The 72,089-nt window shown below is 39.8% G+C and overlaps 1 protein-coding gene across 2 annotated transcripts; it reads right to left on the reverse strand.

Moving 5' to 3' along the window:
• Positions 1 to 24,343: 24,343 nt before the first annotated feature.
• On the reverse strand, positions 24,344 to 52,637 carry BMP2 (bone morphogenetic protein 2). 2 transcript variants are annotated; one of them, XM_089896581.1, is made up of 4 exons: positions 51,343 to 52,637; positions 49,860 to 50,209; positions 41,466 to 42,256; positions 24,344 to 36,529 (listed from the first exon to the last, which is right to left on the reverse strand). In XM_089896581.1, the coding sequence occupies exons 2-4, from the start codon at positions 50,200 to 50,202 to the stop codon at positions 36,500 to 36,502; spliced, it is 1,164 nt and encodes a 387-aa protein (XP_089752707.1). In that variant the 5' UTR covers positions 50,203 to 50,209; positions 51,343 to 52,637; the 3' UTR covers positions 24,344 to 36,499. The 2 variants fall into 2 exon arrangements, with proteins under 2 accessions (XP_089752707.1, XP_022412217.2); XM_022556509.3 differs by lacking the exon at positions 24,344 to 36,529 and having other exon boundaries at positions 36,539 to 42,256; positions 51,343 to 52,636.
• Positions 52,638 to 72,089: the final 19,452 nt, after the last annotated feature.

Raw genomic sequence — 72,089 nt, forward strand, 5'->3', positions numbered from 1 at the left:
TTCCTCACCTCTCTCAGCCTTCATAGAATTGAAGAGATTTAGGGCCTTGCTCTGGATTAGGCTTTGGTTTAAGGGAATGTTGTGGTTGATTTGATCTTCTATCCAGACCTCTAAAACTTTTTCCATGTCAGCAATAAGGCTGTTTTGCTTTCTTATCATTTGTGTGTTCACTGGAGTAGCACTGTTACTTTTCTTCAAGAACTTTTCTTTTGCATTCACAGCTTGGCTAACTGTTTGGGGCAAGAGGCCTAGTTTTTGGCCTGTCTTGGCTTTCAACATGCCTTCTTCACTAAGCTTAATCATTGTTAGGTTTTGATTTAAAGTGAGAAATGTACTACCCTTCCTTTCACTTGAATGCTAGAGGCCATTGTAGAGTTATTAATTGGCCTAATCTCAATACTATTGTGTCTCAGGGAATAGGGACATCCGAGGAGAGGGATAGATTTGGGGAACAGTTGGCTGGTGGAGCAGTCAAACATATTCAATTAAGTTCGCTGTCTTATACAGGTGCAGTTCATGTTGCCCCAAAACAATGACAATAGTAATATCAAAGACCACTGATCACAGATCACCATAATAAATGTAATAATAATGAAAAGCTTGAAATATTGCAAGAATTACCAAAATGTAACACAGAGACACAGAATGAGCAAAAGCTGTTGGAAAAATGGTGCTGATAGACTTGCTTGACGCAGAGTTGCCACAAACCTTGAGTCTGTAAAAACGCAATCTCTGCAAAGGGCAATGAAGTGAGTGCAGTAAAATGAGATATACCTGTATGAAGAAGAGAGAATCATTGGGGGCAAATGTGGAGGCTGGCTACCATATCATACTAGCCCACGCGTCTACCCTCGACTACCTAGTCGCCTGGAATAGCTTCCAAATCCATCTCCCTGCTTCTCTTCCTGCCATCTCCATTTATTAAGCACTCAGAAGCTAGAACTATCTTTTTGAAAACATAAATCAGATCTTGTTATTCATGTACTTCAAACCCTCCAGTGGCTTTCCATTTTATTTAGAGTGAGATTTAAACTCTTAACTTGGCCCTGCCTACATGTCAACCTCAATGACCATCACACCCAGCCACCATGGATATGTTCCTGTTCCTCCAACACACCAGGTTGGAAGGATTCAGATCACAGCTTAAATGTCATTTCTAGAAAAGCCAGCCAACACTACCTTATCTGAAGTACTCATTCAGATACTCTCCTGCCCAACTGTCATCCCTGCCCCAGCCCCACACACGAACACAAATGTACTTCTTACCTGCTAAAAGAATCCTGATTTTGTGTTTAAGAGCAAACAAAGAGATCTTGGTTTCAGGGAACACGGACTCCTCTCATCTACATGGATGACACATGGCTGCTCTGTAGCAGGCATGGTAACCATTTCTTTCAAGGATGAAGCAAAAGGGTCTAGAAATGTCACATTGTCCTAAACTGAGTAATGAGAGGTGAGGGGATGTCTACTGGGGGCTTCCTTTCCCTTGGTGAAGACAGCATCGTTTTCTCCACTGCTTTTCTGAATGTGATTACCATGACGATGTAAGTCCAGAGCTATGAGATGAGCAATCATCTTGTGACTATGACATAAGCAGCAAAATAAGGAAAACCCAACACCACCCCAGAATCACAAAATAGGAAGATACAAATTGCCCAGGACTCTGATCTTTGAACCACTACACCATTCCTGGTCTACAAATCTTTAGACTCCCTGGCATGTAAAATAATTATGTATCCTTATCACTAAGACCCTGCTGGCTGGGTCTTTCTGTTACACACAGAGGAAAGCATTCCTAATTGATAAATTTACTCGCAAAGAACCTTCCTGCTAAGTGAGACGGCTCACACATTAAAAATTTTAGACTCTATAACATAGCGTACACTGATGACAAAGTGCGGTATTTTGATGACAAGATACCTGATGACAAAGAATCAACAGAAAGACTGAGGCCTATAATTTTCTTGCTAAACTTTCTTGAAGATCTTAAGCAGTAACAAATGAAGGCTGAATTATAAAAATAACTTGTTTTATAAGCATTTCCATGGAAAAGCTTTCTTTAATAAATTTAAGAATTATGAAAATGAATTTTTAATGAGTCTGACTACTACTGAAAAATAGTAGTAAGTGTTTTACCTCAATGATCTGAGATTGTAAATGATCCGACCTAATGAAAGAGCCAGTATTATTAACCCCATTTCACAGATGAGGAAACTGAGGCTCTGGGAGGTGAGTTTGCCCAAGGCCATCCAGCTTGTAAGACAGAGCTGGAATTTGAACCCAGGTTCATTGACCTTGTATCCACAAGCTTAACTCCAGTACCAGCCTCCAACCTCCAGCAGCAATGCTCAGCCCGTCATCAGCTCCCTTCCTTCACTTCTCTTTTGATCTACAGAGTCAGAATGTGTAGACTCTGGAAGGTGTCTCATCTGATCGAACCGTACTTCCATGCCTGAGGTGCATATTTCCCCCCGCCCCCGCCGTTGCCTTTTGTCGTCTATATCTTTTTTGTGTGTGTGTGTGGTACGCGGGCCTCTCACTGTAGTGGCCTCTCCCATTGCGGAGCACAGGCTCCGGATGCACAGGCTCAACGGCCATGGCTCACAGGCCTAGCCACTCCGTGGCATGTGGGATCTTCCCGGACCGGGGCACGAAGCCGTGTCCCCTGCATTGGCAGGCGGACTCTCAACCACTGTGCCACCAGGGAAGCCCCCTGTTGTCTATATCTTAAAAAGCACACATTGAAGAAAGTTTAGATACAGTTGCTGTTACTAACCCAGAGGAATATTTTAAACCTTCTAAAGCTTATTAAATACCCATCATGACAAGGAGAAAGGCTTATGCCCTGAAGTTGAGATTTAGTGCCATAGCTGTTTAGTTTGTGGTAGCTTTTCCTATTCCCTGCCATTTGTCTTGGTCAATATTCAATTTTAGCATAACCCTTGACTACTTAGCTGACCTCCCTACTTGCACACTTCCATCACATACTCCTGACTCTTCTCCACATAACAGCCAGAGTGATCCTTCTCAAATGTAAGCCAGAGTGCCTCATCCCCCTGCCCAAATCATTTCCTGGCTTCATATGTCAGCCAGATTAAGTCTTTACAGTGTCTGACCAGGTCCTCTGAAATGCTTCCGCTTTTGCATTCTAACCTCATTGCCTAAGACTCTTCCCTTTGCTGGCTTCTCTTGGGTAAATTTGCCTCTTCACTGTTCCTTAAATAAGCCAAGCACTCTTGTACCTTAGGGCTTTTGCATATGCTGTTCCCTTTGCTTGGAAAGCTGTTCCTCCAGCTACCTGCATGTCTTGCTCCCACAATCCATATCTCTGCTCAAATGTCTTAATATCAATGAGAACTTCATTGCATGCCATATATAAAACAGGAACAGCTTCCCTCCAACACACACACACTTCCTCTCCCTTGTGTGGCATTTTTATGCTTATTACAACCTGATACAGTCTACTTGCTTACTGACTTTCTTCTTTCCACTGTCATATAAGCTCCTCAAGAGCAGGGACTTTGTCTTGCTCAGTGTGTTTCCAGAATTCAAGCATGCTTATCATGTGAGAGTTGCTCCGTGAATCCTTGTTAAATGAATAAATGATGAGTGAATGAATGAATGGACAAATGCATCTTGGGCAGTGAAGTCTCACTACTGCTCTGTGACTTAGTTTCCTCATCTACAAAACAAAGGAGTGAAGATTCAAGGATTTCCATGCTTTATCCTTGCTCTCTTGTACCATATAAACCAGAACACAGGCCTGTCTCCATCTTGAGAACCAAGGGGATGAGCATTGGCCGAGAGCCAAGAACTCTGGGCCTTCCATCTCTTGGTTTCCTGGGTGGCCCTGGGCAAGTCACTTAACTCTCTTCTTTAAGTTCTCCATTTATAAAACAAGGCTAACACTTAACTTCCCGCACTGTAGAGTTGGGAGCATTAATTAATGCTTATAAAGTACTCTGGTATTTCTCAATTAAAGGATTCAATTAGAGTAAATTGTTACTATTAGGCAAATGGAAACGAAATAATGAGACTGTTCCAGGCACTATAATTCATGCATGAATTCCAGCTTTAAAAAATAAGAAGAACCACTGCCTACATTCTAAAACAATCCACGAAATGTTTTACTCAAAAGACAGTTTTTCCAAAATTTAATAGTCTAAAAAGAAATTCAGTTCCAAAGAAGTAACATGCTGACTCTTCCTAATCTAGAATGTTCTTGGTTGTCAAATCTAGTTCTGTATATATGATTAAGATTACAGTTCAAAAATGTATCATTAAAGAAAAAAAAATGAACATATTTTAGCCCATTGCCCACCTTATGTATCTTATCTTTATAGACAAAAGGAAAATAAATATTTTAAAGCACAAAATCTTACAAAGAAAATGTATTATACCTGTTCGTATTTGTGACAACGTCCAAGATCATTCAAGAAAAAGAGAATACAAGGAGCTATATTTTTAAACACCAACACTATGAAATAGAGCTGGAGCTCTCCTAACTGGGTAACTTCAGGCAAGCTGAGGCTTTTTATTTAAAGAACTTTATTAAATTCAACTTCAAATCATTTTTAATTCACCCTGCCCAAAGAGAAAGCTTGCCCATGTCTCAGCTGCATTTTAAGCAAACATTTTGTTTTTCAGTATTATTGCCTTGGTATTCTCCAAGCAAGAGACTATCATGGCATTGCATGTCCTTCCTTCACCCCTTCCTTCTGAGCTAACTTCCTTCTTTCCCTCTCTCCTCTCTCCTTTTCTTCATGGTCATGAAGGTCTGCCTGCCCACTGCAGGAAACCGGGCAAACTTGTTTAAGAAAACAGTTGGCCTCCTGGGATATTGGGGTGATTGGTGCTGCCCAGCAGGGACTGAGATTTAGGAGCCAGAAACACTCCAGGTATGCTCATGAACATGGCAGATGTGGTGTTTGGAGGAGAAGGCCCCTCAAGATTTTATGGGCTCAAAAGGCAAGGAATCATGATGGAGTGTGAAGCTAAGCTAAATCCCTTACATTTTCTTCAGACCTCATCTCTGAATCTCCAGTTTACCCATTCTTTTGAGATGCTAAGAAGAACACATGTGAAGAATTTGCTAAGTAGTAAAAATATCTATAAACCTTCAAAATTATTATCTACTTTCTGGGAAATGGCTTTCTTTGGTATGCAAATTAATATTATGGTCTCTCTTCCCAGAAAAATGCACATAGATGAAGAATTTTATATATGATTTTGGAGTTTTGGGATGTCTCTAAGATTCATGAATCCCAGACACTGCAGCCAAAGGGAACCAGGTTAAGAAAACTATCTGAGGAGATCTGCAGCTGGGCTCCAGGGGTACCATGAATTCCCCACATTAAAAGAAAAATTTTCATAGAATATTTAGTTATCTAGTAAGCTTTTTTCCAATAATTCATGAGTCGGGCAGCATCCAATCTAGAGATAATAAGGCGCTCCAAATAGCTGTACAGGTAAGAGATTTTTATAGAAAGTGAGCAGGATAAAGGAAATTATACTAGGCATTTGCTAGCTGGTCAAAGCAGGGTTACTTTTCTCATACGGAGTAAAGGGAAGTGTTGGAACCAGGTCAGGAGACTTGTGCTAAGCAGGCAAGTGCTGGCTGGTTGATCTGGGCCTTTCTTTTCTGGGGAGTAGGGCATAGAAATGTAGGGAAGTTTTGGTTTGCTGACCCAAGCTTTAGCATGAGCAACTCCATCTCCATGCTAATCTGGTTACTTTAACATCCAAAATTGTGAACATTTTCCTGAGGAATTTTTCTTAACTTCCATAATGCTATCAATGGGGCCGGTGACCCACTTGAAGTTAAGAACATCTGAGTTAAGGCTACTTGAAACACTAATTTTGCTCCCCTGGTCAGAGTCTGAATTTCTCAAGGAGAAGGACATGTCTTCATCATCTTTTTATTATGTTTGGTACATAGAGTGTTTAATATATATTTATGAAATGAATAAGTCAATTAACCAATCAAAAGCCAAGCTGATTCAGTAGAATAGGTGTTGGCATAAAATAGAAGAAAAAGAAACATCAAGCAGAGAATGGAAATATAAGCAGATAATCTTATTCATTTTATTTCCTGGATAGTTCCAAATATTTCCCAGAGTAGGCACTTAAGTCATGTGAGGTATATTTTAAGCTTTATCAGCTTCATAATAAACATTTCCATGTGAAGAAGTATTATAAGATTCTCAGATGTTAATGTGCATACACTGCACCCAAGTATCTTTTTTAAATGTTGGTTCTGTTTAGGGTGAGGGCTTGAAATTTACATTTCAAACAAGCTCCCAGGTGATGCTGATGTGAGCAGCTTGCAGATCACACTTGGAGGAGCAAACACATAGTAAATCGAAGAAGTAGCTGTTAAGGGTTCTGTTCTTCCCCACCCATTCAATATCTTTGGGACCAGGATATAATGGCCATTTATGGATGGATTTAAGGTAGAGAAAAGGCCCATAACTGGGTAACTGAATAGACTCGTATGCAGAAATACCAAGAATCTCCTCTACAATCCAGCTGAAACCAAGATTGGATTGAATGTAAAGTGAGACACTGATTTTCCACTCTCCACCTATTTATATTGATATAGAATAAGCAAAGATATTTCACTTGTATTTGTATTTAGGTTTTCATTGACCAGAAACACAAAAATCAGTCATTTTAACATTTTATCAAACTGTTCATTCTGATCAGATTGTCAGAGAATGTAAAAATTCTTACCCCAAAGGAGAATTTCAGGGCAGAATTTTTTCTACATAATTTAACAATGATTTGCCCTTTTTTCTCTCAATCCTTTTAGTCCTGGGCCATTTAGCCCCATCTTCTCACCCTAGAAAATTACTAGGTGAGGTCCTATTACCCTCAACTTTCTCTTTATGGTTTCTCAGCGCTCCTGAAATCCACTTACCGAGGAAAGGTGTTCATTTTCATCTTATGTACTTGTAACTCCCTACATAACTGTTCAAAGTTCTTGAAAGGGAAGATTTTAAGAGCTTTCATACTCTTACTTCAAGTTCACGTGTTAATGGGTGTCAATAAAACCAGAGTTTCAGGGGTTTTCTTCTATTTGCAGGATCGTTTATTGAAAATAAATTCCAAAGGTTCTCCTTCCTCCTCTCCTATGTTGAATTACTTTTCTACTGTACTTTAAACTGACAAAAGTTTATTTCAAGCAGAAGACTAATTTTAATTTCCCTGTTGACAATGTTAACCCAGTGGCATTCTTATGTCTTGACATGTTTTCTTCCAAAGGAGGTTTGGAATAGGTCAAGTCTTCGTGTTAGAGAAGGGAGATAGAGTGACAGAGCAGTAGACAAGAAAGAGACTAGAAAAGAGTCAGAAATTCTGAGATCTTGTCTCAGCCCTACCTCGGAGTAGTCACACACATATGGGTAGGAAGCTGCTACCCTTGTAAGTCTCTGTAAATGGTGGCAGCAGTTTGGAGTTAACATGAACTCGATAAGACCTTGGTTCTAGCTCCTACGTTGGCCCATGTTACTCTGAGAGGATTTGTTTCTCTGTAACTTCAGCTTCTTCTGCTGTGCAAAGAGGGAATTGTATTAGTTGTTGTCTACTGGTGATTACAGCTCTAAATGTTGCTTCTATTAGAATCTACCTGGGGGCAATTAGAGAATCTAGATCAGCAAGGCCAAGTTAGTTCTCAATGGGTGCCCACCCATAACAAAGGCATGGGGAGCTTTAGTTTTGCCAACTTCTTTTATCAATTATTTGATGACAGTGTGGCAAGTAAAATTTGCACTATGTGTTCCAATGTTTTTCCAACAGTTACAGAAAATTAAAAACAAACAAAAAAAACACTCTTGCATCTAGCTTAAACTGAGTTTTCATAAAGGTAGAGGTCAAAGATTGTTCAGAATTTATGCTGATGCTTTATCTCTGGCAGACCACGCCAGAGGTCTGTTGTTTTTCTCTGCAGCCAAGTATAAATGCCTGGTAGCAGCACATCAAGAATGAAAAGTTACCACCTTGATGTAATTGTCTGACTTGGGTCCATTTTGTCTCAAAAAAAAAAGTATCTTTATTTATAATAAGATAAACTATAAGGTAGATTATAAGATAAACAGTAATAAAATGATGCTCATAGTTTTTCATGGTTTGGTTCAGTGCAAAAAAAAAAATTACTCAATTTTTCAGTCCATCAGAGGGACTCTGATCTACACTCCCTTTAATAAAGATTAGTTTGATATCCACACAAACTAAATAAGCATTTTATTTCCACAAAACCCTCTCAAATTTCAAATGATCAAATTTGCTTGTAAATTATAACCCAAGTTCATAGGTTGAAGGTGATTTAACAGATATTAAAAAAAATATAATAGTACTGGGCATAAATTTAAACTAAATGTAATTAAAACATATTATTTTGACAAGAAAACCTCTTATCAAAATAAAATAAGTCTGAACATTGTGACTTTTTGTTCCAATGTCATGAACATATATATTTTTTCTTTTTGATTTTCTAATAGCCAAAACCACATATTGCTACACTGTAACTGTAATGAAGGAAGCTTTTCAACTAGTCTCTTTCTACAGTATTTAATTTTATTTTCCTGTTACAGTATATTGGGCACAAGGGGGCACTGAAGGAGTGAACAATCCCATCTACCATACTGCAACCGAGACACCTAAGTGTTTGTTCACCTTTCACTCTGCCACATTGTAGTAGTTACTTTCTTTATTCTTTTTCTTTCTTTTTTAAAATAGCTGTAAGGAGTTTGTCCAGCTTCTCTGGTCATATGAGGGAAAACGTAGACATGGACATTTTCCAGCCCATGGATAACACCATCGTGAATGGCCTTTTCTGAGAATATACATCTCGTGTCATCATGAAATAGCATCATGTTTCACTAAAATGCCAAACATTGTGTCAAGAGTCTACCAGTTACATCCTTCCTTCTTACTACTTCTTACTATTCTTGGAGGCAGCTACAAACTGCATTTCCCAGCTTCCCTAAAAGATCATTGTGGATAATGAGATGGAAGAGGAAGTTGCTGTTGTTGCCGTGTGTAGGACATCTGGGAGAGTTACCCAAAGGCGGCTGAACTGGTAGGAGTCTTTTTCCTCTTCCTTCTTCTTCCTGCCTAGAGAGTCAATTCCATTGCTGGTGATGCAGCAGCCATGGTTCAATTCTAAAAAATGACAAAACAGAAAGAAAGAATACGTTTATGACCTTGGTAGGGCTTTTCCACTTCACCCCTGCACTGCTTCCTTCCAAATTGCATGTTATATGAAAGATAAAAAAAAACAAAAACACAAAACTCTTATCTAGTTTAATTCCCTATGATTTGAGTCCCTATGATTTGAGTCCCTACAGATTTTAAAATAAAAGTATATGAAAACTACAATTTCCAAATGATGCATCCTAAAAATATCATGGTTGGCAATGGAGATTCTTTAAGTATATATAGCAAAGGAATTGAACCAAAGGAAATATTTCACTGAGCTTCCATATAGTCCCATGAGAGGTAATACATTATTATGAAAAAGCATGAAAAAAAAGCATTTTTTAATTTAGCTGGACAAATATAAAATATCAACTCATAGTCCCTACAGAAAAGTTATACATTGATTACAATAAATTTGAATTCTCCTCTAAATTACTGCTGCTTCATCTATAAAAGCAACTGCCCTTGTCACTGGGGTCAGTGCAAAGCTTTGTTCATCTCCATTGTTCAGTAGAATAGGCAGGCAGTTGCACTTTAAAAAAAATTTACCCTCTCAGCACCCTGGTCAGCGGTCTCACCCTGAGCTGTCACCACTCCCAACACCCTTAGCTCTCACCCCACCCTCACCAACGACCTTGCCTCCAATCCTTCTGGTAAAAGAAGACTAGAGAAGCCAAATATTCAAAAGCAGCTCCTTCTAGAGAAACATCCTGAGTTTCTGAGTCTATTTTGTCCATGAAAGATAGAACTGTTTATTTTTATGACGTTGGTTAATTGAAATTTTAAACTTCCCTACCATTTGTACTATTCTATGTTATCTCAGTAGGTGGAAAATTTAATCTAGAATTTTAAAAAATGAGTGTAAATATTTTAAAATGTGAATCTTTGAATTATCAAAGTTGATGCTGTGCTTTTGGACAGTCCCGTCAAAGGACATTGTTATTGCAAAGTATTAGACATTGTTTTACCGAATAAAGGAGGAGGATGAAGCTCTAATTATTAGATGAGGTCCAAGACAATGCCCAATTCTATAGGAAAATGACAGGGCTTAGGATTATAGGCCATAATATTTTTGATACAGAGTTTGCATCATTGAAAAAAATCCATCTTTAATCCAAAAATGCCTTGATATATTGAAAGGAAATGACATGGCTTATGGGAAATAAATCATATCCTACTGTGACTTCTTTAAATGGATAGTGGATTTATATATTATCAAACTTAGCTGAATCTAGGGAAAAAATCTTTTAAATTGCAGAATAGACACAAAGAATTGTTGTTTTCTTAAAATATTTTGGTTAGCTTTTTAAAAAATTTTTTTATTCATTTATTTATTTATTTTTTGGCTGCATTGGGTCTTCGTTGCTGTGTGTGGGCTTTCTCTAGTTGCGGCGAGCAGGGGCTACTCATCGTTGTGGTACATGGGCTTCTCATTGTGGTGGTTTCTCTTTTTTCAGAGCACGGGCTCTAGGCATGTGGGCTCAGTAGTTGTGGCTCTCAGGCTCTAGAGCGTAGGCTCAGTAGTTTTGGCACACGGGCTTAGCTGCTCCACGGCATGTGGGATCTTCCCAGACCAGGGATCAAACCGGTGTCCCCTGCATTGGCAGGCAGATTCTTAACTACTGCACCATCAGGGAAGTCCTAAAGAATTGGTTTTTAATCAAAAGAGCAATTAAATACTGAACAGGCTATGTTAAATAAAGTTATAAAATTTCAGGTTGGGGGAGCTCTTTTAAAGTCAAAGCACCAGCCATCAGTCATAAAAAATGGCCAAGCAGGAAGTGATTTCCTCACTAGAGATGCTTTTACCTGTGTTTGTTTAGTATTCTAGATCTGCAACTCAGATCTCAAACCTTGATATGAACAGTTTCAGCGCTGTGGGGTTTTTATAAGATCAAACCAGGAAATATACATGTATACATTATAAAGAGCAACATAAGTATTTTCACCATAAAAGTATTTTGTACATCTGTTCCAACTAGCTTAAGCCTATTTATTGAAGGAACTTATTAACATGAAGTTTCCCACCACCCTCTGACACTTTATTTTTGTGAAGAAACTGGAACAAAGGTATTTTCAGCTATTAGCACAAAAATGCAGAGGGGAAATTCCATGTCATGACCACTCCTTCTTTGGTTCCCAATACTGATTGCATTACACTCTGACTTCTCAATGTATAGTCTGCAGACCAATGTATAGTCATGCAGCAGCATGACTTGAGAACTTGGAAATACAGAATCTCAGGACCCACCTCAAACCTACTAAATCTACAGGATCCCCCAGGGGATTCATAGACTCAGTGAAGTTTGAGAAGTTCTCCTTCAGGCTGCACCAGCACCTAATTGAATCACCACATTCTCCTAGAAGTTGGGTGATAATGCAGTGAGAACCTATCACCTCTCCAAGTATGGATGTTACAAAAACGCAAGTTAATGCCAGAAATATAAGTTTATACCTCATGCAAATTTAACTCAGGTGCTGACTTTAAAACCTCACTCTCTGTAAGATGAGACTACCATTTATTTCTCTGAATCCTCATGAGCAAGCAATCAATTAACATAAATTAACATTGAAGATGCTTAATATTAAAATAGAAAGAAGTAAACCAGCAGACAAGAAGAGCACATTAGCCTCATCCTCCATTCCACTTTCACCACTAGGAATGTGTTAAAACACAGATGGTTTGGCTGCAAGGTTGTCTGTGTGAAGATTTTTCTTTAACCTCTTCTTTTGGTCTTAGTTGCCCTTTAAGTTTAACTGTAGTAAAGATTATTGTATTTTAAACACACACATACACATATTCTTGAGGAATGATGTAAGAGATTTTCAATGGCCATTTTTACCATTCTCTATTTTTACTTTAAATACAAACTTGAGAAACTAATTCTATGTAAGCTGTTATCTACTTACATTTTTGGAAAATTATACAAATACCTGTAGGTTTACCAGTGCTTTCTTACTACATGTCTTGTCCTAGGTTGATTGTGTCACTGACAATAGTTTGGAAACACGGAAGCAATAATTAAGCTCCATGAGAGATGACACTAATACCTTATAAACTAAACAGACGACTCAACTATGGAAGGAAAATGAGTATAAATGTTTAAATAGGTCTTAACTGGGTTGGAGAGGAGGTGGGGATGTTGAGGAAGAAAGAATAAAAGAGAATGGGTGTGAGAAAGGAAATATCAATGGAATGTTGAGATTGCAAATGAAACCCACAGAAGTCAGGAAATTCAGGAGTTAAGGTTCCCACTGCTCCCTTAATTCTGCCCCTGGTGTTGGGCAAATGCATTGTGTATGTATCTTTCATTACCAGATCCCATAACACTTAGCAACAGAGCCCATTTAGGGTGGTGATGAAGAAGCATATTGCTCCTTATGAAATGAACTTTAAATACATCGAAAGGTTAACAACTAGTATAACAAGGTACTTTTTTCTATAAAAGCTTAATGTTAATTATAAAATCAGATAACATTGTTATGGCATGAAATATGAAATACACAAGGCAGCACTCCCCTGGGGCACAATTGATGTGCACTGTGTTCACAATGGAATTTTCCCACCTTCAGAGGATAAAAGTGTAAGTAATTCTTTCTCCCTGGAAAACTAATATGAAAATTAGCTAATGTAGCAACATTTCAGAATCTCTGCTTTACATAGGAAGGATACACGTCTGAGGCTACAAACTATAGTTAAGATAGCCATGTATTAATAAACTAATGCGAGGCAGGAGATGGGGAATAACAAATAATTCCTACCTCCCACCAAAAAAAATAAAAACATTTTTGGCCAATTTTGGAAAGCTGTGTAAGGCATTATTTTCCTTTAGATTTATCTTCCTAATGATGTTTATTTTTGTTAAATGAATGCCTCTCCAAATGTACTCAAGGTTAAGAAGTATCCCAGGAGTGTGTCCACTTGGAGATTAAAAACAAAGCAGTATAGGATAAAAGGTGCACAAATCATTGATAAAATGCACCTGAAGTTGCAGTAAACAGTGAGTGAACAGTGAAGAGTGAACTGTGTAGACACAGCAGTTTAGTGGTTATTAAGGAATTACAGAAGCTTTTGAAGAGTAAATTAACCCTTCCAGGAGTGGCTGTATCATTTTTGGGGCCCAGTGCAAAATAAAAATATGAGGCCCATGTTAAAAATATTATTAAGAACTTCAAACAGATAAACAACAAAGACCTATGGCACAGGGAAGTATATTCAATATCTTGTAATAACCTATAATGGAAAAGAATCTGGAAAACTATATATATATGTGTATAACTGAATCACTTTGCTGTAATCTGAAACTAATACATTGTAAGTCAACTACACTTCAATAAAAAATAAATAGGGCTTCCCTGGTGGCGCAGTGGTTGGGTGTCCGCCTGCCAATGCAGGGGACACGGGTTCGTGGCCCGGTCCGGAAGGATCCCACGTGCTGCGGAGCGGCTGGGCCCGTGAGCCGTGGCCGCTGAGCCTGCGCGTCTGGAGCCTGTGCTCCGCGGTGGGAGAGGCCACGGCAGTGAGAGGCCCGCGTACCGCAAGAAAATAAATAAATAAAATATTTAAAAATTAAAGAAAAAAATATTAAGAACTTCAAGATGGTGTCAGTAGAGCATTAAACCAAGTGCAAGCCCTTCTGAGCACAGGGTCCTGCATGACTGCATAAGTTGCACACCCAGACCCCTTCTTTGGTTAAATGAACACCTCTCCTCTGCCTTTCTTATAGCACCTATCACTTTCTATTATTCTTAGTCCTTTGAGTCTGATCCTTAATTCTCCCTCTGGTCTGGACACTCCTTGTGGGCAGGGACTCTGAAAAGAGCACGGACTCTGGAATCAGATAAATCTGCCTTTACATTTCCAGCCTCCACCACTTTTTAGTTGTATGAACTTAACCACATTACTTAACTTCCCTGAAACTCAGTTTTCTCATCTGCAAAATGAAAGAGGAAAGGATTGCTGTGAGGATAAATTAATTTCGCAGTGTTTGGCCCATAGTGAGTACTTAAGAATAGTGGTTGTTCATATTATTGCATTATAAGGTTGCTGTGAGGATTACTGTGAGATAATAGAAGGAACTTCACAATGTTTAATGCTATGGGGCTGGTTGAAAATCGTATGGGAAGTTCATACAGTGGTGTGTCCAGAGCACTCTATCAATGGTACACCAATTAGCAACATCAGCAGTACCTGAGAGCTAGTTAGAAATGCAAATTCATGGACCCCAGCCCAGACCTCCTAAATCAGGAACTCTGGGGGTGGTGCATTGGGTGTGCCAAGCCTCCAGGTGATTCCAATATGCTCTCAAATTTGAGAACCACTGCTCTACTACATGAGTTGGGTCTGTGAGCTGACGAAGAAAGTCTTCTGTGCTATATTTTTATTAAATTACAAAGCAAGGTGCAGAAGGGTTCCCAAACTGATTTCAAGCCCAGAGATTTTCCAAAATTGAAGCCCATTTCTCCACCCTGGAGACATTAATGATGGTATTGCTCTGGCCAGGGATGGAGGAACTAGTCTCACTCCTCAAACTTGTACCCATTTCGCCTCTGGGGAGAGGAGCCCTTAAAGATTTTCCTTTTTCCATTTTGACTTTCTATACTGTTAGAATTTTTTTAACCATTCATATACATACATATGTGCATATATACATATATATATATACATATATATAAATCTTGTCATGTGGTTTTTAAAAACTATTCCTCTTTATTTTTTTAACAATTATTTTAAAGTAAATAAGCACATGCTTTCTAAATATGAAAAAAAGCATGGTTCTGATTAACTAGAATGAGGCCAGAATAAAAGGTGTTTGAAAATCAGGCCAAGTAGTAAGGGCCATTCCTCTAGAAGCAGAGAAATAGCCATAATCTGTGGACCTCTAACCAATGGAGCTGAGCAAACCCTCCTTGCCTGGGGAAATCCTGACAGCAGGGCCTCTAATTTCATGAAATAAGCCAAGTTGACCTCAAAAACCGTTGGCAAGGAAATTACACAGGAGTCAAGGTACTTCACACAATCTCTCTTTGGGTTTTCATTCTTTTAGGGTTGGTTTCCATGGAAATCTGCACCTGCCAGTTCCCTGGGGTCTCTAAGCCTGAGGACTGTAAGGAAACAGGGAGGAGAAAAGTGGAGACAGTGCAGATTTTATAGGCTTCTTTTACTTAGCATTTTCACTTACAGTGTTCTCAGAAACCTAATTGTGAGGCTTAGAGAAATTCCATTTGTAATATCCCCTTTATTTACCACTTTCGTGCTTTCTGGAACCTTGAAAACATAAGATAGCAAGGCTTCAGTGCATAGTTATTTTGTGTACAGATATGAAATTGGGTCAAAAGCCAGGAACAGTATTGTTTTCAGAATGTTTTGGTAATGATAAGAATCCTTTATATTTACAAAGAGAAATCCTTACCCAAAGACCCCAGAGCCCTTTAAATCTTTGAAATCTGCCTTGAGCCAGAGAAGTAAGAGCACATATTTCTACAACTTTGAATCCAGAGTGTTAAAGTCACTAAGACAGGTGGTCACCAGCTGGGAAGCAGTGAGCACAGCCAGGTGACCTCTGAAAACCCCTTCTGAAGTAAGAACGTGTGACAATTGTAGTTACAGACCAGAAGTGTCTCTGCCGACCCATATGTGAAGCTCAGTCCTGATCAGCTACATGGCTCTATGCCTTCCCTCTCCTCCCGTAAAAATTTAGGTTGAGAAAGGATTACATGAATTTCTGCTCCAACTGAGAGGGCACCAGTCAACTTTGACTGAGTGCTGTTTGTGGATTACTGAGGGGGTCATAAGAAGGTGATAGCAAATAAATAGAAGAAAGTACCTAAAGAAGCTTACAACTGTTTAGGAATACACAGTATATGATGCACCTAATATATTCAAAGGGCACTTGTGTTACTTTTACACAGCAAAATTAGCCTTGTTTCTGGGACACTATTTCAAAATTGACCAAGAGGCTCAAGGCCAGGTTGGTGTTAAAAAATTGGAGGTATAATATCTATTTTTTGTATCTGGTTTGCTTGCTTGATGGTTGATTGGTTTTATGTAGAATATCTTAAATAAAACAGTTTTATTGAAGTATAACTTACATACCATAAACACATGTTTTTAAGTAATTAAATGAATTTTAGTAAATTTATAGAGTTGTGTTACCATCACCACAATCCAGTGTCAGCATAATTCCATCACCCCAAAAAGATCCCTCAGGTCCATTTGCAGTCAGTGTGTACCCCAGACAACCAATGAACTGCTTTCTGTCACTATCGATTTTCCTTTACTGGGCATTTCATATAAAGGGACTCATACTATAAATATTGTCTTTTGGCTCTGGCTTCTTTCATTTAGCACAATATTTTTTAAGTTGATCCGTGCCATAGTATGTATCAGTAGTTTTATTGCTGAAAAGTATTCCATTGTACGAATATACTGCATTTTGTTATCCATTCAATAGTTGATGGGCCCTTGGGTGGTTTCCACTTGGGGCTATTATGCATAAAGCTACTATAAACATTCACATAAAAGTCTTTGGGAGAACACAAGTTTTAATTTCTTTTGAGTAAATACTTAGGAGTAGAATTACTGGGTTGTATGATAAACTTATGTTTAACTTTTTAAGAAACTGTCAAAATGTTTTCCAAAGTGGCTGTACCAATTTACATTTTCATCAGCAATGTATGAGGGTTCCAGTTTTTCTACATCCTTAACAATATTTGCTACAGTCTGATTTTTTTTTTATTATAGACTTTCCAGGACTGTCTTATTGTAGCTTTGATTTGAATTTGCTAAATGAGTAATGATGGTGAACATCTTTTCATGTATTATCAGCTATTTGTATATCTTCTTGGCAAAATACCTAATCCAATAATTTGTTCAATTTTAAATTTGCTTGTTGTTCCTAGTATTGAATTGTAAGAATGCTTTCAATGTTATGGATACAAATCCTTTATCAGATATATGTTTTGCAAATATTTTTATCCAGTTGTGATTTGTCTTTTCATTTTCTTAACTGTGTCTTTGAAGTGCAAAATCTTTTCATTGAGATTTATGAAACTTTTTCTTTATGGATCTTGATTTTGGTGACATATCTAAGAACTCTTTGCCTATCCTAAGATCAAAAAGATTTCTTGAATGTTTTCTTCTGGAATTTTTATAGCTTTTTACATTTAGATGGTGTGGTACATTAATCTATTTCCAGGTATTAAACTAACTTTGCTTTCTTAGAAAAAATGCCAGTTGGTCATGGTGTATAATCCTTTATATATGTTGCTGGGTTTGGTTTTCTAATATTTTAGAACTTTTCATCTGTAATCTCAAGGGATATTGGTCTATAGATTTCTTGTAATGCCTTGTCTGGCTTTATTATCAGGGTAATAATGGCCTCATAGAATGAGGTGAAAAGCGTTCCCTCCCCTATTTTCTTGAAGAGTTTGTGAAGGATTGGTAATGTTGGCTCTTTAAACATTTGATAGAATTCACCATAGAAGACATGTGAGCCTGGGCTTTTCTACATAGGAGAGTTTTAATAACCAATTTAATTTCTCTACTTGTCAGAGTGCTAGTCTGATTTTCTATTGCTTCTTGAGTCAGTTTTGGTAATTTCTGTCTTTCTTGGATTTTTTCATTTCATCTAAGTTGTCCAATGTGTTATGAAAATTCTTCTTAATATTTCCCCTTATAAGCCTTTTTTATTTCTTCAGGGTTAGTACTAATATCTTCTCTTTCATTCCTGATTTCGGTAAGTAGTGTGTCTTCTCTCTTTTTCTCTCAGTCAGCCTAGCTAAATAATTGTCAATTTTGTTGATTTTTCAACCTTTGGCTTCATTAATATTCTCTGTTGCTCTTCTGTTTTATGTTTTACTGATTTCTACTTCAGTCTTTATTGCTCCCATTATCCTGCTTGCCTTGTGTTTTGTTTGCTCTTCTTTTCATAGTTTCTTAAGGTAGAAGCCTCAGTTATTGACCTGAGATCTTTCATCACTTCTAATATAGTTTTAAATTTCCCTCTAAGCACTTCTGTGGTCGCATCCCACAAAGTTTTGGTTTTCATTCTATTTAAAGTATTTTCTAATTTCCATGTGATTTCTTTCTTGACCCATATATTATTTGGAAATGTGTTCATTTCCAAATTGGGGGTTTTCTAAATTTGTTTCTGTTGTTGATTTCTAATTTAACTATGTTATGGTCACAGGAAATAATTTGTATGATTTCAATTCTTATAAATATAGTGCATCTTGTTTTATGGCATAACATATGGTCTTTCCTGGAAAATATTCCATGCGCTCTGTTGTTGGGTGGAGTATTCTACAGATTGTTAGTTGAAGTTGGTTGATATACGTTATATCTTCCTAATTAATTGGCCCTTTTACATTATAAAATGTGAAATTTTGTCTCTAGCAACATTTTTAAAGTCTATTTTTTTCTGATATTAATAGAGCCATTCAAACTCTCTTACGGTTATTGTTTGCATAGAATATAATTGTCATGCTTTTAATTTTAACCTATTTGGATCAAAAGTGTTTATTTTATAGGCAGCTGGAGCTTGAAGTTTTATTCAGTCTAATAATCTTTGCATTTGATTAGTTTTTAAGCCATTCACATTTAATGTAATTATTGATATCGTTTGATATATATCTTCCATTTTACTTTTTATTTTCTGTTTCATGTCTCTTTTGTTCCTCTGTTTCTGTATTACTACTTTCTTTTGTGGTAAATAGATGTTTCTAGTGCATCATTTTAATCCCTTTGTTATTTTTTTTCTTAAATAGTTTGGGGTTTTTAAAGTGGTTGGTTTAAGACTTGCACTACAGATCTTAGCTTATTTCAACCTATTTCAAATTAATACTAACTTAATTTTTATAAAATATATACACTTAGTCCAATATAGCTCCATTTCTTCCTCCCTCCTTTTTGCTATTATTTTCATATATATTACATCTTTATGTTATAAGATTAGTAATGCAGTTTTATGAGTATTGTTTTATGTAATATTACATATTTTCAACCAGTTAAGAGGAGAAAAGAGAAGAAACTATATTTATACAATTTCATGTATTTTCCTGTATATTTAATTTTGCAGTGTTATTTATTTCTTCACATGGGTTCTAGCTACCATCTAGTATAATATATCTAGTATAATTTCCTTTCAGCCTGAAGGGATTCCTTTAGTATTTGTTGTAAGATAAGTCTGATAGCAACAAATTCATTCATTCTTTATTTATCTGGTAATGTCTTTAATTTTGGAATGTCAGTTTTGGAGTATAATTGTAATGGATTTAGAAATCTTAGTTAGCAGTCACACTCTTTCAGCATTTTGAGAACATCATCCCATTGTCTTCTTGTTTCCTTTGTTTTCAATGAGAAGTCTGCTGTTAATCATAGTATTGTTCCCCTGTATGTGATGTGTCATTTTTCTCTTATTCTTTTCAAGATTTTCTTTGTCATTGGTTTACAACCACCATTTGACTATGACACCTCCAGGTGTGACTCTCTTTGTGTTTATCTTCCTTGGAACTCATTGAGTTTGTTGGATCTGTGGACTAGTTTTTAATAAAATTTGGAAAATGTTTGGCCATTATTTCTTCAAAAAAATTTTCTGACCTTTTCTCTCTCCTCTTTTTCTGAGACTTCCAATATACATATGCTAATATGATTGATAGCATCCCATAGATCTCTGAGGTTATCCTCATTTTTCTTGATTTTTTTTCTTTCTTCTCCAGCTTAAATAATTTCTACTCATTCACCTTCAAATTTGCTGACTCTTTCTCCTACAATCTCAAATCTGCTATAGAGCCCCTATGGTGATTCTTCACTTCAGTTATTTTACTTTTCAAATGAAGAATCTCCACTTAATTATTTTGTATTTATTGAGATTTTATTAATCTAGACTTTATTAAGAGTCTCAATTTGATTAATCATTGTTATCATAGTGTTCTTTAATTCCTTGAAAGTTACTTTTAGTTGCTTGAATGTATATATAATAGCTGTTTTTAAGTCTTTGTTTAGTCCAACAACTGGACTCCTCAGAGAGAAAAGGTATTCACTTTCTTTCCTGAGCATGGGTCATAGTTTCCTATTTCTTTGTATGCCTTACAATTTTTTTTTGTCAAAAACTGAACACTTTGTTTAAAACTGGACATTTTGTGTAACATGATACAACAACTCAAGGTTTCCTATTTTTCTTTCCTGGAAGCTATTATTGTTGCTGCTTTTTTGTTTGTTTCTTTATTTGTTTAGTAATTTGCCTGAACTAATTCTGTGGAGTCTGCCTCCCCCATTGCATTTGACCACTAGTGTCTTTGCTCAGATTTTTCTTCATTCTTGCTTTTATTTGTTGAGTTTGGCTTCCTTTGATTTGCTCTTGTTGTAAGCGTGGCTTAATGGTCAGCTAATGCTTGGTCAGAGATTGTACTCAAACACCTTGAGCCATTCTACCACTTGACAATAGAGCTACGTGTAGACTGGGAAATGTATTTAAAGTTCAGGTGGTTTACAAAACTGCCCTGACTTACTGTCTGTGTGTTCAAAACCTCACAATCAGCCAAAATACATAGCTAGGGACCTTTCCAACCTCTCCTGAGTATGTGTATAGCCAAACCATGCAGACAGCTTTCCAGATGACCAGAAATATCTTGGAGCTTATCAAGGTCCATCAAGCCTATATTATTCTCTGGCTCTCCCTGTAAAAATTTTCCCCCAAGCAAGATCACAGCTTCAGGCTAGTTGAATTATTGGCCTTCTTTGTTTGCCACCAAGATCACACTATTTTCAATAACACTTAGGGATGTGATTTTTTTGCACTCTGTTCCAAATCAAGTCATTCCTTCCAGCAGTGAAGCTGCTGGTCTTCTTATCTTAACATGCCACAACAGAACTTCTGTACTAACTGAAATGGAAGCATCCCCAGGCTGAAATGCCATCAATTTTCACTGTTCTACCCCAAAGTTCTAAATTTGTTTTTATATCTTTGGTAGATTTATTTCAAGGGTTCTAAATAGTTGTTTTCACAATTTTGCCCAATTTTATCATTGCTTTCTGGGAAGGGGATTTGCCTTGCTCCTTACTTCTTCTGTCTGGAATCCCTGAACTCTAGAATAAAATTGTGTGTCTTTGGAATCCCAGCAAAGAGATTACTGATGGGAAGAAATCTAGAAAATATCACTTTATTACAAAATAAAATAAAAATAAACAACCTGGAGTTGATTGCCCCTCCCAAATTGGTACTAAGCCCAGAGATTTCCCAAAACTGTACTCATTTACCCACTTTGGCAGGTGGCACTAAGGGTGCTCCCCAGGCTGGCCAAGTTTACCCACTCTGGTGTATACTGTTTGTTGATATGTGTGCCTTTCTACCAAGGCTCTAGGAAATAGCCTCTCCAAGTGAATCAGGATGTTAAGGGATATATTGGCTCTTATAACTGACAAAGTCAGGGTGAGGATCAGGTGTGGTTCAATCAGGCTTCCTATGAGGTTCTTGCCTCTGCCCATCCTTACCTTCATCATCAGGCTGCAGCAGTTTCAAGAATCATACCTGCACAGCATCTCAGAGAGAGGGAGGAAAGGACTATTACTTCCTCTGGCTCTCTCACTAAAGAAGAAACTCCCATTACCACATTTCCTTGAAAACATACCCATTTCTGAGCCAATTCCTTTGGTCAGAGGAATGCCATATGCTGATTGGCTATAACCTGGGTTTTTAAACTGACCCTTGGCAAACTTCTCAAACTTACATGTACACATGAACCCTGTGGGGATCTTGGTAAAATGCAGATTCTGAATCAAGAGATTTGGAGTGGAATCTGAGATTCTGCATTTCTAGCATCCCAGGAAACACTGAAGGCCTACATTCTGAGTACAGAGGAATAGTGGCTATGTGGACTAGATATAGAAGGGCTGTAAGCTTCCTGAAGATGGCAACTTTGTTTTTATTCACCATTGAATTCCCAGGGCCTATAATACTACCAAGTACATAATAGGTATCCTATAAATATTTGTTGAGTTTTGAAGAATTATCTTCCAAAAAACTGGGAAATTGATGGCTAGGCAGGTAACAGATCTTCCTAATCCATTAACCCTCTCCAAGCACAACTGTCAACTTTTGAGCTTTTCCAATATTACTTAAAACACCCAATAAATTCTGAAAGCCCAGAATGAATAAGTGATACAACACTTGCACATTGAAATTGGAAAGTTACAGAAGTCTCCTTTCCTTGAGAACTTTGGTAAGAACAGCTCAATAACCCCATTGAGACATCAATATTTAGACAGAGGGATCTATTTTCCAGGTGCACAAAATTTTGCAATTAGAATTATCATATACAAAGATTATTGAATGTTTGAGCCTCCAAGAAAACTGCATTATTTTCTGCAAACTTTTTAAAAATTGAAGTATAGTTGTTGTACAATATTATATGAGTTACAGGTATACCCTATAGTGATCCACAGGTTTTAAAGGTTATACTCCATTTATAGTTATTATAAAATATTGGCTATATTGTACAATATATCCTTATGGCTTACTTTATACCTAATAGTTTGTACCTCTTAATCCCCTACCCCTATATTGTCCCTCCCCCTTTCCTTTTCCCCACTGGTAACCACTAGTTTGTTCTCCATATCTGTGAATCTGCTTCTTTTTTGTTATATTCACTAGTTTGTTGTATTTTTTAGATTCCACATACAACTGATATCACACAATATTTGTCTTTCTCTGTCTGACTTATTTTACTTAGCATAATGCCCTCCAAGTCCATTCAGGTTGTTGCAAATGGTAAAATTTCATTCCTTTTTATGGCTGAGTAGTATTCCATTGTATATACATACTAACTCTTCTTTACTCATTCAACCATTGGTAGACACTTAGGTTTCTTCCATATCCTGGCAGTCATAGATAATGCTACTATGAACATTGGAGTGCATGTATCTTTTCAAATTAGTGTTTTTGGGTTTTTTGGCTATATATCCAGGAGTGGAATTGCTGGGTCATACGGTAGTTCTATTTTTAATTTTTGGAAAACCTCCATACTGTTCCACAGTGACTGCACCAATTTACCTTCCCACCAACAGTGTGCAAGTGTTCCCTTTTTTCCATGTCCTTGCCAATATTCGTTATTTGTGTTCTTTTTGATGAAAGCCATTCTGTCCGGTGTGAGGTGATATCTCATTGTGGTTTTGATTTGCATTTCCCTAATGATTAGTGATCGTGAGCATCTTTTCATGTATCTGTTGGCCATCTACATTTCCTCTTTGGAAAAATGTCTATTCAGTTATTTTGCCCATTTTAAAATCAGGTTGTTTGTCTTTTTGATGTTGAGTTGAATGAATTGTTTATATATGTTAGATATTAACCCCTTATTGATCATGTCACTTGCAAATTTTTTCTCCCATTCAGTAGGTAGATGGTTTCCTTTGCTGTGCAAAAGCATTTAAGTTTAATTAGGCCCCATTTGTTTATTTTTGTTTTTATTTCCTCTAGGACGTGGGTCAAAAAGGATCTTGCTGTGATTTATGTCATGGAGTGTTCTGCTTATGTTTTCCTCTAAGAGTTTTATAGTATCCAGTCTTACCTTTTGGTCTTTAATCCATTTTGAGTTTATTTTTGTGTATGGTGTTAAAGAGTGTTCTAATTTCATTCTTTTACATGTAGCTGCCCAGTTTTCCCAGCACCACTTATTGAAGAGGCTGTCTTTTCTCCACTTTATATTCTTGCCTCATTTGTCATAGATTAATTGATCATAAGTGTGTGAGTTTATTTCTAGGCTTTCTATTCTGTTTCATTGATCTATGTGTCTGTTTTCATGGCAGTACCATTGTCTTGATTACTGTAGCTTTGTAGCATAGTCTGAAGTCAGGGAGCATGATTCATCCAGCTCTGTTCTTCTTTATCAAGATTGTTTTGGCTATTTGGTGTCTTTTGTGTTTCCATACAAATTTTAAAATTATTTGTTCTAGTTCTGTGAAAAATTCCATTGGTATTTTGATAGGGATTGCTTTGAGTAGTATGATGAGTTTAACAATATTAATTCTTCCATTCTAAGAACATGGTATATCTTTCCATCTGTTTGTGTCATCTTCAATTTCTTTCATCAGGATCTTGTAGTTTTCTGAGTACAGGTCTTTTACCTCCTTAGGTAGGTTTATTCCTAGGTATCTTATTCTTTTTGATGTGATGACAAATGGGGTTGTTTCCTCAATTTCTCCTTCTAATAGTTTGTTGTTAGTGTATAGAAATGCAACACATTTCTGTATATTAATGTTATATCCTGTAACTTTACAGAATTTATTGATGAGCTCTAGTAGTTTTCTGCTGGTGTCTTTAGGATTTTCTATGTATAGTATCATGTCATCTGCAAACAGTGACAGTTTCACTTCATTCCAATTTGTATTCCTTTTATTTCTTTTTCTTCTCTAATTGCTATGGCTAGGACTTCCAAAACTATGTTGAATAAATGTGGTGAGAGTGGGTATTCTTATCTTGTTCCTGATCTTAGAGGACATGATTTCAGCTTTTCACCATTGAGTATGATGTTAGCTGTGGGTTTGTCATACATTGCCTTTATTATGTTGAGGTATTTTCCTTCTATGCCCACTTTTCTGGAGAGTTTTTATCATAAATGGATGTTGAATTTTGTCAAAATTTTCTTCATCTATTGAGATGATCATATGGTTTTTATTCTTCAGTTTGTTAATGTGGTGTATCTCATTGATTGATTTGCAGATATTGAAGCATCCTTATATCCCTGGGATAAATCCCACTTGATCATGGTGTATGATCCTTTTACTGTATTGTTGGATTTGGTTTGATAACATTTTGTTGAGAACTTTTTGCATCTATATTGATCATTGATATTGGCCTTTAATTTTTTTTTTATGATATTTTTGTCTGCTTTTGGTATCAGGGTGATTCTGGCCTCGTTTAATGAGTGTGGAAGTATTCCTCTGTAATTTTTTTGTAATAGTTTGAGAAGGATAGTAGAAGTGGCCTGCTATAGGTGATGTCCTATGTGTCCTAGCAGTGCACTCCCCTCTTGTTACCCAAGCTATATGCTCTAGGGGTTCCCCTAAGAGGAATGTAGTGGGATGACTATGGGCATGATCTGTTAGGCTTGTTTGGACCCTAGCCTGGTTGGTTGCCAGGCCCTGCCTTGTGCTGATGCTGCTGGCTGTTGGTTAGCAGGGCCTGGTCATGAATGGCTGATTGCAGAACCCCAGGGGGCTCCAGGGCTAGCGCTGGCTCACTGGTGAGTGGAGACAGGGTCCAAAAGACTCCAGGGCTGTTGCCCTCCCACTGGTGGGTGGAGGCAGGTCCTGGGGTTAGTGGCAGACTACTAGCAGGTAGAACTGGGTCCTGGAGTCTGGCTGCAGGGCCCAGGGTTCTTAGAGCTGGTGTCAGATCAATGGGGGTGGGGGGGTGGGGAGGGCAGGGTCCAGTTCCTGACACAGTTGGGTATGGGGTCTTAGGTGTCCCAAAGCTTGTGTTGGCTGGCTACTGGGCAGGGCTGGGGCCCAGTTGGTCCCAGGGTAAGCTCTGGCCTGCTGTGGGTGGGCTGGATCAGTAGGCTGTGGTTTTCTTGCATCTGGTGTCTGCCCCCTGGTGGGTGAGGTTGGTCTAGAGGCTAGTGCAGGCTTCCTGGAGGGCAGGGCCAGTGCCTGCCCCCTGGTGGATGGGGCTGGGTCTTGGCCCTCTGGTGGGTAGGACCATGTCTAGACGTGGTTGTGCGTTTAGGAAGTCTTTAGCCAACCTGTCTGCTGTTGAGTTGGGCTGTGTCCCTACCCAATTAGTTGTATGGCCTGAGGCATCCCAACACTGGCACCTATAGGCTGTTGAGTAGGGCCAGGTCTTGGTGCTAATGAACTAGAGGGTGGATCCCATGATGGCGCCTAATTGCACCAGTGTTCACACAGTAGAAACCTCCCAAATATGGTTGACACCAATGTCTATGTCACCAGGGTGAGTCTCAGCCGCCTCCCCCCACCCTGTCCCTCTGGGAGACTCTCCAAGACCAGCAGGTAGGTCCGGCCCAGGCTCCTATCAAATTACTGTTTTTGTACTGGGTCCCAGTGGGCATGAGATTCTGTGTGCACACTTTAAGAGTGAAGTCTTTATTTCCCCCAGTCCTTTGGGACTCTCAAAATTAAACCCCACAGGTCTTCAAAGCCAAATGCTCTGGGGGCTTGTCTTCCCAGTGCAGGACCCCTGGGCTGGGGAGCCCAATGTGGGGCTCCGAACTCTCTCTCTCCTGTGGGAGAACCTCTGCAATTAGTCTCCAGTTTGTATGTTGCCCACCTGTGGGTATGGGATTTGATTCTATCATGAGTCTGCCCCTCCTACCCATCTCGTTGTGGTTCCATCTTTATGTCTTTAGTTGTAGGTTCTGGTATGTTCTGGTCTTTTTCATCGATGGTCATCTGCAGATAGCTGTGATTTTGGTGGGCTCATGAGAGGAGGTGAGCTCAGGGTCTTTCCATTCTGCCCTCTTGACTATCCCTTTGCAAATTTTTAACATGCCTTCTCGTACGGGACAAGGGTAAGTGGCATGTAAAAATGACACAAACTATCCAAATTCATATTGAAATATAGAAATGAAATGAGATATTCTTTTGTTAACACAATATACTCTGATTCATTAGAAAATATAAGAGCAAGTGATTTAGATTTGAAAGGACTTCTAATACTTTCTAAGAAGTTATTCTGAAATATTTTTACATCTTTCTAAGTGTTTCTTTCTGATTGCAGCCCTCAGCAGTAGCTCTGCATTCTGTAGGAGTGAAGCCACTTGGATCGATGCCTTCTTGAATTCCATGCATTCACCCAGACTGATGGCTTTTGAGAGAAAACATTATCTCCAAACGAAAAACTTCAAATGGAAGACTGTAAAACATAAAAACAGCCAAACAAACAAACAAACAAACAAAACCCACTCAGACTTGTGACCCTTGGTACTTCCCAACTCTAATACCCTAATGAAGCAACCTTTCTGAAGTTAGAGGGAATAACAGCCATCCTCACAGCAGTCAATGCCAATGTAAAGTCTTCATGGACCCCACCTGCTTGGTAGTAGATCTCAGATGACTGTCATAGGCCCAGTCAGTTCCTGTGAAAGGGCTAATACCCAACCCCCATTTTCTTATCCCCCTTCTCTTATCAGGGGGAAATGCATTTATTCCTTCTGGGGACTGATTTGTGGAGGTGACAATTAGCCTCATGGAAACAAATGCAAACTTGTAACTGAGACTTCTCAGTTGCCCCTAAACTCCAAGCCTGCCTCCTGACAAGCTCATAGGATAGAAGGTTATTCTCTGGCCAGGAAGTTTATGAATGACTGTTTTTTTTTTCATGAGAGAAGGATATATAGGAATAAGAAAAGAGAAAGCAGGGGACAAATGTTATCATCCATTTTTCCCTTCCTCAAGCAGAAAATGGTCTGTGCTTCACACAAAGGAAGCATAGGGAACAAGACCTATTGCTTTCCCTGGCAATGAAAGGGAAAAAAAGAGCATCATGCACCAACTGAAACAACTTTGAAAGCATCAATGAAGCCAGTTCTATAGCTGAGGGGCTGGAACACACCATGAACAACTTAGGAAAAAAAATCTCAGTAGCTAAAATGTCTACAAAAGCCTAGAAATTGCTGCCTTCAGAGAGATATTTTTCCCATCAAATTCTGTGGGAAGACCAGGGGACAGAATTGAAGAGAGACACAAACAGTAAGTACCCCAGGTAGAACCCCAAATCTCTGGGTTAAACCAGAACTGTTATAACTCTTGAGTATTCTTGGAAGAAAAGAGAATTTTCCATAGGAATGACTATACATATTCTTCCCTGCCAACCACCCTCTGCTGTGCCCCTATATTCTTTTTAAGCACTTATGCATTTTTGGACTTCCCTGGCGGTCCAGTGGTGAAGAGTCCGTGCTTCCAGTGCAGGAGGCAAGGGTTCAATCCCTGGTCAGGGAACTAAGATCCTGCATGCCGCGTGGCACAGCCAAATAAAATAAAATAAAATAAAATAAAATGACTTATGCATTTTTGCTCTTCCTGCAATGTATGCCAATCTGAACCCATAAGAACTGGATGAACCAAAATGGCCACAAAATGATCAAGGAGATAGTCCACTTCACTTTTCCTAAAAGGTCCTTCCCATCTCTTATCCCCTCTTGATTTTAGACTTAGGAAGTTTTGAAGAATGGTGGTAGCAATCAAAACTAAACTAGGGAATGAGGGGTTCTGAAAGCTCTAATAGGAAATATATTAGAATTAGGGAATTTTGCTTAGGAAAGGTAATTCTTTGAGCTCATCATTGCCTTTGCTGTGTTGGAAATCTCTCAAGAACTCTAGATAATGGGTTTTAAGAGAGTAATCCAAAATAGTTTTTGAAATACTAAGCAATCTAGAGAATTTACAGGACCAAAAGTGGTCAGACGAAAGTATTACAAACTTTCATCATTGCAAAGTGGTGATTTTCCCCATCCTTCCCATTTCTATGCAAATCCTTAATCAAGGAAGTAGTAGTGATTACTAAGTGTCTCTTAAACTTCAGGATACAGTGTGAATAATCAAAGTCACTCATTTAAAAGATGAGACATAAATGAGTAACTATGAAGATCATATAATCAATCTGTGGAAATTAACAACATTTCAAAGTTCAGTTGAATCCCCCTGAAAAGTCCTAGCTTTGTAATTCTAAACAGTTGCTGCTTCCAAGCCAAAAAGTAATCCTTTAGTCTTCTCTTTGGTAACTATTCCTTCCTACCTCACCCCCACCCACCTATTCCCAGTGTTTTTCTTTCTAACAAACAGAGAAAGAAAAAGGAAAAGAAAAATAATAACTGTTTAAAATTCCAAGGTTTTACTTCAAGCCAAGGTCACCTTTCTAACTAACTTTGATCAGGTAAATTACCTCTAAGTGTCTCAATTTTTCCCTCTAGAAAATTGAAATAATGTATCACCTTTGATCTGCAAATTTGTAAGGGCATTTAGAGATTGAATGAAACCTACCTGCTGGGATTTCTGTTTCCAGGAAGATGGAGTAGCCATCCTTCTACTTACTCCTCCTGCTAAGTTCAACTAAAAACAACTAAACTAAAAACAAATATTAGAAGATCCTAAAGTTGATAAGAGGAAGACAGGCCAGCTAGAGGCCTTGGGACCCGAAGACCATAGGTGGTAAGTTCCCTGAGGTTTCTCGGCACTTCATGTATTCCAGACTGAATACTGGAGAAGTGGCACCCTATCAACACCATAGATGGAAAAAAAAAAAACAAAAACAAAGGGAAGCCTGCTCTCTCTGGCCAAAGGATAAGGAACAGGGTAGTCTAGAAAGGTAAAAAACTTTTAGATAACAACAAGTCTACACCAGCCAAGCAACACAGAAATAAACTGCAGCCCAACCCCTACCTCCACCAGCAAAGGCCAAGTGGAGAGCTTAGACATCCACCCTTGGCAGGTTGAAATCAGGGGCTCCAATCCTCTCTCCCCCAGGGTTTGTCAGAAGAGGCCTAATGGAGAGTCAGGATTTTCACCAACATTAAGTGGTAACAATAACACCCCAACCCACAGCATTAGTGGAAGCCATTCAGGGACCCTGAAATCCCACCCCAACAAACAGCAACAAAGAGCCCCTCATCCCCTGGGTGTCAGTGGAGGCAGAGGGGACAACCTGGACTCCAACCTCACCCAGCAGTAAGGTGGTGGCACCCCCCCACCTTCACCCACCAGAGCACTGTCAGAGGAGGGCTGCTACAACACAAGATCTGAATAAGATCTAGAATCTTATAACACACCCAAACTGTCTGGGTTTCAATTTTTAAAAACTCACTTTTTATACCAAGAACAAGGAGGAGCTCAAACTGAATGACAAAAGACAACCATCAGATGCTGCCCCAAGATGATACAGATGTTAGAATTCTCTGACAAGGATTTTAAAACAGCCTTCATAAAGCTGCCCCAGTGAACATTTATAAACATACCTAAAATAAATGATTAATAGAAAGTTTCAGCAAAGAAATAGAAGACATGAGAGAAAACCAAATGGAAAATTTAGAACTAAAGAATGAAAATAACTGATATAAAAAGCTCAGTGGATGGGCTCAACATAAGAAGAAACAAGGCAGAGGAAAGAATCAATGAACTTGAATAGAACAATAGAAATTATCCAATCCAAACAACAGAGAGGAAATAGACTGGAAGAAATGAACAGTCTCAGGGGTATGTGGAACTATAACAAAAGACCCTGTCATCAAAGTCCTAGAAGAAAAAGAGAAAGAAGATGAGGCTGAAGAACATACCCAAACAAATAATGGCAAAAATTTTCCTAAATCTGGCAAAAAAAAGGGAGGTTGGTGGGGTCCAGTAGATTCAAGAAGCTGAGTGAAACTCAAACAGAAAAAGAGAAAAAGAAATCCATTCCAAGACACATCATAGTCAAACTTCTGATACTAAAGGCAAAATCTTGAAAGTAGCTGGAGATAAATGAGGTATCCCTTAGAGGAGAGAAACAATTCAAATGGCAGTGTATTTCTCACCAGAAGCTATGGAAGCCAGAAGGAAGGGGCAGAAGATTTTTTTAAGTGCTGAAGAAAAAAGAACTGCCAACTCTGAATCTTATACCCAGTGAAAATATCCTTTAAGAATGAAGGGGAAACTTTAGACATTCTCAGATGAAGAAAAACTAAGAATTTATTGCCAGCAGATCTACTTTGAATGAATAGCTAAAGAAGAGTGCTGGCTGCTCATGCTGTGTGGGACAAGTGCTGGCCTGGCTGCCTTGCTCTGTGGTGGACTTGCAGCCATTGCAAAGGCCAACAGGGAGCTCCCCTCCTCCTTCCCCATGGGCAGCAGCAGCCCCAGGGTGAGGGTGCATCCAGACCCCTCCCCAGCTAACACTGTAAACAGAAGGGAAATGATAAAAGGACTCTTGAACATCAGTAAGGAAGAAAGTCCACAGAAAGAGGAAGTATATGGGTTAAGCACAAGACTTTCCTTCCCCTTGATTTTTCTGAATTACGTTTGATAATTAAAGTAAAAATTATAACATTGTCTAATGTGATTGTCAATGACTGTAGAGGAAATATTTAAAACATCTGTATTACAAGTGGGGATGAGTAAAGTGGCATTCAGGGAGGTAAGATTTCTTCACTTTAGTTAGGGATGGAAAAAGATATATGATGCAGTATATTTTATGCCTGTGATATACATGAAAGCAAAAATTGATAGGCCTGCAAGGAAAAGTCAACAAATCCACAACTATAGCTGAATATCTCAACTCCTGTCTCTCAACACTTGATAGAATAACTAGACAGAAAGTCAAAGACAGAGAAGAATTCAACACCACCATCAACCAACAAGGCTTAAGATCTAAAGACATTCACAGAACACTCCACACAATGACAGCAGAATTCACATTTTCAAGTACTGACATAGCATATACCAAGATAGACCAAATCTTGGCAATAGAACAAATGCTAACAAATTTAAAATATTTGAAATCAAATACAGTATGTTCTATGACCATAATGCAATCAAACTAGAAATCAATGGCAGAAAGACAAAGTGAAAATATTCAGACACTTGGAAACTAAAAAACATACTCCTAAATAATCCACAGGTCAACAAGGAAGTCTCATTGAAAACAATAGAATGAAAGTTAAAATAAAACATATCAAAATTTGTGAGACACAGATAAAGAAATGTTGAGAGGGAAATTTGTAGCACTAGATGCTTCCATGAAGAATGAAGAGAAGTCTCAAATCAATAAACTAAGCTCTCACCTCAAGAGCATAGACAACAAAGAGCAAAAATAAACCAAATAGGAAGAAGGAAGGAAATAAAAAAGAACAGAAATTAATAAATATTGAAAACAGGAAAAAAATAGAGAATCAATGAACAAAAAATTTGGTTCTTTGAAAAGATCAATAAACTCTATAAAGTAAGTCTGACAGAAAATAAAAGAGAAGACACAATTAAAAATATCTGGAATGAAACAAGATATCACTGCAGACCCTGCAGACTTCAAAAGGATAATAAAGGAATGTTACAAGAAACTCTACACGTAAGGTTGACAATTTAAATGGACCAATTCCTTGAGAAGTATAAACTAGCATAAATCACTCAATATGCAGTAGAAAATTTGAGTAGCCCTATAATTATTTTAAAAATTGAAATTGAATTCATAATTTAAAACTTCTCCAAAAAAGAAATCTTCAACCCAGATGGTTTCACTGAAGAATTCTACCAAATGGTCAAAGAAGAATTAATGCCGATTTTATACAATCTCTTCCAGAAAATTCAAGAAGAGAGAACACTTCCTAATTCATTCTATGAAGCCAGTATTACCCTTATAACAAAACCAGACAAAAATAGTACCAAAAAGAGAAAAAGGCAGACCAATATTCCTCATGAATATGGATGCACACATCCTTAATAATATATCAGCAGAGAGAATTCAGCAATGTATAAAAAGTATTATACAATGACCAAGTAGGGATTATTCCAGTGAGGCGAGGCTGGTTGAAATTTTGAAAATCAATGTAATCTACCACATTAACAGAGGAAAGGAGAAAAATCATGTGATCTCAGCAATTGAAGCATAAAATGCATCTCTTCTGCATGTTAAAAACTCTCAAAACACAGGAATAGAGAAGGGTTTCTTCAACTTGATGAAGAAACATCTTTTAAAAAATACCTACAGTAACATTCCTTATAGTGGTGAAAGGAATTCAAGATAAGAGAAACATGAAGATGAGACAGGCTGCCTGACAGTTGGTCAATGTTAGAAGATGTGCTGGGGAAGAGGAGCCAGCAGGACCCAGGAGGAGAAGGGTCTGAAAAGTGCCCCCTTGCCTTTGTTTTTTTAATTGAAGCATTAGTCCATCTTCCATTTCAGAGGGGGGAAAGTGTACTCCACCTGGTGAATGTTTTAAATTCCTAAAAAGTAAATAACTGTTTCAGCCTTTGAAATTTCACATGAAATTATCAATGAGTCAGGAGAAAAATGCTAACATCAAAATTAAAATCAAATGAATCATGGCTTCTCCCTGCAAAGCAGAAGCACTTTCGTCTGTGCTTATACTCTGCTGATGGACAATTGGCTGCCAGCTCCCTCCCACCTCACCCCACTCCCACCTGCCTGACTGGCCCTTCCCCCCAGCATCCCATAGGCTGGGTTATGGAGAGGAGCAGAGCAATTCCTCTCCCACCATGAGCATTTTCCACGAGGAAAGGCTGTGGCATTACTCCTTTCCCCAAACTCAGTCCTACAACCCTGGAAAAAAGGGAAATCACGATAGGATTGTGTTCCCTGTCCAAGCTGGTGTCTCAGAAGAGGCCTTCAGCAGAGTTACACTTCGGTTCAGCAAACTCTCAGATTGGTGACAACATAGGACCAATTCCCTCTCCTTTTGTATCAGATCAGGTTAGCTTTTCTAGCTCCTCTTTCCCAAATGCATTTCCTCATCTCCCAGACTGTCCTGGTACCCGGAAGAAGGGAGAAAGAGAGAGAGAGAGAAAGAGAGACAAAGGGAGAGCTGAATGTAAAATAGAAGTATAGGAAAATTCTAATTGGTTTTTTGAAGATTATGTAAGTGATGGGGACAAAATATATCAATTTCCACTCCTGCTAAACAAGGACCACCACTTGACTTACCTCATCACTGGACAGCCTGTGATGTCCTTTGGGACCCAGAAGTCAAACCCCCACAGATCCACTTGGCAGGAGCTTTGAGAGAATTGTGTTTTGGCAACAGCTGCTATGGAGGGAGGCTCCTATTTTTACACCACTGGGGCTGAAACACAACCATCTCCCTGAACTTCCTAGAAATGGTACATAATATGTGGTTCTAGGAAGGGGGGATCCTTGAGACACTGCGCCCCTCCCCATGTTATGAGAATGCACCTGTATTTTGGGAGTATCTGGCCACCCCCTCTCTGCTCCTTCATGCCACACCCTTAAGAGTATCTTAGCAAACCCATGAGTACACCAAGGTACAAAGGAACATCCAGGCCTCAACCTGACCCAGTCAGTGAAAGTGATATTCAGGTATAAAAGGTACTCACAAAAGAGAAAGGATCTAGAGTTCACTTAGATGTTATTCTCCAGCAAGGCAGAAATACATTTTCCTCTGGGTTGCTATTGTTGGTAAGAGGATTCTAGAATTCTTAGTCTCAGCTCTTTTTCAGGTAACAAAACTGAAACTCTTCACAGTTCAATAAAAAGGGAGGTATCAAAAGTCACTTCTGTGCCTTCTCTACACAGGTAAAATACTCTGTAGCATCACCAAGGAAGGAGTTATTGTGCAATGGTGGTATCTGAAAATCACCCTTCTGCTCATAAAAGCTGCATTGATCTCACTCACATATGTATTTCTTTTCACCACAAAACAATGCTTAACTTCTCCAGTTCTCCCCATTTTCTTTTATTCAACCAAGCGATCTTCAGGTAAACACACAGCAAATCCTCTGAGATAAGAAAATATTGGAATTTTCTCCTGGGCCAATTTTCTTATTTTTGTTTAGCTCACCCTTTGATTGTCATGAGGTTTGCAGTCTGATTCATTTCAGGGCCTTGATGTTGAAACATCATTATTGTCATGCCTCCTAATATTGACAAGACAAATGTGCTAGTAAGGACAGTAGGTTTACTGGTGAAGCCAAGTGACTGAGCAATGTTTAAGTAAGTCAGTAGTAAGATTTCTTTAGAGGAGAACATTTTATCAAATTGGTATGTACAGGCCAGATGGGCTTCAGAAGATCCTAATTTCCAAGGCAGTCTATGACGAACAAACTTCGGGGCTCCCTGTTTGATTCCCATGCCAGTAAATCCTGCCTGTAAATGATTCAGAAAAGCTGATAAAGTTTTCCATGGATTTGACTGAATTACAGCACAGGGAACCCTGCGAAGAGGAGAGGCAGAAAGACAGCATCTCAGAGGATGGAGGAGGGAAAAGGGTAGACCTGAAGTGAGCAAAGCACAAGCACGTCAGCTACAAATTGTGTACACATGCAAGATGAACTTGTGAACACACGTCCAAATTGGCAGGTGTTTAAAGACTGGGTATTTATAATGTGCTCCTGAAACATCTTACTGAAATGATGATGATTTAAGTGACTTTGATTTAGAATTAGACTTTTAAGAATGTTTAAAAGCATTTCCAATGTTATCTACCAAAAACCAAATGCAGCTTCATGGAGATAGGATTCTCCATAAACTGACGTCTTGTGTTTCTGAATGTTGCCTCCAATCTTTTCTCTACCTCTTTGCCTTGCAACAATTGAAGCAGCTGGGGGCTGGAGCTCACTTTATTAGTGATTTAAAACACACCCTTGGAAACTAAGCTGGCTTTTTTTTTTGTCCATCCAGGTGGGAAGCGTGTTCCAGCAAATGGACTTTTAAGAAAGTTCTCAAACAGCTAATGCTTTAAGAGCTCAACTTCAACAAATCTTCTACCAGCCATCTCGGCAACAAAAGACCAGGGTAACCTGGTAAGAGAACTAAGCCTTCCATATAAAGACAAAGATAAAACAGCTCAGCAGCCGAGATTCGACATCTTTAAAAATGCCTTTTCAATCTTTAACTTTTGTCTGGTTGGTTGTCTAGCAACCAAGTGCCGAAAAGAAACTCCACCCAAAACAAAGTGAAACAATGCAGACACTTATTTAGGAGTGTGTGTGTATTAAGGTTCTCAGGGTGCAAAGATAGAAACTTGCTTTCAGACAATTAAAACAGAACAAGTCCTGATTGTAGATGGCAGGAAAGGAAGTTGGGAGTGAGGAAAAAGCAACTCGAAAATGTGTAATGTGGGATGAGGGTATAGTTTCCACACACCGGGCTAAAGCAAGGTTTACACTCTTAAGTAATAAAAACAAACCATTAAGCTCGGCCCAGCACTGTCAGGAAGTATAAAACAGTTCTTGAAACTTTGCAGTGACTATACAAAGCTTTTCATAAACTCTGTTTCCTGATCTTCATTAAATGTTCACATCAAGTTGCCATGGGGCAATTAGCTTGCCTCCTGAAATCAATAAAGAATCAACAATTTGGAAATAGTTGTACAGTAAAATAGTTCAATAATTATTCTCTCATCGTGTTGTGGCCAAGCAGTTCCAGTGTAAATGCAGACCAGATGAGAGCCTGTTCCTCACGAGGGGAGCTTTCAGCAATGGGCGGTTTGCAGAGAGAGCTGCTCATCGGCACGCACTGCAGCGAGAATGCAGTCCTGGCACTGCTTGGAGTGTGGCCCAGAAGGCAGGGCAAACACGGGCTGGAAGTGGCGTTCAAGTCAATATCTGGCACACTGCTCACGCACCTCAGAAGGACTCAGTCCAAAGTGTGGAGACCTAAACGAAATGATAGACCCAATGGATACAAAATTAGGCACCCTACACTCAGCATTTGGACCCCAGACAGGAACAAACCAAAATTTTTTTCCCCTGGGGTATATGTATCTGCAAGAGAAAACATAGGTATATCTATCTATCTATCTATCTATCTATCTATCTATCTATCTATCTATATATCTGTGTGTGTATATCTATATCGATATATGTCTACGTTATATATGTATATAAAGAGTGTATTTGAGATTAGGATTCATTCATTTCAGCATTTCTTCAACAAATATTCAAATCTGAGTTGCTTGTAAGAAACCTTCAAAGTGCTCCCTTAGAAAGTAAAATGAGGCTACTAAACAGATGACCTTCCTAAGATGTTTTGCTACAAAAGAGGGGCCAAGACAAAGTTCTTTCTTTGCTGACCCCCTTTGCAGATGGAAGTCAATTCCTTTAACTTTTTCTAGTCAGAGCCCATTCACTTCAGCACCTTCTTCGAAGCCAACCGTGGCATCACAAATTCCAATATCCATTAAATCAAATGTCAAATACTAGCTTGGGAAGCTTTATATCACCCTCTAGGCTCAATGGTGCTGTAGAGTGAACTGTCTTAGAACTTGAAAAAAAAATAAAGCATCATTTTTAGTATAAACAAATGCTTCAAATGTATGACATCTATTTGCTGCCTTCAAAGGGAAAACTTTTAACTCAGACGCTTGGCACTAAGATCACACGGGATCAACTCAGTGGACTGACTTAAGTGTTAAAACTTTTTAAAAGTACGTTAAGGGCTAGCACCTGCTCCCCCATCCACATAGATGTACTGACACGTATTTGACTAAACTGACTACATACATGCCCAAGCAAGCAAGCTGAGCAGATTTTACAAGATAAGCAACCAAGTGTTTTCATGTCTGAGGGTGGCTAGAACACAAAATTGCCAGTCATCTTGTGGGGGAAAAGAATGCCTTTGAAAAAAATATGTAGGGCATCATTTCAGATAAAATGTATCCAAATGCCATCCTGTATACAGGTTTTGTTGTTTTGTTTTGTTTTTCCTTTTAGTGCTATTTCTTAGCAAGGGGCCTAAACTTAGTCCCGCTTTCTGCTGTTGTGATTGAGAATTCTTACAGCCTTGCTACTCAATGTGTAAGACCTTAAGCCGGTGGGTAAAGGCAGCTACACCTGGGAATGTGTTGGAAATGCAGAATCTCAGGCCCCACCCCAGACTCATGGCAACAGAACCTATGTTATAACATGATCCCAAGGGGTCTGTATACACATCAAGGCTGCATTCTCCTGGAGCTAGTATTGGTGATTCGCATGCACATTAAAATCTAAAAAGTTTTATTTAGAGCATTGGTCCCCCAAGTTAGGTAGAAGTTCACTTTGAAGTTTGCAGGGCAGGGAAACAGTGAGAAAACTCTGCCCTGGAGAAAACCATAAGGCTGTAATTTATGTCAGTGGGGTGCAGGCAAGAGGAAAAGCAATTTACCTGAGTGAAGCAGACCTGCATTAATCCCATCTCACCCTACCTGCCCCCTGCAAAAAATAAAGCAGAAAAGGAATAGAATAGTGCCAGGGCAGTCCTACTTCTTTGTGATTGCCTATCCATGTCACACTTATTTCTACACTTAAATTGTTCTTTACTGCAACGCTAGGTTCCTTTTGCCTTATAACAGACTGGGGGGCTGTGGCATCTAACACTCCATGAATCAATATCTTAACATTAATATGACTCTAGAATAGAAATACACTATTTTTAAAAGTGCTGTGAAATGCACAAATGATTTTTCCACCTCCAATAAAAAGCTGAGGAAAAAGATATGGAACACTTAGATTATCCAGTAATGATGTAGCCTGCTACCTAGACCAGACTGATAGATCATCTCTCCACTCTTGGCCTCCTGAGGTACAATTTAAAGCAGCAAATGGAGTAGAAATTACGAAAAAATGGAAGCACAGAGAAATTTGTAAACGACTCATCTTCTTCTTCCCCAATTTTGAAGGCAAAAAATGAACAGAGCAATCTGGACCTGCCATACAGGTTAAAACCATGCCAGGGAGGTGCACACAGCCCAGACAAGCACAAAACGAGATGACACAACTTAATTTTGAAAGGTGATCTCCACAAATTCAGAAACTTACTACATTTTTTGAAAAGCCAACTCTAAAAAGATTCAAAGTTTCCTATAGAATAGTGACTGAAAACTGAAGACATTCAGTGTCATGGGGTTAGTTATGACACTTTTTTTCTCAGAATGAAGAATGTGAGACAAAACGTCTATAGGAATGTAGAATATATGTAAGAATATTATGTTTCTCAAATGAGCTGCCAAGAGGGTCAGAGTCCTCAACTATTAAAAAATCTCTGAAACTAAACTGAAAATGCCATCATCTATATATATGTAATACCAATCACATATATCTTCATATGTATATTTATACATATTACATATATGTCTATATATATTTACACATATATTTATATGTATTCACACATATATTTGTATGTATATTTACACATATATTTGTGTATATATTTATATATATTCACATATATGTCTATATATATTCACACATATATATTATGCAAGAACCATTTGAGAACCGTTTGAGAAAAGAACATTTGAGAATCATTTTAACCGAGAAAATCAGACCCAATGAAGCAGAGAAATAAAAAGGGACGGAACTGCCAAATGTATGGAAATTCTTGTGCTGTACTTTTACAACTCTTATCTAGAGAATTTGGAGATGAGAAAACGTGGATTATTATTTTTTAAGATGTTACGACTGTGCAGCCTGCCCCTCACATCCATGGCAAGAGAGGGTGAAGAATGCCAAGGGACAAAGACAATCCCGCCCTCCACAGGGGTGTCTAACATCAATGATACATAAAGAGCAATAGAATAGGGATAAAAAGAAACTAAAAGATTTTAACAGTGGAAGGAATAAAAGATAACTTGTACTAATTTTTTAGAAAAATATGATCTACATAATCTCAAAACGAGGGTTAAATCTATCACACCCAAAATATAACCCAAAATGTAACAGGGTCATAGCAAGTTAATTCCTGAGAAGAATCTGATGATAACACTGTTCCTTTACTAACACACTTTTTTTCAGCCACATCAAGGAAGGGCTAGGAAAGGAAATTAGAACTAGGCCTCACCAATCACAGCAGGATCAGAGGTGACACAAAGTCCTAGAAATTGACCTTAAAATACTTCCAGTAAAATTGTGGGGTTGTGGGTCCCCTGGCCATACAAGCATACCCACCGAACCCTTCCTTGGGTCTGATTTCAACCCAGAGCACAGAAGCCCTGCCACTGGTATGTGTTCATTCTGAGCGGCCTAATTCGACTTCATTCTGCTTGGGCTTCAGTCCAACTGGCAGATGTCCTTGTAGAAGCTTGATCTCAGACACTTTCCCTTTCTAATTTTTTGGCACCATTGCCTCTATTGCATGGGATATCATCTCTGAAACTTTATCTTGGGTTCCCCAGGTTTGGCTTGATTTTTGTTGCTTCGGTTTTCTCTTAAATCTTCCTGCCCCAAAGAGGTTCATGTGAAATACTAAATCATTGATTAATTCCTAGGAATTAGCCAATGACTTGCCTGCAAATTTCCAACTATTCCTTGCCTTCTCCCTACCTCCCTCCAAAATGAGTAGCCTCAGAAGCAAAAATGCAAACACAAGGTAATCTTTGTGAACGCTGTACAAATGCACCATTTTCTCTTACAGGTTGGCCTTTATAGAATGAAATGCGAGAGCTTTGATATTTATTATCTGAAATAGGTTTAACATTTGGAGAAATGTGTTCAAACACATAACCTTGGAAAGAAAAGCAAGCTGATGGAACAGAGAACAGGGGTAGGCAGAGAACAATTTTGCTGTGGAGAGGCAGTTAGAAAATTGAGTCCTTTTGAGCATAAAGAGCTCTTAGGTGAGGTAAAAGTAAAATACAAATCAATTTTCAACTCTTCATGAGGGCCACTAGATATCAATTTTAAATATACATGACCACAATATCAATAATGACGAAATCTTATGTTTTATTTAATACTTTGGCCAGACCAGCCCCTTTGAAGGGGTCACTAGTTTAGGAAAGAAGAACAACAAACCATCATTCACTTTCCTGCAGGTTCATCTTTTCTTAATTATTTCTATTGGTCCTGCTTTACTCTTTCTGCAAACTAAGGGGTGGGGGGTTTCTATATTAGATCAGCAATGTCTGGTTCTTATCCAAATATTCCACCTAATAAGGACGTAAGTTCTCATGGACTGGACAACCACTCTGCAACATTCCTGAGAATTGAATAATATAATAATCTTGAAAGTCAGCAGAGTGGATTATCCACTTTTTTTTTTTCTGGACATGAACTTGTGACCTTAACAGTAGCACTGCAAAAAAAAAAGCAAATGTGCTAAGCACTTTGCCAGAGTAACCTTCCATGTAGACTTTTCATCTTAAATACACACGACTGAAAACAACTACAATTTTTGGAAAATTATGTACAAACCCAATACTTCTTTTGATTACATATAAATACAAATTAGCTATTTTTCCTAAAAAGTGGTTATAATAGTAAATAAATACAAAATAAATCTGACCATTATACTTCATGTGCTGGGGTTGAACCCATATAAAATGTACAACTAAATACATTTTAAAATCTTTAAGGAATAATTCTCTGATTAAAATATTTGTTTTCCCAACTTCTTTTCGTAGATATAAATATATTTTCAAAATAGCTGTTTTTTTTTCTCCATTCCATTCCATAAATAAAGTCTTCATTGGGAAATATTAAAGTGTCAACTTGATTTTTTTTTTTTGCTTTTTTCTAAAATATATATATATATTTATTTATTTTATTTTATTTTGCTGTGCTAACGACACCCACAACCCTCGACAACCATGTCCTGATAGTTCTTTAATACCACCTTTTCATTCTCGTCAAGGTACAGCATGGAGATGGCACTGAGTTCTGTTGGGACACAGCATGCCTTGGGAATCTTAGAGTTAACTGAGTTGACCAGCGTCTGGACGATGGCATGGTTTGTGGAGTTCAGGTGATCAGCCAGGGGGAAAGGGCACTCCCCGTGGCAGTAAAAGGCATGATACCCCGGGGGGGCGACGATCCAGTCATTCCACCCCACGTCACTGAAGTCCACGTACAAAGGGTGTCTCTTACAACTGGACTTGAGGCGTTTCCGCTGTTTGTGTTTTGCCTGACGCTTTTCTCTTTGGTGGAGAGGGTGTCCTTTCCCATCGTGGCCAAAAGTGACCAGCAAGGGCCTTCTCTGTGACCAGCTGTACTTGTCTTGGTGCAAAGACCTGCTAATCCGCACGTGCCTCTTGGAGACCCCGTGGCTGTCCTCTGGGTGGGCCACCTCCACCACAAACCCGTGGTTGGCGAGCCCCTGCGCTGTCCACCTCATCACGGCAGGGGTGACATCAAAGCTCTCCCACCTGCTGGCATTCTGAGTCACCAACCTGGTGTCCAGAAGTCTGGTCACGGGGAACTTGGAGTTGGCTGTGGCAGGTTTTATAATTTCATAAATATTAATTCGGTGATGGAAACTGCTATTGTTTTCCAAAGTTTCCTGCATCTGTTCCCGAAAGACCTGAAGTTCTGCTGAGGTGATAAACTCCTCAGTGGGGATAGAAGTTAAATTAAAGAAGAATCTACGGGTTGTTTTTCCACTTATTTCTGGCAATTCTTCCAAAGATTCTAATTTAATGGAAAAAAGTAGAAAAAAAGAAAAATCATTCAGTAAGGCAAGTATGACAATTTGATTGTATATAAGGATTTATATACATCACTTCAGGGTTTGATTTAACACATGTAAAAATCTGCAGCCAGAAAGTTAAAATTTGCCCTTTAGATAAAGAAATGATCCTCCCTTTTCTATACATTTATGTCAATATACACACCATGAAACAAAATTTCACAATTCACTGTTACGTGTTTAATCTAATACGTGAATACTGCTTCCAGGTGGCTATAATAATGGGGGAAATGGTGAAGCATTTCTTTGGAATTCACAGACTTTAGGGCAAAAAAAAAAAAGTCAGCACTATAGTTAATAGAGGTCTAATGAGTGAGGATTTGAGGAAATTATTGCATTTCTTAAAAAGAAAAAGGCTTTAATGTCAATCCCTTAAGCAGTATTCTAAAACATTACTCTGCAATTTAGATGATTTACAAATCTCGATATACAGATTTCAGTTTCCTAATTAAAGACTCTGAAACTCAACATCAACGATGACATTTTGCAAAGTACACCCTACTATTTTACTCAAAAGTCCAGAGACAAAGGCATTTACAGGGATCTACTTCTTTGGAAACGTAAGGGTGGTACTAGGACACTGTAGTAATTAAGGCTGGATGATTTCAAGAGAAATAACTTCCCAACTTTGTCTCTTCTCTCACCTCTTTATGACCTCAAAAATCAAAATCTCATTGCAGATGCTTTTGGGAAAAAAAAATAATTCTCTTCTGTTTGTAATTCCTTTATCTTTTAAAAAAAATAAACCATATTAAAATTATACACCTACCCAATAATAGGCTACAGGATACAGATAAATCTCCCCCAAATTTATAAAAATCTACAGAAATGTCATTATGACATTCATGATGTAAGGGATAATCTAATTACAGAATAATCATTTTATATCTATTATCATTATTTTAAAATTGTCATTCAAGTGGGCTATTCATAAAAGTTCTTCCTGATTTAAAATTCCAGAATTTCAATTTTAAGGAGTACTGCTTGTCGAGCAAACAATAAAATATAACATAGCACCTTGAATGTATAGTCTGCAAATCATCAAAGGTGCACATTATTATTAAATTGATAGTAAACAGCACTAGAATTTGGGATATTTGGGTTTACTTTCTTCTAGCTTTACCACATCCTGTTATTTCACTGTTAACAAATGTTACCTGCTTCATTCAGGATCCAACCTGAGTGCTAACAAAATCTATTTGGCCCTGTCATCACCATAAGAGGAAACCATATTTTCATTAATTTTCTGGTTGTATTTCTCCTGAACCAAACGGCTATTCACTGTTCACAAAATTTAGACATTTTAGCAAAGGATAATCACTTCAGATCGCTCACTCAAAGGTTTCACCTGTGTAAACCTTCATCATCAAAGCAACAATCATCACTGCAAGCTGAGGCCAACAGGGGTGCTTTATACCAAATTATGGAGGAATGCTTTAACGGGACGTTTCTCAAACTTCAACCTGTGTGCAAAACACCTATAGGACACCTTAACTCTTCAAATGCAGATTCTGATTCAGTGGGTAAGTCTGGGGTAGGGCCTGAGATGCAGCATTTCTAGCAGCTCCCAGGTGAGGTAATGCTGGAAGCTGGTGAACTGCCCTTCGAGGCTAAAGGTTTTAAAGAACGTTTTTCACATGCAAGTATAAATTGCCAGGAACTTTTTTTTTTTTTTCTTTTGCGGTACGCGGGCCTCTCACTGTTGCGGCCTCTCCCATTGCGGAGCACAGGCTCCGGACGCGCAGGCTCATCGGCCATGGCTCACGGGCCCAGCCACTCCGCGGCATGTGGGATCTTCCCGGGCCGGGGCACGAACCCGTGTCCCCTGCATTGGCAGGCGGACTCTCAACCACTGCGCCACCAGGGAAGCCCCAGGAACATATTTCAAAGTGCCTTTTTGTTAAATAATATAGAAATGAATAGAAGAACCATTAGCGTTGGCCAAGGAGTAAGACTTGAGGCCAGGGGTGAGCAGCCAGACTCAGAACAGAAAGATCTAAAGCTCCTCTCCTTGGACAGGGAGACCATCAGGCCAAGAAGGGAGTCCCCCACGGTCCCCTCAAGCCTGCTAACCCGTACCCGTACGGATACCTTTGGGGAGCCGCTCTAAACCCCGCTGCTGGCTAATGGTACTTCTGGCCAGGCACTATTTTTAAAATAACCCTCCCACCAATCAACCAGAGCTCTCCTCTGTGGCTCCGACAAGTATCAAGGGTTGTGTTTAGCCCCTTCTTTCCTTTCCTCCCTGCAATTCACAAGCCCTCTGATGTTTCCCCTGAAGGCATTCTTTCAGCAGAGAAGCCACCAGCTACCACAGAAAAGAAGAGTGACCTAAAAATCTGCACATCCATCAGACACAATGACACAAAGCCAAGGCCTGGACCCGGGCAACTGACTTCGCTGATCCCGGCACACCTAAAAACACTCTCTCTTCTTTTAAGGAGGAAGGAACGGCACATTATCCAGGGCCTTTGGGGAACAGCTGTATTAACAAAGGTGCCCAGAGAAATCATACACATACACACACACACACACACACACACACACACACACACACACACACAGCCAGGAGGAGGATGAAGGAACAATCTCCCAGGTAAGCACGAGAGACAAGTAAATGAAGTAAAGAGGATGGGTATAAAAGGGGCATTAAATAGAACAATAACCCTCCAAAAGACTAATATGAGACTGAATTATACAAAACTACCACCATTCAACTGGATTTAACCTATAAAAAAGCAGTTTCATGTGCTTCAAAATCTCATTGGAGGTAAGTGGCCAAAAGGATAATCACTTAGCAAAGGAAAAAATTACACTATTAAACATTAACAAGTAATGTGAAGATCCCTCTCCAACTGTGCAGTTTCATCTCAGTCAGCCTAATCGCTGAAGGACCACTATCCCTCCTTAATACAAAGGCCTCCATGACAAGACCCCTGACTGCAGACTCTGGTCACAGAGATAAGTCAGAAAGTCATAGGAACCCCCAAACCCAGGAAAACAACTGACCAAGGTTAGGGCACCTACTACCCTCTCCTTTGATCTTCAAGGGAACATGAAATTTTTCTAGAAGGCAGAAAAAAATCTGAACCTTTTGAAATGAAGTAAAGAATCTGCAAATCACCACAACAAGCCTAGGGATTCTGAAAATATGGAGTATTTACCTAAGTAGGTAATGTATGCTTTTCTAGAGGTATATACAATTATTAATTCTCTGTAAATAACGCTTATTGAATAAGCTGCACTTGCCAAGGGATCTGAGGATTACAGCCTATCTTAGACATGGGTTCTTGAACCTCTAAGTTCTTATCCAAATAGATGGAGCTATGGCTACAAAAATGTGGGAAAGTAAAGAAAAATAAGGCAACAATGACATCTGACTTCTCCTCCAAAAAGTGAAGTTCTAACTTAATCATCTACGCTGTCAATTATTCATCTACATTCAAAAAGACGAGACTGAATTCCCTCAGCTAGCCTAGGTCCACTTTGGCCTCTTCTTCCCTAGACCAGGGGTGAATAGGACATAAAGAAACAAGTCATCACGATAATGACAGCAAGTGTGCTGAATGGCTGTTTGTGCCAGGTCTGGCACTAAGAGCTTTATATGAATTACCTTATGACAAATCAGTTAGAGAGGAACTGTTACTAGCTCCATTTTGTAAATGAAATAGTTGGAGCTCAGAGAGGTTATGTGATTTTCCTAAGGTCACAGAGCTAGTAAACTAAGAACATAGCTATGAACTTGAGTCTACTGCAGCTCCCAAGTTTCTGGCCACTAGACGGCACCATCTAACATAGGGGAGGAGTCAAAAACTCAAGCAAAAGTCAAAACCATTAGAGGCAGATTTATATTTAACACAGTGATAACCGTAGGGCAAGTTCTGTCCCAGTTAAAGGGATAGAAATGGTGGAAGAAGCAGACAGAACAGAAAAGTAAAGCAGAAAGGTAAAGTGGCAGGGGCCACTGGGACATACAGATCTTGTGTGACCACTGATATTTTGTGACTGCCTGTTTGTCCTACAGTATGACGAGGACAAGTTTTGATGGGTTTTAGCAAAAAGTGAGTTGTCATTACATTTTGAGAATTTTGCAACACTCTTTAGACAAAAAAATGTCCATTAAGAAAACAACAATAAAAACCTGGGAATGTTCTAGTAAATCAGTAAGGTTGGAAATCACTGCCCTGAAATAAAATGAAAGTAGTGGAGAATAATAAATAAAATTTTCCAAAATATAAAATAATGGTTAGAGAATTGATGTATCAAGGAGAAAAACAACGATAAAATACAAAAGGTTAAAATGAATCAGTTAAAAAAACAAAGACAACAAAGGAGATGGCAGCTAAAAGAAAGAGCATGGTCATGGCCACCATCCCTGATTTGGCCTCTACGCACTCTCTTAGCTCCAACACCTTTGGAATGATCCAGGGCCCTCTTATTGTTGCTTATTTGGTGAAACACACAAAGGGAAAGTCTTAAAAAGACAAAATAGTTCAATGAGGAGGGATCAAGGGGGAACAGAGAGGAACAACTAAAAACGAGGCAAAATGGAAAACATAAGTGCAAGAACTATCTCTGGGCACCAAAGCCTCAATCTCTATGAGCATTTCCAAATAGAATGCCTGTTCTACCTAAAGGGGGCCTTTCACAATCACAATGAAATACCTGGGGACACTAGGGAAGCACCCCAAGTGAGCACTGGTTTGGGGGGGTGTATGTGTCCAAATCCTTTGGTTGCACTGGGAATTTGTGATACCAGTGCTCCATCACAGAGCAGTGGTTGTTTCTTGAACTTTCCTTTTAAATGAATATTTTCAAGAAAATTACATTTGTGGGAACGGGGTTAATCTCTATTTCAAAGCTTCAGTCATAGAGGCAAATAATTCAGTTATTTTGGGCAAAAAGAGAACTGTGTCCTTCAGAGTCTGGAGAGCGAGCGCGTGGTCCTTCCATATTCCAATCTGACAGGAAAGAATGAAGATTTTTTGCAAGGCCAATCAAGTCAACCAATTTCAATGTGTTTTTAACTACAAGCAAAACACAAAACACTGTTTCCAGTTGAAGAAGTGATTTTTCTATCCTCAGTGGCAGTTCCGAAGCACTTTTTAACAATTTTGAAAAAAGAAAAATTTTCCAGCGCTTGGGCTCTCCCGAATAAAAGCCACTGGAGAAAGGACTAGACAAAGCTTAATAGGAGAAATGACAACTGATAATTTCTGTGTCAGATCACCTATGATGTAGACCCATTATCTTCACACATCGGTTGAAAGAATGCCATCATGATACTTCTTGTCTTGTATTTCGCCAAATCACCCAGATCCCACCCGCAAATAAAACCAACAGGTAATTCTCGTAATCAGGTCCTTTACCAAAAAAACATCCACAAGGGCTCTAGGAACCAAATTCTGCTCTTAAACCTGCAGCCTTAATCACATGGTTTATTAAAAGATTTTTTAGTGCCATGCATGGATGTTTTATAAACAAGAATATTTACAAAAAATTCTGGTTTACGTAAAAATGAAACGGTCTTCAAAAAAGGGCAATTTGTAGCTTAATGATTATATGCTAGTCTTAAGAAGAAAAGGAATGGGTTTGTTGAAATTTGGGGCAAACATTACATAGCTTTTTTTTTATTATCTAATTTCATTAAGATCTGAAGTTATTATTGCAACTTGATTTTAAGCAAGTTGGTAACTTCTGCACTATTTGGTGCATAACATTTACACGTTTAAAGACATAAATTCTGACTTATAAACTCAAGCACGCTCTTTAAGTTAAAATTATACACTCCAATACGTTCTAGACTGTTTAGTTTTGGTCGAGCCACTTCCAGAGGAAGGAGAAATATGCAGACTTCACTGATGGAATCCTCATGCAACTGAATGTTTTTAGGTGTCAAATGCCTTAAATGATCTATCTTCCTTTAAAGTTCTAAGAGACACACACAGTGCCTTCTTGGCCTTAAAAATAAAGTTCAGAATGGTTTCCATGCTACATCTCCAGGAGAGGTGGCTGAAATAGCAATTCTTATTACTTTTCTATCCAGAGAAACAATTCTAATCAGCAGCAGCTGGGAATGATGAGCTGGATCTATAATCTCCCCAAGGTGGTGATGACAGAATGTACAGGAACAAGAACATTTCTGCATGACAACAGACAACTTCTGCTTTCAGTGGATGAATACTGAAGGAGTAAAATGAGATCTTATTTCCTTTCAAATATGATTTCTGCTAGCAGACAGCACCTCACTTAGAAATGTGCTGAAAAATGAATTGATTTTTCAATTCATGTCCCCTTCATTATGTATAGCTGCCTTGATGAAGTCCCTTTTGTTATGTGACCGGCCTTTAGGACCCCTTCCCACTATTGACTGCTGTTCTCACAAGTATAAGTTCTCCTTCACACTGGCAGAAAATGCCTGGCTGTGACACTACTGATTTGTTTATATCAGAGGGTAGATTTCCACTTGAAATTGACCACCTCAGCAAGGCAAGGCAAGAAAACCGGAACAATATCCCAGTTCCCTGATATCCTATAAGTGGCTGCTCTGTGATATACATCTTTGGACCATTCTGTAGAACTTGAACGAACCTGGGCTCGTTTAGAATGTGTTAAGCCAAAGGAGCATTTAAAAGTGTAGAAAAAGAATTGAAGTGGAAAATATTTTTGACCAATTGCCCTAAGAACTTGGGTACAACAGATCTCACTAGCTGCTCTAAGACATTTCAAATCCACTAAATGCCTTTCTGATGAAACAAGTATAAACATCCTACCTTAAAAGAACCACATCCAGTATCATAAAAGGAAAAAACCCCACATTTCAGTGCACATGAAGGAAGACAGGCAGTTGCTGCAAAAGCTTTTATCTGAAGGCTAGCCTTGTCTCTACTCCGGAGTTCATCTCAGATTTAAGCACAAGACAAGAAAGTCATTGTGGAAACAATAAGATTGATTGTGGAATTGATCTCCCACGAGGATTAGATAGGGATTTGAAATCTTCCAAACCAGGTCCAGATCTACTGTAAATTAGAAAGACATTGGAGCCCTGGGCTTTGATTTTTCAATACTATCTCTGAAAATTCTGCCCTTGGCTCTGTCATGCTTGAAACCCCGGCTTAAGCAAGAGAAGCAGATTTATAGAGCAAAGGCTTCCAAACAGACCTAAAGAGATCCCAATCTGCCCCCCTCCTCATTCTTCTCCTATGGAATTCTTGCACGTTTAGCTGACTAGGGGCAAGCCTTTTGCCCTCATCTTCCCCATCACTTGATTTCTCTCCAGTTCCTGGAGGAGGAGTCGCTCTTCTGGCTGCAAGCCAGGAAAAGGGTGCCGATTTACCAAAGGGGAATCCCTGGCTCTCCCGCCACACAGGCAGTGAGTGAATGCCAGGTTCGTAAAGGCTCTTACAGAGGCAAACATGGAAACGTCTGCAGCGCCCCGGCCAAGCTGCCCTTCCAGGGACGCCTGCTGTCTGCCCACTGTGGGGCGCTTGGATGGACGACTCCCCGCCCCCGTCTCCGCCCCCGCGCCCCGGCTCCAAGCCTCACCTTCGTGGTGGAAGCTGCGCACGGTGTTGGCGAGGCTGGCTGCCCTCTCCAGCCGGTGGTCCGGGGCGGGCGCGCCAGGCTGGCCCGAGTGCCGGCGGTACAGGTCCAGCATGTAGGGGGGCACCACGGCACCCCTGCTGGGGGTGGGTCTCTGCTTCAGGCCGAACATGCTAAGCAGCCGCAACTCGAACTCACTCAGGATGTCGTCCGAGGGCTGGGACGAAGACCGGCCAGCAGACACCGCGAACTTCCTCCGGCCCAGCTCGGGAATGAGGCCGGCCGCAACTCCCAGGAGGACCTGGGGAAGCAGCAACGCTAGAAGACAGCGGGTCCCGGCCACCATGGTCGACCTGAGGACAGGGCCGACGTGAGTCACGGAGTTCTCCGCCCAGCCCTCCCCCCTTCCGCCCCCGCGGTCCCGGCTCCCGCTCGGTCCCCTTGCTTCCTCCTCCAGGGTGCCCACCCGGCTGACAACACTCGCGGAGACACTTCAGAGGAGCTGAAGCTCAAACGTTTAGAAGAATGGAAGACCCTTAGTTCCTGAGCCAGATGGATTTCACCCTCCCATTCCATTCTCAATCCGTCTGACAAAATTTCCCCCCCCACCCCGCGTCAGTGACTGTCACCTTTTCTTTCTGTGACACGCTGACAGCCTGTGCAGGGAACCTGGGGAAACCACCGTTTGGTCTCACACCCCTCCGTCCCCTAAACTAACCCAATCACACAGCGCTCGCTGGCATATAAACACAAATGGTGCATGTGACTTCCTTAGAGGCACTGTATAGAACTTCCTGATACACACACACGGTCTATAACTTCCAGAGCCAGTAAACTCAGGGGCACAACTTCCGAAGTCACTTGCAACCTGTGGCCCACGTCTCTAACCTCAGAGGTGTCAGGGTAGGCCACTCCATCCCCGAACCCCCTCCCCCCAATGCAGTCAAGATACGCAGGTATCTTCATAGGATTACGTAGATGGCTAATATCTATTAATTCCCGTGTCAGCACAAGGTGGCACGAGAGAACTGCCCCCTCGCATTCCTGGAAACAAACGGGGAGAATCCCAACTTCTAATATTTTCCCAAATGGGACGCAGCTCTGAGTACAGAGAGCAGGTCTCCCGGAGAAACTTAAAAAGTCAGAAGGGATCGCCACGGCAAGGCGTACAGGTTGGCAGCTAACGGGTGAAATCCAGGGGCCACCCTCTCCAAGGGATTTCTTTGCCTTAAAAATAAAATCATCTAAGTGTTAACAGCCCTAATAAAATGCCGAAAAGAAGGGAGGGAGGAGGGGCGGAAAAGTGCGAGCCGGGAGTGTAAAGCCGACGGTCGCCCGGCGGCGGTAGGATGGGGGCATCCCCGCAGGAGCTCGGCTGCACGTGGACCTGCTCTGTTTACGTCCGGCCCAACCTGGCCCCGGGAGGGGCTCATCCGCCGGGGCCCCGCGCCCACCCACAGCCCCGGCCTCGGCCCACGTTGTCTACCTTTAGGAGACCGCAGACCGTCTAAGAAGCACGCGGGGACACGTCCATTGAAAGAGCCTCCACATGGAAAAAGCTCTGGCTGAAGGACCTGGCGCAGGGACCGGGTTCCCTTCCTTCGCCTCCTCCTTCTCCTCCCGGGTGCCGGCCGGGCAGTCTCTTTCCGCACGCAGGGAAAAGCGTCTCGGGTCGGGCCCAGCGGTGGAGTGGAGGGGCGGCGGGGTTCGCAGGCGGCGAGGCTGGGTCCGCTGGGGCAGAGGCACCGGCGCGAAGTGGGGAGCGCAAGTTACTCTCCCTGCAAGTTCAAGAAGTCTCCAGCCAAGTGCTGACACACAACAACAGCGAGCAGGGGGAGGAGTGCGGAGCAGGGAAGGGAAGGGAGAAAGGAAAAGCTGGTGCTGTCGTCGTCCTTAGGAACCAGAGCCCATGGGACGCGTGGCCCCGCGGGGCGCTGGCTCCGGGACTCTGGGGGCGAGGGTCGGGCGCTCGGCGCTAGCTCCGCCGGGGCCCATGGCTCGGGCCAGCCATCCTGGGAAACGCCGGGTCCGGGGAAGGGCGCAGCGGCGATCTTGGTGCCGGGCGAGTTGCCCCCCCGCATCACTCTGCCTTCCTCCAGTGCACCCCCATTAGCGCTAGCCAGTTGAAACCACCGCGGCTCTGGCGCTCCGGCGTCCTCGGGCGCATTCTCCAGAGAGTCGAGCCGAGTTTCGGGCTGCCGAAGCGAGTGGCTGCGCTCTCCCCTCGCTCTCCTCGCCCCCGGGCCAAGCCGCTGTGCCCTTTGTGGCCAGCCTGGGGTACGATCACACCTCGGCCGGCACGTCCCAGGCCCCCGAGCAACGGCGGGAGGTGATCGGCATCGCGGCGCTCGGGCTCGGCTCCCGGCTCCCCGGCGCTCTGCACGCCGGTCTTAGGCTCCGGCTTGGCCCGGGCAGCCGAGGCCACGGCGCAGCGGCGCGCACGGCCGGGTGCTCCAACCCGCGCAAGGTCTGCGGGCGCGGGTGCCTGGGAGCCCGCAGTAATCCGCAAGGCGCTAGCGCCTAGGTCGTCTGTGTGGGCGGCGGAGCCTGTGGCGGCCGATGTCCGGCGGCGGCTGCCAATCCCCGGCTGGTTGTGGGAAGCAGAGCGGCGGGCGCAGCGCGAGCCGGGCGCAGCGCGGCGCGGCGGGGCGAGGACTCCGGCGGCGACGGCGGCGGCGGTGGCGCCGTGGCGCGGCGCTCGCGGCTTTTAAAGGGGACGCCGCCTGCCGTCTCCCTCCCGGCCGAGGCAGAACACCTCCCCCTCGGTGGCGCGGCTCGCCGGGGATCCCCGAGCGGGCGGGAGCAGCGAGCAGGGGTGTGGACGGCGCGCCGGGGCAGCCGCGGTGGGGTGGGGCCGAGGGCGGGGACTCGCGGCCGCAGAGGGGGCGCTCGCGCCTCCAGCCCCTGCCCTCAGAGGGGAGATCCGTCGGAGCGGCGGACCCTGGCTGGGGCTCCGGGAGCGAAATCCCGGACGAATGCTGGGTCGGGCCTTATTTCCCCTCTCGGCCCGTTATTCAACTTTCAGTTTGAAGATGTTCAATAATAGTCGATTAAAAGAAGAACTCAACCAAGTTACAAGGCATCTTGGCATAGGCTTGGGGTACACACTTCTGTGTTTCCCCGGGGTGGGAGGAGAATTAAAACAAAACTAGAGAGTGGATATTGGGTGTTACTTAAACTTTAACACAGAGAGATATATTTATTTACATATGTAAATGTATTTATATAAATGTGCACTATTACTCCAATAAGTATATGTGTAATACACAAATATTCATATATGTAAATATGTGCTAACGAAACCACACATTTCTGTAAACATATGTCTATGTGAAATGGATGTCCTGCTATATGTGACATGTGCATTGTGGACTCTGTTTACGTCCACGTGTGTGTGTGTGTGTGTGTGTGTGTGTGTGAGAGAGAGAGAGAGAGAGAGAGAGAGAAGAGAGGATGAGAGGGATTTTATTTCTTCTTACGGTAGCAATCACTTCATGCCTTGTAATATTTATCTTGCCCAGCTCAGAGGCAACTCAGAGGAAGGTAAAATAACGCACAGTGTGAGCCAAGCAGACAGGACAATTCTGGTCTGAGACCTTAGAACCTTCTGCCCCACCCACTTACACCAGGCCCCAGCAGCTGATCTGTGACATGTGGTCAAGTGACTTGTCTTCCTCAGCTGAGAGAGTCCCCAAATCTGCTGCACCACAAATTTCAAGGCTAAGGCTTTCAATCCTTTCCAGGATTCCAGGACCCCCCATGCACAGCTCAACAAGTTTACCCAAAGGGAGAAAAGTTTTGGAAAAGGCCAGATGGGCAAAATCAAGTTCTCTTGCACAGAACCTTCAGCCTGCAGAGCAGAAAGAGAAAAGCCTGAAGCAGGAACTCATAACAATCTATTATCCATGTGTATTATTTTTTCAGTTGGAAAGCTAAAATAATTCTAGGTTCCGCTCACGTAAATCGGATTAGTAACTCACAGAGGGGAATTAGGCACTCGCTGTTTCTGCAAGTATAAAGGTCAAATAAGGTATTTATGAGGAAGCCTGCCTCCTAGGAAAATAAATGGGGGGGGGGATGAGGGACAAAATATTCAGGAACATGGTACTATTTTTCCCTGAAAATGCACTATGGAAGCTGTTTGCCACTCTGAATCATTGGACACCAAACAAGTTGGCAAGAGAACATGTTCTCTTCACAGACACTTTAAGTCAGAAAGTGTTTATTGTGCTTCTGAAACAATTTCCTTCCCTATCAAGTTTAATTGAGGAGTTAACAATAGTTTCTGTCATCAGTGAGATTTAAAAAACAAAACAAAACTTATATGAAACCTAAATCAGTGTGTAGCTTTTAAAGAGGAGGAGAAAGCTGACAGCTATTGAATGTGCCTCAAGTAAGGATGAAAAATAAATCTTTGGTGTTGACATCAAGGATGTCTCACAGCTGCAGGCCTTCATAACTTGGGAGCCTTGTCAGTCTGTGAAATAATCTTTGATCATCAAGAATCGGAGGGAGAATTGGCACTTCTGGACACTCTATCCCATTTCAGTGTTGCCCATCACAGAACCTCTTGTGTGTGATAATGTGATTACCCAGGGGCTGCTGAATGCCCTGCCCAAGCATAACTTCCTAAATGTTGGCCCTATTTCTCTTAAGATCCAGGCTCTCTGGCTGTTTTTTAGAGATGGCTGCCCTCTTGTGGTGGAAATGAGTTTGAACGCTTGGGAGAAAGAAGTCAATAAATAAAGAAGTAAATATGTAAGTAAATAAATAATCTCCAAAGACTGATTTGGGGTGCGAAGTACAGGATGATCGAACCTACCCATTTTCTAGGCATTAGGAATAGTTTGAAACAATAAATCTAAATGGAGATGACCTCTTTTTATTCTCTTTGTGCACAGCTACCTTCCCACCTGCAACTCAGAATGCAGGGTTATTACTTTGAGGTGACAGTGTCTATTTCCCTTGAAAATATCACTTGCTGCTAGCCATGGTCCATGCTACCTTCTTCAAAGGTTCATTGCAAGTTTTTCAGCCCATAAGGTGAGAGTCATTCTTTCTGGGTGTATCAAATTTAGTGTATGTGCCAGATGTGGGGAGTGGTGAAAGTTGGGGTCAAGGGTCATTTGGGGAAGGTGATGGTAGTTGAAAATTCAACTTCCTCAAAGGGGACACACAAGTTATGTAAAAAAGCAAAGCCGGGCTTCCCTGGTGGTGCAGTGGTTGAGAGTCCGCCTGCTGATGCAGGGGACACGGGTTCGTGCCCCTGTCCGGGAAGATCCCACATGCCGCGGAGCGGCTGGGCCCGTGAGGCATGACCGCTGAGCCTGCGCGTCCGGAGCCTGTGCTCTGCAACGGGAGAGGCCACAACAGTGAGGGGACTGCGTACCGCAAAAAAAAAAAAAAAAAACAAAGCCTACCAGGTTAGGATTCTATATAAAGGAGGTTGCTGCTATTCCCTTCCAGTCACTTATTGCCAGTTTTTCAAGAGATACCAGAAATCGCATTTGATTGAATGTGGACATGACCTGGGATGAAATTAAGTTTGAACAGTCATACTTTGGCAACTTTTCCTTTAGCAGTTCAGCCCAGATGATGTTTAATTTTATTGCATCCTGCAGCTATTAGCATTCACCGTTGTTCTTTCAGACCTACCATTATGCAAATTAACATTAAAATAATGACTCTCATATATTGGAAAGGTCACAGCAGTCATGAAATGATCCATCTACCTTGTAATTGTTATTCCACTGAAACCTACAACAACTCCTCAGGGAAACCTCTAGGCTTGATAGCATACCTGTCACCTTGTAACTAGTGTGACACTTAACAGCAATTCCACTTACTTCACCTGGACAGGAACCAGGAACCACAGCAAAGAGCAGCATGTGGTCAATCAAACTTTTAACTTTTACCTATGTGATGTATAATTAGATGTGGTGGAAGGATGGGTGGGGTAAAGTGACTTATTTGCCAACTAGTAGGCCTAGTGTTCTGAGTCTGGGTTATTCCTTTCAGGCAAATACTGACTACTCCTTAAAAATTTAGAGACAATAAATTTTATGAATTTAACTAGATTGTATTGTATTGTAGGATACACATAGTAGGTGCTCTATACACATGTTGCTTATGGCCCAAGACATAGCTGGGTGACTTACATTTTAATTCTGGTTTGGCTATGGATGGCTGAATTTAAAATGGCCATCTCTTGACCTCATCTATTAATCGGGGTAAATAGATATGTTCTACCTGCCTCAGATGGCATGATAAAGGTCAAATGCTTAGCATGTGTGGACTTGGAGAAGTAAAAAATGCCATACAAACACAAGGTTTTGATTGCTGCTTACTCTATGTATCTTTAAATGTATTTCTTGACCTTCTGCCTGAAATATTATGGCCTGATTTTGAGATAGACTTCGTATGCTTTTCTTCTTCTTTTTCTTTTCTAACAGCTTTTATCATGTTGCCTAGAAGTGGGTATTTCATCAGAAAGTTTACCACTGAGGTTGATTAAGCCAATAACAAATTCTGATAGTCTCAGCTCCCTCATGAATAATATGTAGAGATTAACTGCTTATCTCCTCACAGAGCTGTAGTGAAAAATAAGTGAGAATACATGTGTCAAGACAACAAAATTTGCCCAATTTGAATTACTACACACATGCAAATTAATGTCAGTGGTTCTTGGAAGATTCATTTTGTTTCATGTTATTTTCTTTTGTACTTGGCAGACAGCAAAAATCAATGTTAAATGAGCACACACTTCTGAAAAATAATTATAAGCTTCCTAATATGTTTTTAGATATCCATTAAATATTATTTTATTATATTCATATCAATATATTTGCATATCTTGTCAATGATATTAAAATCTGTGTTAATTATATTGTGAAGAGTCAATGATAATATTTCTCTTTACATATCCAGTCTGCAAATACGCTTGAGCAGCTATTATGGCCATGGAACTGTCCACTTTGGGCCCAGGAAATACAAAGATACAAAATTTCTGCCCATAATGCATTTAGAATTCAGCAGAAGAGGTGGTGTTGCAGGAAGTGGGACCCCTTCCAGGGCCCGGGAGTGGGATCTTGTCTAACACTCGGAAATGAATTGTCTGAGGAGACACTTGTGCTGACAAAGCAAGAGACTTTATTGGGAAGGTGCGCCCTGGGGCAGAGAGCAGCAGGGGAAGTGAAACCAGGAGGACTGCTCTGCCATGTGGTTTGCAGTCTCAGGTTTTATGGTGATGAGATTAGTTTTTGGTTTGTCTCTTGTCTGTTGTTCTGACTCAGGGTCCTTCCTGGTGGCACATGCATGGCTCAGCCAACATGGATTCCAGCGAAGATGATAATGAGAAATATTATCTTTGACTCTTCATAATGTAATTAACACAGGAGGTTGGTAGGACATACGGACTTGTGTCTCCTTTTGACTTCCCTGAATTCTTCCAGTTTGTGGTGGCTTATTAGTTCCCTGTTCCTTACCAGGACCTCCTATTGTAAAATAACTCGTGAAAATGGTTACTGTGGTGCCTGGCCAGGGTGGGCAGTTTCAGTCAGTGTTTCCCCTAACAATGGGACGTGTTTGCAGGTAAATGAATATAAGACATATGAAGTAAGAACTTTAATAAGAGAAGTGAGAAACAATTTCTATAGGTTTAATGGAGAGCAATCTCATTTCTGAAAAGTGGACTCACTAAATTCATAGACGTGAGAGAACTTGAGAGAAAAATTCAGGGTGTGTAAAATTTCAGTAGGATCAGTAGGTGTCTTTATGAATGAAAGCATTAGCAGCAGCAGAATTTCCACCAACACCTTTAGTTATTGAGTTTCATGTACTAGATGCTTTCCACTTATTTTTTCATTTAATCATCACAAGACCCTTGCTCAGTGGGTATTATTACGCCCATCTTACAGATAAAGAAACTGCCTAGAGAGATTAAGACAGTTTCCCAAGGTCACACAGGTAGCAAGGAGCACAGTCAGTAGTTTGTTCTAGAACTCATGTTTTTGCTTGTTTGGATTTTCTTCCCCCATCATGCCAACAGTCTCTAGATTCTAGACAGTAGAAGCAACCCAAAGGCAAGACATCAGGTGGGAAAATGTCAGATTGTGTTCTGCGGAGCATGGCTGGTAGTTTAGATTTGGAGGTGGGTTTGGATAGGATACTAGGAGGTAAGTTTATTTTTTAGGTAGGATCCCAGCATGAAAGTAATAGTAATAACATTCTTTAAAAAAGAATTTAACAAAGTTTAACAAAGGGACATTTACTCAAGGTGTGGGGAGAATTGAGGAAAAATAACCAGGGATAGTGAAGTACTCTGGCCCTACATTAGGAATCCAAACCAGAGGCTTTACCAACCTTAAGTCTACAGGGGCACAGGAGGGACAGTTACTAGCTCCCTGAGATGGCTGTAGCTAAAGAGATGCCATTGGCAGAAGTTGGGGGCAGTGGGGAGCTCTGGTAGGGTGTCAGCTGGCAAGAAGCTGGCAGGGAGAATAAGTATCTCAAGATCTCTTTCCTCCTGCTCTCTGAACAATCTTGATATATTCTATTGACCTAATTTGCCCAGAAGGACAAGGGTATTAGTTAGCTATTGCTGTGTAACAGATTACCACAAACTTAGTGGCTTCATGCCCATTTCTTATCTCATGTGGGTCAGCAATCCAGAGCAATTTAGCTGGTACTCTACCAAGGATCTCACAAGGCTACAGTCAAGATGGTGGCCAGGACTGCAGCCTCATTTAAGGCTCAGGGTACTCATTTAAGCTTATGGGGTTGTTGGCAGAATTCATGACCTTGCAGCAGCAGAACTCACTCATGATCATCAATGCCAGCAGGAGAAATTTCTGACTACTAGACTGTCTTCTAAAAGAGATCAACGTGTACACACTGCTATATTTAAAATGGATAACTAACGAGGACCTACTGTATAGCACAGGGAACTCTGCTCAATGTTATGTGGCAGGCTGGATGGAAGGGGAGTTTGGGGGAGAATGGATACATGTATATGTATGGCTGAGTCCCTTTGCTGTGCACCTGAAACTATCACAACATTTTTAATCGGCTATACTCCAATATAAAATAAAAAGTAAAAAAAAAAAATAAAAGACTTACCTGATTATACTAGGCCTACCCAGCATAATCTCCCCATTGATTAGCTCAAATTAAATTGATTAGGGACCTTAATTACATCTGCAAAAATCCCATCACTCATTGCCATATAATATAACCTAATAAGGGGAGTAATATCCCTCCATTATATCTGTACATCCAGATCATACTCAAGGGGAGGGGATCCTGTAGAGGCTGGGAATGTCAGTCCACGCAGCCATAGAGATCAGTCTCTCAGGCACAGAACAAGGTGAAGAGTGGATCTGGTACCGATATTTAGTATATTTTGAAATATAAGCACACTTCAGGACCTCAAGACTCTTGAGTGCTAGTCTAAGGAGTTTGAACTCTATCCCATGTAAATGGATCACTGTGAAATGATTTTACCAGAGGAGTGCTCTGGTTGGAGGTGCATGTTAGGAAAACCAATGTCGTATTTGGTGGAGTATAGTGGTAGGAATAGAGAGTACAGACAGAGACTGGAGATGAAGGAACTGGATAGTAGCTTCTGTAATTATACACTCAGGTGGTAATGGGGGTCTGAAGTCCACATGAAGAACAAAACAATGTCTTTGGGTATGGGAAGAATCAACAATATCTATAGGGTTAGGAGCCCAGGTGACAAAAACCTAGTGGTGCCCTTAACAGATAGGAGTGTGTGCAGAAGCCAGATGGGAGATGCAGGGGTGGTTCTTTTTGGAATTACCTATGAGGCTCTGGTCAAATATCCTCGTGGAAGTCTAGAGCAGGTGGGCCTGGAATTCAGGAAAAGGATTAGGTGCATTGCAGATTTTTGAGCTAAGGCTTAACCATTTGGAGAGGAAAAGATTGCCAAGGAAGGGCATAGATGTAGAAGGAAAAGTTTCAGAGAAGTGAAAAACAGACAATAGTAATTTGTCTTAGAATTCATCAGAGAAGAACTTTCAGAAGAGGAATCATGTCCACAGTCCTAATGCTTGTGAGGTCTGGGGGACAACTGAGAGACTGAGAATTAACAAGAGCTCCTTGGCGATGTTTCTAGATGACAGGTATAGAAGAAGAGTGAAGTGGGGAGGGGGCTGCATGGAACTGAGGTAGGAGTACTGAGGAGGTTGAGTAAATGAGTGAAAGAGAAGGATTTAGCAGTGTGTGAAAAGTATCTCCAAATAGTTGATGAAATAGTAGAAGTTCTCTGGGAGCCTTACCAAAATCAATAACAAGTTTGTATAATTGGCTTTGTTGGAGTTTTGTGTGGTCATTTGCTTTTTTCAAGAAGGAATCTCCTAGCGGAATAGTGTATTTTAACATTGTAATTAATACCTAGAGCTTCTTCGTCTACTTAAAACTTCATTTGCATATTTCTGCACCTTTCACAGTTTCTGGGAGTACCGGAAGCCTGAGAAACCTGGCACAGTTATCACTGAACTGTCAGTCATGTTCATCTCTCCACCGCAAATCCTTTTCATCTTGGTTACCTAGGAGTTCAGTAAGAGAATTTTGCAAAGGCAAAAGGGGTTTGAGGGCTGTGACTTTAGAATTATGATAAAATTCATTTTGCTATGAATAGTAGCAATCCAAGAGAATCACTCTGACTGGTGACTCTTAAGGGATATTCTCATCCTGGGCATATTTCACAATTGTCTTAATTAGACACAAAAGATTTTGCTTCCTGCCCTAACTACTGCAGAACTTGTTTGCTGAGCAAATAATGTGGGGTATATGTGGCTAAGAGATTTTGAAAAATCATATCATATTTCATCCTCTCATATTTACAATGACCACTCAGTGTCACCAAAGACCAAATGCAGCCCACATGTCAATGCCCTGACCACACCAGTACACACCTGATTGCCAATTTCCCCCATTTGGTGGAGTTTGCTTTGCCCACATGTGCTGCTGGTCAGATGTGCTAGGGAGTTAATACCTCCCAGGAACAGCCCTCAATCAATGACCAATGGGACTTAGTGAGTGAGTACCTCACCTCCCTCACATCTCTGGGAGGGATAACTCTGGGATGCATGGTGATCTGAACTCCCACAGCCCCTGTCACCCCCAGTGTAACTGGCTTGATAATGCATCCTTTACTTGCCTTCCCTTTCCCTCCTCACTTCCCCATTTCCCTAATTGTGTTTTCTCCACCTCCCTGTAAACTACGTGTACTAAAACCCTTGTCTTAGTGTCAGCTTCTAGAGGAACTTCAAATAAACCCTGGGTATTCTACTGACCTAAGATAGCACCTCAGATTCAGATTGCACTATGCCAAAAATGAAATAAAATGGTTAACTTTAGCAACCTACCTCCTGCATTTTGTTCAATGACTTTTACTTTTATTCATTCAATGACTTTTACTTTTCCAGACTGCTAAGTTTCTGGGGCTACAAAGATGAATACAGTGAATTATGCAAATTGATCAAATAGAAGCTTACACAAGGTCCAGCATGTTAACTAATAATAGAGTTACCACCTTCCCTTGTAGGTCAGAGGTTTGCTGGGAGGACATAATACTTGAGTTGAATCATGAAAACTGAGCAGGTGTTGAGCAGATAGGAAAGGGGGAAGGGAATTCCAGACAGGAGGAACAGTAGGGGTAAAGGCAGGAAAGCATAAAACATCAAGATGCATTAAAGAAATGGTTGACAATTTACTGTGGCTGGATAGAAGAGGAGAGAGGGGTGCCAGCACTTTGCTGGGCAAAGGAATTTGGACTTTTCCCCATAGAATCTACTTTGAGAAAAAGCTTTTTGGTAGAAGGGAACATGATGCCTTGGAGTAGCGCCAGACTGATGATGCTATTTTTTCTTCTGAGCAAATTAAAAGGTTGTTATAATTATTTAAGCAAGAAATGGGGCGTCCTTGAACTCAGCAGATGCATGGGGTGAAGGAGAAAGCTATAGGAGATTGAAAAGATAAGATCTGATGGCACTTAACTGCCCACAAGGAATGAAAAAGGAGATGTAGAAAGTGTAGGAAGGGCTCAACTTACATGAGAAAATTCTTGATAAAACTCATGTGGCTTCCAGGATCCAAAATTTCAATTTTAAACTAATAATGCTTATGTCCTTAAGATTCAACTATCAGTGATTGTGTTCTTAAGCTTATTCCCTCAAGGTCATTCATGCCAGTAAGTATATATCCAGCAGTAAACTAAGCCTACTTACAGTGTGAAACTAGTAATTTTAAGCTATTAGTGTGCCATTTTGTGTGTGAACAATTAATAAAAGACCAATTGGCATGCATGAAGTAGCTAAAAGATGGGCAATATTTGGTCTAATCCAGGGTTGAAAAAGTTATAAGACAATTAAGGAAAACAGCCATCATTACATTCCATGCCTTGAAAATTAATGTTAACAGTAGTCCTCCTTTTCTAACAATTAATTTTTGCTAACTCAGCAAATTACTGTTTAAGCATCTTATTAGGCAAGTAAACAGAAAATGCATACAGAAAAGATGGGGACGTAGGTGACTTAGTTATTTTAATATGCAGATGAATGGACCTATCATATGTATTGTTTCAAAAGTGAACTCAAAATGCAATTTTACATTTTACTTATTTATACATTACATATAATTATAAGAAAATATCTCTGAGCATAATTTAATCTATTTTTGAAAATGTTAAGTTTGCTTAGTTTTCTATAATGAAAACCTCAGTACCATAATACTTGATAATGACCAAGTATCATCCTTGTACCAGCTGTTAATCTAAAAATAATATATAGAAATTGCATCATATTTGTCTTAACCATTTGAGACACTATGGAGTGGGTGTTGCAAAGAGAGAAGAATAAAAGGGAGGTAGGAAGAAAGGAAGGAAGGGAGGGAAGGAAGGAGGGAGGGAGGGGGTAAGAAATTAGTTCTACCTGCTATTCATTCATTTGTCATGAAAGTAGTATAAAGGAGTAAAGATCTCTGGTTGTTTGAGTGTTCTTGTTATTTGAATTCAGGGTAAATTTAAGTTTGCTTGACTTTAGCTAAAGAGTTAATACAGTGTCCCGATGTGCCAAACATAGAATCAGACAGAACCAGAACTATTTGGCTATTTTCAGTATAAGTGTATTTTCTATAATTTATTTCATTTATGTATACTGAATGATTTTCATTATGGCACTACCAAGAGATGTCTGAATTGCAACCCCATATGTCCTCCTTCATTTTCAACAATCAACAAATGAAGCACTTTTAGATAGGAAGAAACTTTCAGATCAGCTGACTCTTGCTTCATGTCCTGTGTCAGTAATTAAAAATCAAAACTGGATGCTTTTCCCATTTTGTCAATTTGGCTTCTACCTTCAGTTAAGCCACAATGGAAGTTGAATGGTACCAGCTCTTCAGTTGTCTTTCTCTTTTTGAAATAACTTGAGTAAGGTGAACGGATCTTAAAAATGAATGACTAATTAATTCTTTCATGAAATCCTGCTTTAATGAACACTTTCAGAAGTGTATTCTAAGTTGCTTTTCCTTTTCTGCTTCATACTATTTTCAGAGCTCTGTGGTCTCTCCTCCAAGTCCACATACTAGGAAAGCCTCCAGGGATATCTGTTTTTAATGGAGTTTAAAGATTTCACTTCAGAGAAGGAGAACTAGGGGAAGAAGCCATTGTCTTGCCATATGGACCAGGTTACCATCAGGGGAGAAAGAGAATACCAAGAGCCAATGATAGCCTTGTTTAACCCCCAGATCACTCCTTACACTATAAACTGAAAGCATTGCTCTCGGTTTACAAAATATCTGAATACTTTACGGAATTCACTTTCTTTTTAACATAAGAGAAGTTTATAACCTATTAAAAATTGAATAATGATGATGCCACATTTTATTTTAAATAATATTTTAAAGCATTTTTAATAGAGAAAAGCAGAGAAAGAAATTTATGATGACTCATGATTCTGTTACCCAGATGACTCATGATTCTGTTATCTGGGTAATCATTTTCAACAGAAAAATGATCCACATGTATATAAAAAAATTAAACATTACCAAAATGCATAAAATGAAAATAAAGGTCTCCCTCCTCCTTTTCTACCCCAAAATGACTTTTTCTAAAGGTAACCAGGGTTAATGGATGCATATATAATCTTATGGCAATCAAGACATTACACATATACATACACATTTGCACGTATGCAAGTATGTGTATTTGTGTGAAAACATTTTGCACAAAGGACTGATATCCTACACACTGATATCCACATCTTTTGATTTTTAAAATACATATATCATGGAGATATATGTATATATATAAGACAGAGCACACAGATCTGTCTTACTATAAAGGTAGTATTATTGCCATGATTTCTTTAATCTGCCCCTCCTGATATTTTAGATATTTTCAGGTTTTGTTTTGTTTTGTTTGCTCTTATAAGAATGTTTTAATAAGAAATTCATGTAAAAGTTGGCAAGTATATTCAGAGGGTACATTTCCAACAATAAATTTTCTCAGTCAGAATATGTTTATTAAAAAAAAAATTGAAAGAGTATAGCTGAACTGTCCTTCAAAAAAGTATATACTGATTTATTCTACCATCAACAGAATCCTTGTGAATCTTGTGTGTCATCAAATGTTGGTAAAATGATTAGGTACAAACACTATATTACAATTTGTATTTCTTATTATGTATGGTTGAAAGTCTTACCTTATGCTACTGGCTATTATATTTCAATTTTTGGTCACACTCTTTACCTATTTTTCTAGATTGTTTGTCTCTTTCTCATTAACTTAAGCAAGCAAACAGAAAAATATTATAATACTATTGTCACACTTAAATTTTTAAATTAAGTTTTACATGTTCTTTACATATTAAAGAAATTAGTCTTTTGTCAGAAATGTGTTTAAATATTTATTCCTTCTGTTGATAGCTTATGATTTTATGATGCATTTTTTCTGTATAGAAATTTCAAATAGTTTTGTAATTAAATGAATTAAACTTTAATTTAGTGACTTTTGTGTTGTATGTCTTACTTCAAAAGGACTTTTCATACTGCAAGATCATAGATTCACCAATGCTTTCTAATAATATTTTAATGGATTTCAATATTCATCTTTAAATCTTTGACTCATCTGGAATTTTTTTTTGACTTGTCAGTTTCCCATAACATTTATTGAGTTATCCATCTATTGTTACTGGTTTGAAATGACATCTTTATCATGTAATTTCTCACTTATATTTGAGAATCTTTCATTGATCTGTTCATCCACTTCTTTTTTTCTTATCTAATTGCATGGCCTAGTCTTTTCCTACTAAATTGAGAAGGAGCAGGGATCTTATATGCCTTGTTTGTAGTTAAATCCACACCACTTAGAACAGTTTCTGACACATAGTAGGTTTTCAAAAATACTAGTTGAACACATGAATAATAAAAAGCTCTATTTCTTCATTCATCACTTTTAGATATAATCTTTTGATGGTCCATATAAAAATGGGGAGATTAGTACACAGACACATCTCCTTAGCTCTGCCTTTCATCTCCGGATTTCCTGTTGCTCTATTATTATTTTTTAAATTTCAATATTTAGAATATTGACTTTCTGAAATCATATTTCTCACGTTGATTTAATTTTTGTTCTATGTGTAAATAGGTTCAGTGCATCCACCTGTAGTCTGATTAGGGCTTCTCCTAAGGTAGATTTTATTAAAAAGAGCTCATGGGTTTCATGAGATTTATTTTATTCTTGTTTAATGAATTAACTAACACTTACATAGTGCTTTCTATCTGCCTGGCACTGTTCTATGTGCTTTGTAGATATTAAGTAACTTAATCACAAAAAGGTATTGTTCTTGAACTTTTGCATATAATTTAGTTGACCTTAAATTTATATACCCTCTTGGCTTGGTTTAGGATTTTTGTATCAACCCCTCCAACCCCAATAACTTGAAGACAACAGATATTGCTGTAAAGAAGTCTGAAGCCAGCTTGACTTTTACCCTTATACTTTACTTGCTTTTTCTATCTGTATTCCTGAAGAAAATCATCTTGATCCTTGACGTTCAAATTTTAGCTGACATGCCTGTATTTGTCATTATTTATTAGTTTATCTTAGAACACATTACATAACCCCTTTAATAGATTTGTTAATTTAAATCATTTTCAGTTAGGTGACATTTTCTCCTGTGTATGTCTTAATCCCCTTCTCTCTTCCATCTGTTAGGATTACTTGTCAGGTTCTTTTTTTAAAAAAAATTTAAACTTTTAAAATTAAAGTATAATTGAGGTATAATTGAGGCTAGTTTCAGGTATACCACATAATGATTCAATATTTGTGTATATCACAAAATGATCACCACAATAAGTCTAGTTAACCTGTATCACTTACACAGTTACAAAATTTTTTTTCCTTATGATGAGAACTTTTAAGAGCTACTGTCTTGGTAACTTTCAAATTTGTAATACAGTACTATAACTATGGTCACCATGCTGTACATTACATCCCCATGACTTCTTTTTTTTTTTAAATAAATAAAGTGAATTTATTAAAAAAAATAAAAGAACCCCTGCTCTTCACAGGGAATAAAGCCAATATTTTATAATAACTATAAGTGGAATATAACCTTGTGAGTCACTATGTTGTACACCTGAAATATATAATATTGTAACCAACTATACTTCAAAAAAAAACCAAACAAACAAAAAAAACCAACCCCTGATCTGGAACGTTACAGGTCATCTTGGGCAAGAGAAGCAAGTGTAGCCAACCAGACACTGGCTCTTTTATGTTGCTGTTTGTTTTTGGCCACACCGAGTGGCTTGCAGTATCTTAGTTCCTGTACCAGGGATCGAACAGGAGTCCTAACCATTGGACCACCAGGGAATTCCCAAGGCACTGGTTCTTAAAAGCATTTGCCTAACAGTGACTCATCAGTTTTGCTCCTCTTCCTTTGGGCAGAGCCAGTCACATGTCCAAGCCTGCAGTGATGGGACCATGCCGCATAATTCTCCTGGGAAGGACAGTGAATATTTGAACAATAAACAATTTACCTTGGGGTACATCTCTGATATAGAAGTTTTTCTAAATTGTTATTGCTCTGTTTTCTTTCTTGATTCAGACTGTAATTTTATATCTTCCTGGATGATCACCATTTTATTGAGTCTTCTAAATTGATTGGGGTAAAGTCCTACTTAATAATCATGATTGAGTTTGTCTATTTGTTGCCCCCTTTCTCCTTTCCAATGTCTATTAAAATGGTTCTCAACCAGGTACAATTTTATCCCCCTCCCCCCAGGACATTTGGTAATATCTGAAGACATTTTTGACTCTCAGAACTGGGGAGGAAGGTGCTACTGGCATCTAGTGCAAAGGGTCAGGGATGCTGCTAAACATCTTACGTGCACGGGACAGGGCACAGTAAAGAATCACCTGGCCCCAAATGGTTGTAGTGGTGAGATTCAAAACCCTGGCCTATTGGTATCTTTTCTTTGAGCAAACCTCCCTTTTTAATTTTTTTTTTTTTTTCCCAGTACGTGGGCCTCTCACTGTTGTGGCCTTTCCCGTTGCGGAGCACAGGCTTCGGACGCGCAGACTCAGCGGCCATGGCTCACGGGCCCAGCCGCTCCGCGGCATGTGGGATCTTCCCGGACTGGGTCACGAACCCGTGTCCCCTGCATCGGCAGGCGGACTCTCAACCACTGCGCCACCAGGGAAGCCCCAAACCTCCCTTTTTAACAGCCATTTTTTGTTTTTATTGATCAAGTGCTGTTCATCTTCATTTCTTCTAGTTTCTTGAGTAGCATATGGTTCGCTTGCTTTCAGCCGTTTGTTTAAAATGAACTGAAGTTCACAGACATTCTTCTGAAAAGTGACTAGGCTATAGGCTTTGATACATGGAGCTCCCCCTGTTTATCTCTTGGGAGTTTGTAATTGGAATTTTTTTTTTTTGAGAGTAAAGTTACTAAGGTTCTTTATTAATACTCCTGAGATATGTTGTGAGGAATCTCCCCAGGAATCTTCTTCACTGGGCATCTGAGAAGACAGGATCCAGGTTGGGTTCAGCTTCTGTGATGAGTCTATCAGAAGTCTAGTCACAGCTTGACTCCTCCTGGATCTTTGGGTTCCCCAGAAGGTGATGCTCAGGACCCTCAACCCATGATTTCTTTATGAGAGGTTTTCTTCACATTTTCCATGGATGGCCTTCACACCCTCTGAGTGCACATCACTACAAATTTGAGATAGATGTCCACTCATAGTCTTTCTTCCATCTATTTGAGCTTGGGTAGAAGTGAAGGGTCCATTTGGGAGGTGGGGGGATGCCAGAGTTTCTAGTTTCTTTCTGATTCTGACTGTTACATTTCAAAGGTGTTCCTTTAGGTAGTGTGCCTTTTCCTTTTATTGATCCCTATCGGTATATTTCTTTCCTTCTTTTCTAATTATTTTCCTTTTTTTTTTTAACTTATTATTGTTCTGTTTCACTCTGCCATTTTACTTTAGATTCTGCATATCAACTATTTATTTACCATGTGCTATGTCATGTGTTTTAATTTGCTTGATTTAAAAGCAGATGCCACTGCGTAAGAATAGCCTTAAAATCCCACGAAGTTCATTGACAATAAATAACTTCCCCATGGCCACCAGATGATTATGTTGAAGGTAGGACTTATCCTACTTTTTCAGTTGTGGTGGCTAGAGAAAACATGTCGATAAATTGGTAAGAATATCAGAAGCAGACAATAGCATAAATGATAGCTATATTTATTGAGCATGTACAATGTGCCAGATACCCTACTGGGTGCTGAGCATGAATGAACTCATTTGCTCCTCACCGTAGCACCATAAAATATGCACTTCAATTATCCTTTTTTTTATAGAGGGAAAATAAAAGGCACAGGATGGTAAAGTAATTTTTCTAAAGCTACCCAGCTCCAAGTAGTAGAAATAGTACTCAAATCTTGGAGGTCCAGTCCCAGAAGTGGTGATTTTAACCCTTACTTTATACTGCCAAGTCACATGAGGCTTTCTGTATTGCACATGTGAACTTAAAAAATATTTGGTTGTCCTAAGAAGACTGTGCTAGCTTTCTAATTAAGTCAACTCCATCCGTTCATGTTCAGCACTCCTGGTGGCTGGGTTTACAAAGTTCTTATTGAAATGTTTGGATGATTCGATTTCATATTGGCTCATCCTTAATCAATAAAAGCAATTTTATTGATAGCTCCTTTTTGTCTGCACATTTAGAGGTTGACAAAGAAAATGTAACAGTGAACTGTTAGGTTGCAGTGAGCCATCTTTTGTCTACTTATGCCTTGGTGAAGGAGAAAAGGACGGATTTGGCAGCCAGCCATGTAATTAGAATTAACATTGGCCGTGAAGGCACCACAGATGACCCAGCCAGATCACGCCAACGTTTGCCTCTTTGCATGTGCAATTCCTGTCTTAGAGCGTGGCACAGAAGGAAATGTTCCTCTTCTGAAAATTTTCTCTGTACACCAATCAAATTGTTCCCTCAGGACACATCATAAAGAAACGTCATTGAATACTCTAATTGAGGCATTCACCAGGGCTATTTTTTAAAAAGCAACACTTGGTCACAAACTCAGATTTTAATCAAAAACAGAATTCTGGTGAGTTGAGTGGTTTTTCCAATATTTTTCAGCTTAAAATTTTTGATAGTCACTGGCCCCATAAATCGAACGTGTTTTCAAAAGATTTGAGCTAAATTAGTTCAGCATTTTACAGTTAAGTTAAAATAGAAAACCTGCATTTTTCTCTGAGTACAGCATACTCGCACACACACCAACATCACCTTACCGAAATGCTTTTTATTCTCTCCACTGAGTATTACTCAAAAGTATCTGAAAGTTTAAAACTCAAACTTGGCAGTTGTTTGATCCTCTCAGGGGAGGAAATTCAGGAGAATTTAAAGAAAATTGGCTTAGCAATGTGTTTTGAATATAGGCAACAGAACATTTTCTATTTGGGTACAACTACATCAATGAAACTTGAGTCAGTGGAAGTCTTGTCCGATGCCATTTAGAAAGTTGTCAGAGCAAAGGGAGGCGTTAGAAGAATACCAATTGGAACAGAAAACTGCCTTAAGGAAAGACTCTATTTCCTTCCATTTCCTGTTTTAGATAAATGAGGACCAAATATAGGAAACCATAAGGTCATTTCAGCAAATAAAAACCAACCCACCATCTGGGCATCATATATTGTGGTCATTGCTGCTGGTACTTTGCTCACTGTGATGGCTTCAAAGCATGGTTGCAAATACTTTGACACTTGGATACCCCTCCTGCACTGCTGGATCTGATTGGACTTGTCACTGCTCCAAACAAGAGACAGAAGAAGTTGCACTAGGTGACTTCTGTTGCCAAATCCTAAAAGGCCAGGTAGCTTCCACCTTGTTCACTGAAACACTCATTCCTGGAACCCAGAATTGCCAAGCAGTAACTGAAAATCCTGGCTCTACCTGGCTGTTTAACCTCAGAACTATTACTTAATCTCTCTGTCTCAGTTTCCTCATTCATAAAATGAGGACAAATAATAGTCTAGGGTAAAACACCTGTCCTCTTACCTGTACCTTATGAAATTGTTTAAAGGGTCAAATGTCTTAATAGCTTAGAATAGTGCTGGCAAATAACAGATTAAAATGGTAGTATTTGTTAAATAAAACACACACGTCCTTTTGAATGTGCCTTATAGGTTTAGAAGCAGATTGTACTCAATACAGTTCAAAAGCAAATCATTCTGCAATTTGGATTTCAGAGAATGGATCCCCATGGTAGCAAGTAAAAAGGTTGTTCAAAGCTCTAATGAACTTGAGCAATTCAGCCCAAAGAAAATGGTAGTGTCTGAAAAGCAGGGATGCTTCTGAAAAACTCTTTGGCTTGTATTTCCCTTCTTGCATTCTAGGCTGATGTTTGCCATGTTTACATGATTGAACCAGGTATTTCCCTACTCATGTTCTAGCATTGAGTAAGATATTTGAACTTATAAAATTTACAAGTCTAAAATAGTTACCAGCATATACTCCCCCACTCTACAGCTTGCCTCTCCCTGTGGGGGATTAGGTTATAAAAATGAATGAAATCATCATTCTTGTTTACTGGATAATCCCAAAGCTAAAATTAAAAAAGGAACTGGGGAGACAGCAAGGAACATTTAAGGAGAAATGAAGATATATGGGTACAGAGAAACCTCACTAGATATCTCGCAGGGTAAATTACTGGCAAACACATCACAGACTGATCGTCTGTGGTTTTCCTTCGCTCATTTTTCAGAATGAAAATGAATGAAACGGGAGCTAAAATTTGCTCATCAAAGCCCACTTAAGATATAGATCAATTAGCTAATGCAAATATACAAATATACATGTCTTCAGAGATGCCAAATGTGCTAGTCATTTGTCAGTCATCAATGTTTCCCACACTCTGCTCTGGAAACTACATTTCCCAGGCTCTCTTGCACCCTGGCTTCCTGGTAGGGAAGGGAGGGAGCCAAAGGGAGGCTTTGATGGAAGACTGGGGGATGGTAGATGCGAGAAGCCAGGATATTTCTCCCCTACTTCCACTGCTTCAGACTACATCATCTCTGTGATTTCAGCTTTCACTGCGAAGCCCCTCACCATGAATTCTAGCTTCCAACAGATGAACCCAGACGCTGGTCCTGGGAATCACTTTTCCTTCTGTTAACCTTAGAGTTGGTATCTGCTTCTCGCAATTAATCTCTGGATTGCCTCACTATCCCCTGTAGGGCTTCTTACTTCCTCCTCATCTCTGTCATTGAGTTCCTCTATTAAATCCCTTCTGTTTGAAACACCTAAAATGATTCCAGTTTTCCTTACTGAATTCTCACAGATACCCATAAGCAGTTTTTTGTTTTTTTTTTTTATTGTTTCTGATATAAAGCTTGCAGGAATAGTGTTGTTTTATGGGCCTGGCATTTTTATAGACAGAATGTACCATTTGCCTATATTAAGGATGTTATGACACTCATGTTAATTTTTATTTTCTCCTGATCTAAATGTGCTGTTTTTCATACACATGGACGTATAATTCTAGTTGCTCATTTAGAGGACATGAAAGTTGAGTTGCTCAAGAGAATGAATTATATACTCAGATGCAATCAAATTCTCTTTAATTTACCTTTCTATGGGGTCCTCACTGTACATTCTGTTCTGTCAAGTGTGCAGTACGTCAAACTCATGCATG

The sequence above is a fragment of the Delphinapterus leucas genome, chromosome 15, assembly GCF_059928025.1.
Source record: "Delphinapterus leucas isolate spDelLeu-1000000601 "Yukka" chromosome 15, BTC_Dleu_Yukka2, whole genome shotgun sequence".
NCBI classification, from domain to species: Eukaryota; Metazoa; Chordata; class Mammalia; order Artiodactyla; family Monodontidae; genus Delphinapterus; species Delphinapterus leucas.

Coding starts and splice junctions, on each gene's coding strand:
- BMP2 (XM_022556509.3), bottom strand. CDS start 50,202: ATGGTGGCCGGGACCCGCTGTCTTCTAGCGTTGCTGCTTCCCCAGGTC. Junction 42,257..49,859: donor GCGCAGCTTCCACCACGAAG/GTGAGGCTTGGA, acceptor CCATTAAATTAG/AATCTTTGGAAGAATTGCCA.